The sequence below is a fragment of the Medicago sativa genome, chromosome 1 (genome assembly GCF_051527215.1).
Source record: "Medicago sativa cultivar Bolivia chromosome 1, Bolivia_mono, whole genome shotgun sequence".
NCBI lineage: Eukaryota > Viridiplantae > Streptophyta > Magnoliopsida > Fabales > Fabaceae > Medicago > Medicago sativa.
Genome location: NC_140749.1, coordinates 87,388,626 through 87,460,714, shown reverse-complemented (window position 1 = coordinate 87,460,714; position 72,089 = coordinate 87,388,626). Strand labels below are relative to the sequence as shown.

Sequence of the window (72,089 nt, the reverse complement as noted above, 5' to 3'; positions counted from 1 at the left end):
GTCAGCTCAGCTTGAAGAATGTCAGTAAAAGATGGCAGGAAGCCTGAGTACCCTGCTAGGAAAAATCCTGCGCTGTTACGGATAAGGCCGCCAAAACCTGCTCGAATCGGATTGCCGATACAACTCCCGTCAACATTTAGAATAGAATAATCGAAATTATTGTTGTTCCACCTTACATGCCTTTCGATAGGAGCCTGCGACGGAGGAGAAAAGCTCGAAGTGATAACTTCCACTGAACTCTGAATGTTATATGACAGCTGGTTCAGAGTCATAGTTTCATTACTCAAGCACATAGCATTTCGACATCTCCAAGACCACCACAGACCAACCGAGAAAATGATGTACTGGGATCCCTGTGTTCGCTCCTTGAGCCAATCCGCCACACAGTCAGAAGCAAAGAAAGCTGGATCATTGAATCCTAAGCGAGACCAAATGGCTCTCGAAAATCTGCAGTCGCGAATACAATGTAAGAAGGTCTCCTCGTGTTCTTCACAGCGATTGCAGATAGAAGAAGGAGCAATATTCCTATGGTGAAGAAGAGAGAGAGTGGGAACAGCATTGTGACAAGCTAACCAAATAAAAAACTTGTACTTTTCTGGAACTTTCAAGTGCCAAATCCAAGACCAAGAGAACGTGGAGTTGGTTGCGGAGCCTGATCCGGGTAACGAAAGAAGCCACTTGTAGCCGCTTTTGGTGGAGTAGACTCCATTTTTGTTGAGAGGCCAAACAAAAACATCATCAACTTCATCATTAAATCTGAAATTTGTGTTGTTAATGAAATTTGCTACTGTCGGAGGAAGAGTAGTATAGAGAGATAACGAACGCTGGCCATTTACAGTAAAAACATCCTTAACTGTGAGATGGGTGTCGTGGATGTCTATAACAGGAACTAGCAATCTGAGGAGCCCAAAATCATTCCAGCAGCTGAACCAAAAAGAGGATGAACCAGAACCCGCACGCCAAACAAAACCCTTCTTCAAAATATCTTTAGCTCGGATGATAGAAGACCACGTGGAAGAGTTGTTGTTATTGACCGTGGCATTGAGAAAATTCGGACCAGATGTGTACCTGTCTGAGAAGAGAGTCACCCAAAGCTTATCTTTATTTTGAACCAATTCCCAAACCAATTTACCAAGAAGACAAATGTTTGCGTCCCGAGCTGTACGAATACCGAGACCTCCATGTTGCTTCGGTCTTGCAATTTTTTTCCAGCCAACAAGATGAATACCTTTCTCATTAGGGCCTCTCCAAATAAAATTGTGGGTTGTTTGATCAATACTGTCACAGATACTTTGAGGGAGCCAGTTAATCTGCATGTAGTACGCTGGAATGGAAGAAAGAACAGAGGACGCAAAAGCCAATCTCCCGGTTTTGTTGAGGAGCCTATTCTTCCAAGAAGCCATTCTGGTTTGCATTTTCTCAATAATGAAATAAAAGTCGCTTCTCTTAGGTCTCCCCTTAAGAATTGGGAACCCCAAATATTTATCTAAAGTTGTTCTGCTACGAATACCTGAAATAGAAGTAAGCTTTGCAATTTTTTGGTGAGGGATACCTGAAGAATAAAAGGCACGGGACTTGGAAAGGTTGATCTTGAGGCCTGAAGCTTGACTGAACCTGTCAAAGAGATCCTTGATGAATCTAAATTGCGAATTCTTAGCTTTGGTAAAAAGGAGGACATCATCCACAAAGAGGAGATGGGAAATATGAGGGATTGTTGATGACATACGAATAGGCTCCCAATTACCATGCAGCACCGCATTGTTGATTGCAATAGAAAGCTTCTCCATACAAAGGATGAAGAGATATGGGGATAACGGGCCACCTTGTCTCAGGCCATGAGTGGGATTGAACGGGGGCAATTTGTTACCATTCCATAAAATAGTGAAAGTGGAAGAAATAACACAATGCATAATGAGCTTGATTGTGGAGTCTGGGAAGCCAAAATCATGAAGGCAGTAGTTGAGAAAATCCCAATTAACATTATCAAAAGCTTTCTCAAGATCAAGTTTGAAAGCAACATATCCCTTTTTCTTCTTGGTCCTCCGCATAAAGTGAACAATTTCCTGCAAAACAATGGAATTATCAGAGGTGCCCATACCTGGCAGAAAATTGCTTTTTGCAGGGACCAATAATATTATTAAGTAACAGCCTAAGACGATGGACAAGGACCTTAGTAATGATTTTGTAGGTTATGTTGCAAAGGCTTATGGGTCTAAAATCTTTATAGGTTTTGGGAGTGTCAATTTTGGGGATGAGGGCAATGAGGGTGTCAACAATGGCTTTGTCGAAATAACCAGTTTGGAAGGCGGTGCTAACAAGATGGAAAACATCGTCACCAACAATGTGCCAATATTGTTTGAAGAATATGCATTGAAAACCATCCGGGCCTGGTGATTTGTAGGGTTTCATGGAGTTAAGGGCATATGAGACTTCTTCTTTAGTAATGGGTTTAGTGAGAGACTGTCTACCCTCATCGTCAATGATGGGGTGGTGACCTTCATTAAAGTGGCGGTTATGATGGCTGTTAGGGGCGCAGAAGAGGTTTTTGAAGAATCTCTGGGCTTCTTCCTGGAGGATGGTAGTATCAGAGGACCAGTGGCCATTTGGAAGTTGAAGCCTATGAATCCTGTTTCTCTTTCTTCTGATGATGGTTTGAGCATGAAAAAATGAGCTATTTTTGTCACCAAATTTAACCCAATTTTCTCTGGATTTCTGGTACCATAACATTTCTTCTTGAAAAAGGATGTGATTATATTCCCGCGGGAGATCTTTTTCAATGAGGGAGTGTCTGAGGGAATCAACTCTTTCAAGATAAGTTTGGATTCCTTTAAGCCTCTTCTCGATATGCTTCTTTCTTTGGAATATGTTGCCAAACACTTCTTTATTGAAAGTAATGGAATTTTCTCTAACTGTATTGAGAGCAACAATAGTATTATGATTAGAGGAGTTCCATGCTCTACTTACCAAATGGTCAATCCAGGCTGCTTCAAAACGAAATGGTCTAGGGGCCCCTTGCAAGAGGGAGGCCACCAAACCGGAGATGTAGGGGATTATGATCTGAGTGGGACCTGCAAAGAACTTCAACAAAGGCTTCAGGGAAGGAAAGCCGCCAGTTAATATTAGCTATGCCTCTATCAAGCTTTTTGGAGAGAATATGGAGGCCATTATGATTGCGGTGCCAAGTGAACCACCCTCCTGTTGTAGAGAGATCCAGAAGGTTGCAATCTAGCATAAAGTTGGAGAAGTAGGAAGCTCTAGAATGATTGAACACCCCTCCTCTTTGTTCACCAGGGAGAAGAGTTTCATTGAAATCTCCAATTAACATCCAAGGGCCGGTAATGTCGTGGTTAAGGTTAGTGAGGTAGTTCCAGAAGGTAGGTCGCAAGGTGGAGTTGGGGCTTGCATACACGCAAGTGCAAGTAGTAGTCGCACTTCCAAGGCTTATAGTGAATGTTATAGAATATTGGTTTGAGTCAGTTATAGTGGAAGTGGTAGCTTCTGCTATGTGTTTGAGGAGCCAAATACCCCCTGAATGAGGAGATTTTTAAAAACATATCGGACCTCATTTGAATGCATACTTTATTAATTAAATAAACTATAAAAGCATAGTTAATATACCATATATTTTAAATAAAAAATATGTTTTAAATAAAAAATTCAATTTTGAATTAGATAAATCACATACAATTGATTTTCTCTTATTAATATTATCATGAATTAAACATGACTCTTGTAGTCATACATATCAATCAGAAACAACACCACCAACTATTTCCATAAAGCACCAATATATCTTGCAAATGATACAAAATTTTTTTGTTCCTCGTGTATTAAATATAACTTTTGAAGTCATGCTAGTCATGTGACAATGCGTTTTATATATTTAGAGAGATACAAAGTTATTGTAAATTTTGACCCTTATTACATTTATACATAATGTGCCTGTCTGTTCGCTCTTTTTGTTGTTATTGCGTTAATACGTTTAAATTATGAACAATAGTTTTTATAAAAATTTGCTTAAAATTATCTTTATTTTGATTAAAGTTATAGGTACATAAATAATACTCCCTCTTTTGGTATTTTAGGAGTATGATTTGTCAATTATACCCTTTTTCAATTACTCTTTTCTTTTTTAATAAAACTAATTAATGCTATCTATTTGAAAAATTAAAATTTTGTTTTTTTAAGCATAGTTTTTTTTTTTGAACATAGTTTGTTTGTTTTTAAAACAAAGTTTTTTTTTGTTATCTTTACATTCAAATATATGTCACATAGGGTGAATCTAGTATTGGTTGAAATCATGGTCGAAGCCTTAATTTTGATTAAAGAAGTTGGAGGAAAGTTAAATTTTTATTAAAGTTTGATTAATTATTTTGATTAAAGGAGTTGGATGAAAGTTAAATTTTCTTAACGTTTGATTAATTTGAAGTTGGAATAATTTTTATTTTGTTTTACAATTATTAAAAATATGTGTTCAATATTTAGATGATTGATAATTATTTGTTATGGGAGAGAAATAAAATGTGTGCAAAAAAATAAGAATTTGTTGAACAAAGAGAAAGTTAGCAATTGTCTGTTTCCTTCAAAAAAAAATTGATTGTTATGAGAAAAAGATAACACATTAAATATATTGAAAAAAAAAACAATTTATTGGTGGATTAAAATACGGGCATAGTAGGAAATAAAGTGCGAAAATCAACTTCCTTAATTTGATGTTATTGTTCGAAAACAACACTTAAAAAGGAACGGAGGGAGTGGATTTTGCACTTTAACGATCTATACTTTTTTGTAAGGACCGTAACAAACTATACATATTTTTTTCAACGATACCAACAATATAACAAATATAATATAAAAAAAATTGTCAAAAAAAATATAATATAAATTTTTATCTTTTTAAATGAAACTAACAAAATAATATTCTTATAGTCAAATTTATAATTTATTTAAAGGTATAATTGAAAGTAAAAATTATTTAATGGTATGATTGAAAGTGAAAAGGTCAATCCAAAACCAAGTATTTTTTTTATATATATAGTATAGATGCATCTATTATGGACAAATTTTAATCAATTACTATTTTAAAATAAGACGAAGAACATCACCAACGTTTATTATTTCTTTGACATCTCATTTATCATAATCTACTTTTTTAAGTAATCTTAATCTATTATTTAGTTATTCCACTAATTAATAATGTATATTTAAAAAAAAAATAGTATTACTCTACATATTTACGCACACATATCTATACACACACCATTTTTGTCCATTTAAATATGGGCCCTGGATAGTCGCTCTTCCTGATTGTGCTCGGAATTGCTTTAAGGATAACATAGACCTCACCTTAACGGAAGCAACGATTTCTAAGTAAAAGAAAGTAACAAAAATAAAGAACTTAAAATTACTACTTCCGTCTCTGACTAAAAGACTTTTGAGAAGTTGTTTAGTCTCTTTTTATAAGACCTCTTTGGTATTTTCAATTACATTAATTATTTCTTTACCAACATACCGCCGCTATTTATTTTACATAATTTTCTTTTATTATTAATATATAATCATTATTTCTTTACCAACATACCGCTATTTATTTAACATAATTTTCTTTTATTATTAGTATATAATCAAAATAAAAAACATGTGTTACTTTAGATAATTGAAATCAAATGACCAAATCAATAACCATAATTCAGTTTAAATCAAGCAGTAACATGAATATGTGAGTTTTGCAAGGTTAAAGTAGACGTATATGGAAGTTTTAGGGAAGTGAAGGAAGCTATTCAACGTGTAAATGGAATTGAAGCAAGCAAGCAGACGCTGTACTTCGATAGTGTTATTTTGGAAGATCACGAGTGCATCTTCAATCATGAAGAATGCAATATTCTCGACGGGTTGTGGAGACAGATGGATGTAGCCCCGGTTGTACAGAATCCTACTGGAAACTAGAAGCTACTGCGGGAATACGCACAAATGAGCAAAGTCCACAAATGTTGATCTAACATTCGAACAACTACTAACATATATGATATGAAGGTTGTATGCCCGTAGATCGAAACATGCGGTGCAATAGGTACACGTTCAGCCAATGCAATCTGATAGATGTAGTAAGTTGCAGCTCCAAAAGAGTTGCAGTTCCATTGTATTGATCTAACGTATAACCGTGTAATAGTAATAATGTTCAAGTAAATATATTTGTTTCGTGTGTGTGATATCATTTTGTAAGTGTATGCATATTTCACAAAACCATCTTATGCTATATTTTCTATATGATATATTTAATGCTATAGCATGTACTAGAAATATTTTATATGAATTTAAATAAAACACCGTACTAGAAATATTTTATATGAATTTAAATAAAACACCGTAACAAGTCTTTCATAAAACCGAAATGAATAAATAGTTGTTCTGAATTTCATAATGAATCAAACATATAACAAATTAACTCATATTAAACACTATAACTCTAGAAGTAACCTTTTAAGTTTCAAATTTCGATCATCATCTGCAATGCAGCAAACACAACCGTTATATAAAATCTTCCCTTAAAAAAATAAACCATTATATAAAATCTTATGTGTGACATTTTTAAGACAAGCTCCTAAGGAATTCATCATTGTTAAATTAATGCCACCGCATTGTGAAATTACTTGGTATATATCACTCCCCGGGTCACGCATCATTGCTGTTTGAAGACAGTCAAAGCCATAAGATCCCAAAAGAGCAATTGCATGGTTATGGTTATGGTTATGAATTATGATTGAAAGTTGTATATGCTTGTCTTGGTCCTCATTTTATTTTATCATGATCGCAAGGTTTTTAGTTTTTTTTTCTTTCTTTTCTTGTTGAATAAACATATATATTTGGAATTTATTCCTCAACACAATCTGTGTCATTGATAAAACTTGAAAGAGGGGAGAAACAAAATGGTGTAGTCCAAACGCTTAGAAGTACGAGGATCCTTTGGAGGTATCAAAATCACCAAAATATAAATTTATTTTAGGGAATTATATATTGGATATTTATATGTATTGGATGCAAGGTCCACACGCAGCAAATTAGATAGATATATGTTGGTTTAAGTTTCGAGAAACTTTAATTTTTTTTAACGGCTCACGTCAAAATCTTATGAATGAATAAAAAAAGATGCGGAAAACTTGAGTAAGATCTCAAGCTCAAATCTTATGAAAAAAGTATCAGTAAACTTTTAGTTACATGTCTATGTTCACTTGGATGGACTCAAATTAGTTTCTATTTGGTAAAAGATAGTGGATATCTAACAATCTGGTTTATGGATGATCAACTTGTAGAGAATAGTTTAATTAGCCTCTCCTGTTTTTGTTTTTATTTTAAAAATAAAATAAAATAGAGAATTGGTTTTATTAGTGCACCGTCACACTAAGTATGTATCAGCTGCAAGCTTATCCGTATTTTGTTGATGAAAGATGGAGACCATATAAATTTATTCCAGACAATCCACCTGACCAACTCACTATTGGATCAAAAACCTCTTTTATGTACTTTGAAATAATGATGAATTTAATAATATTAAGAATTTGTAACACTCGCGTCATATATAGTTATGTGTTTTAATTAACTTACTACATGGTCAACAACATAGAACGTTCTCCAATAAATTGGTTTTGGCTTTCCTTGTATAAGTTCATGAATAACATGATGTTATAAATAGTCAATTAACAACTGAATTAGTTTATTAATTAATTACCATCTTTTATGTCCCCTTTGAGTAGGTGTTATGTGCTAATATGTTCATGGTTGGGTGGATGTATGTGGTGGTGGGGTCTTAGGGCTCTAAACTTAGGAGGGTGCATGATGGAATGCTCATGTGACCAATGTTGTTCTTTTTGTTGGGTGACGCCAATGCCATGTTTGGCCCACCAAGAATGGGAAAAATCTCTTCTTTGAAAAGTTCAATCTTTCTTTTATTTCTAAGAAATCAAAGCATAAGCTTTTTTTGTTGATTCATCCATACTATGGGTGTGTTTGTTTCAAGTTACATTTGTAGATTCCCAAGAATAAAATCATAAAAATGCATATGCCTACGTTTGTTACAAGTTTACTAAATTTTATTCCCGAGTATAAAATATTCCTGGGATTAGAAAAGTTTTCCCAAAGAAAATGGTGGGAATAAAGTTCCCATGTAGATGGGAATAAAATTATATGCAATTACCTATTATATTCCCTATTTTTAAGGTTCCTTGGAATATTATAATGTTAATCAAACATCTTTTTTCTAATACCTTGGAATAAAATTCCTATCTTTATATTCCAAGGAATGTTATTCCTAAGAATAAATTTGCTACACTTGAAACAAACACGCCTAATCGAATTTTCGCTAGTTCAATTATAACACTTTTTTTGTTTTATTAAAAAAAATTAAAATGAAAGTGTGTTTTCCTTTTTCATTCAAAAGTTGCATAATTGTAATTAAATTGCCCATTGTGGAAAAGCTCATCCATGCAATGAAGAAATCAAAAAAGAAGAAGGAGAAAAACAATAGCTCATCCAATATTATCCAATCCAATGTAGATTAATACAAATAATTTTGGTAGAAATGATATCTCTTTTTAAAATAATTATTTTCTCATGAAGTATTTAATTACACAAAAAAAGTTTAATTAGATATGTAATCAATTACTTCTTTCACTAAAAAAAAGTTTATTTTTGATACATGAGTTTTTGAAAAAGAAAAAACAATTTCACAATAGTAAAGAAACAGAAAATAACTTAAATTTTTCTTAATTTTTTTCTTCAAATTAATGAACATAAAAATAATTTTTCTTTAATCTAACTTTTCTCATTATTACAATTGGTGGAACAATTTTTGACTCTAAGCAAAGTGATTATTCTTTTTTAATTTTAAATTGCTCGTCCTTTTTGGTGTCCAAATAGGTATTACATTGGCTTTCTAAAACCTTCGTGCGAGAAGAAAGTATTTATTTCTTTTTCACACAAATTAAAGTTAATTAAATACCTAGCTAGATGCTTAACACACAAGAAAACCAGCTGTTTCTTTTGCCAAGAGGCCACAAACTCCACTCCAATGTGCATCCCAATTGGCCTCCAAACTCTTTCACTTACGTCGTTTCCTTTATACACATGGCATAATAGTAGTGGTTTTTATTGGACATTTTGGATTAGATCAAATTCAATGACTTCGTGGATTGCATATATATACTTGGTTTTTCTTAGGAAACAATTATAATCCAGGCTAACGGATTCTGAAGCCCACAAATTATCTTCCTTTTTGTGTTTAGTTTTAGTCAATGGCATCAGCAATTTTAAAGTTCTACATTATACAATCATTAGTTTAGGACTTTCTTAGAAATTGAAAGTTAATGTGACCTGTTATGCTTTGTACGTACTCTATAGTGAAATGCAATACGGGAGAACTTTTGGGTTAATTTTTTAATCAACTTTACATATAGCTAGAGAGATTTTTTTATCAATGAAGTCGGATCTAACAAAAAGAAGTTAGAATTAGACTCACACAACTTGATAAACCAGCATTCAATTTTCAACTTAGAGATACTCTCGTTTAATGTCCGGCCTAGAGAGTACTTATCAGAAGAAAAAATATATAGATTTTTTCTTAAAAAAAAGTATCATTAACAACTTTTTTTTTCTTCATAAATTACGCATGTCACGGAAATTTCCTCTCCATGTAGTCTCTTGTCAATGTTTACGTAATTGATAATATTAGTTTTTTCTTTGGGATTCGAATATATCTTCAAAGAGCTTTAATTTACAATATTAATATCATCAACTAATTGAAAAGTGTCATCTGACGAGCTATTATCAAAAACTTCACGAATATCATTATCAGTATCATCAACATTAAAACTATTACTCTCCTTATAAGAGAAACTAAGATTCTCATTTGAATCTTTATGAAAATTCAATTGAGTAGTATCACAATATTCATTTAATGTGATGACTATCTCGCCCCATGCACCGGTCGAAATCCCTACGGTCACGTAGTCAGAGTAATTTGCACTGTTTATATTAAGTCGGACAACTCATATAATAAATTGACAAGTTGATCAATGTCTTAACTTATATAAGTTAAAGGATCAAATTAACCAATTTTAAAGTTAAATGATCAAACTGAACTTTAAAAATTAGTTAAAGGGCAAAAGAAGTATTTAATTAGATATGATCAAACTGAACTTTAAAAATTAGTTAAAGGGCAAAAGAAGTATTTAATTAGATATGTAATATTAATGATTAACTATTTACCTGGCGTTGCCCGGGTTAGACATATTTAAGAAGAGAAAAAAATTCTATGTATCATATCTGCAAATAAAATTTATCACAGATTGGTATATGATGAATATCTTAATAAATACACACAAATATAATAAATATACCATATTATAAATACTCGTAAATTTATAGATGCACATACAGATAAAATTAACTGGATTTAGTAAAAATATTAACACATATAGAATAAAATAACATTTTTTTTAAGTTTTCAGACTCGCATAAATCCATATTCGTTATTAAATTAATAAAATTATACAATTGTTGTGTTACATGAAATAATATATAACTGGATCTCCTAATTAATGATTTTTGTTTGATTAGTAATTTGTGAATACCTGATTTGGAGTATAGTTGAAGGGTATCGTAAGTAATTTGTTGAGATAGTTCTGTTACATAAAATATTAGGAATTCAATAAAAAAGTTAAGTAAAATATTTAATAGGTAAGATCAAAAGTTCGTTGAGATATTTATGTTAAATAAAATATTAATTTTTAAAAATAGAAAAAATAATAAAAATATTGAGAATGAATGTGGAAGTGACACGTGGCATAAAAAACATTACTTTATATATTGATTGATGTGTAGTTTGTTGAGATATTTTTTCTACATAAAATATTAGAAATTCAATAAAAAAAAAAATACTGAGTGCATAAGATAAAAAGTTTGTTGAGATATTTATGTTAAATAAAATATTAATTTTTAAAAATAGAAAAAATAATAAAAATATTGAGAATGAATGTGGAAGTGACGCGTGGCATAAAAAACCTTACTTTATATATATATATACACTATTGATTGATGTGTTCATCAACCCGTGATTGATCACTTTTGAAGAGCCACTGTATTGATCAAGAAAAACATACTTTAAAGATCGCGGATCCAATGAAGCAATAGCTTTGTGAAACATGCTACCACTAACAACTCTTCATTGCCAATTTGTCATGGTGCTCATGTCTGCTAAATATTAGTAATGCATGTATGCACACATGAGTTGAAGGTACAGAAGGTTAAGGTACAACTGTACAATACAACACATACATAGGTGCACAACATGGGATGTGGTAATTCAAAATTGGTAGCATGCGACCCACCTTGTTTGTGGAACTTTTTTTGTGTAGATCAAGTCACCTTGTTGAACTGTCATCGCCACATCACCAATTACCAATATATAAACTAATTTTAACTTTAATTTTTCAATGAAACCGCATTACAAGTTTTAGAATTTTTATCCTCATGTAACTATTGATATGTCCAGAAGTTCTAATTCAACTGTCAAATGTCGAAATTGCAAGGCTGGACGTTGTGATCCGGGTTCGAATCCAGGATCTCGCAGTTGTATGTGAGTTTAATTTTAGTAGATCAGCACTTCATCTAAGACAAAAAAAAAAAAAAAACTATTGAAATTTTATGGATGATATAAGCTAGACTGCCTTTTACCCTAAAAAAAAGTCGTAGACTTCACTATTTCCTTTTATTGTTATTGTTAGGACGTCACTACAAAATTTACAGTGTGGCACGGTTTTATTAATTTTTTTAAAGGGGTAATAGTCACTTTGGTCCCTGAAATTGTAATGAGTAGTCAAAATAGTCCTTCAATGTATCAAAACTTCAAAGTAGTCCCTGATTGTGCATTTTGTTAGTCAAAATAGTCCTTAACGTTAAAATATTTCATTAATATTGTCAGATTAGTCCTCCAATATACTTACTTATTGTCATATTAGTCCTTACAAGTACATGTTTATTGTCATTTTAGTCCCTATATGAAAAGAGTTACTGTGAACATTGAAAGGTTATTTTAGTGTCAAGGACTATTTTGACTAACATAATGCACAATCAGGGACTATTTTGAAATTTTGATACAATGAAGGACTAAAATGACTAATCATTACATATTCAGGGACTAAAGTGACTATTACCCCTTTTTTAAATATTGAAAAGATTGTGAAACAAGGATTAGTAAATAAATCAATATATAAATACTATATAAATAAATTTTGATACTATATCAGGTTACAAGCTTGTTAACCTGCGGCTGTCATTCTGTTGTCAGCAGTTTTTCTGCTGTCCTGCCGTGTCCGGTTTCACTTTTGTTTCAGCTGGGAGGGGTTTTGCTTGGCAGGGTATTCTGTCTGTTGCATTATTAGGGGTCTGCGTGTTGCCGGTGTGGTTATTGGCTGGTGCGGCAGTAGTAGGTGCAGCTTAGGTGCGGTGTTGGGAGGTTTTGGCGGTTTTTAGTTGTTTTGGCTGCCTTTGGTGTTGACGCAGGGGTATGCTTGCGGTCTGTGATTTGTATATGCCTGCGTCATCACTCTTGTGGTTTGTTCTTTTGTTTAGGGGTGGTTTTTTAAAGGGGTTTTTGTTCGAGCCGGAGTTTGTATGGCAACCGATTTCCCCTTCTTTGTATTTTTTTCTCCACCCGAGCTTATTAGTGCGTCTTGCACGGGCTTGTTGGTTAATAATATTTTGCCGATTCAAAAAAAAAACTTGTTAACAATTCTTAAATAAAACCCACTTGGATTGGTCTGGTGGTCTTGACTTGGGATCTGGAAGTGTGCTCCTCCTGGACTAATTTAGCTTCTTCAAAAAAACAATTCTTAAATAAAATGAATAGTATAATGAATTTTCATTTTCAATGACTATACTAAAAATTATGATATCATTTAAACATTGAAATTCAAATTATGAAAGATTATATAAATAAAATATGGGTAATGTTAATTAGTTCCGGGGCACGAGTTAAGAACCTTAAATGATAACTTTTTATGAAAGTTTGTGCAATCACTACATTGAAAACTAAAAACTTTAACATTTTTAAAGAATACTCCCTTCGTTTTAAAATGAGTATCGCTTTAGCCAATTGCACACATATTAAGGAATGGAATGAAGTAGTCAAATGTCATAACAATTTTACCAAATTATCCTAATCAACTACTCCCTCCGTTTCAAAATGAGTGTCGTTTTAGGTGTTTACACACATATTAAGAAATGCAATGATTAAGAGAAAGAGAATGGTTATTTTACCAAATTATCCTTATTAACTATTGGTTAGTTTTAAAAGTAATACTTTGGAAGTAGTGTGCAGAGTATTAATTGGAGGGTACAATTGAAAAGAAAACGTTATTATTGCATTGGAAACTGAAAGCGACACTCATTTTGAAACAATTTTTTTTGGCTAAAGCGACACTCATTTTGAAACGGAGGGAGTATTGGTTTGTTTTTCATTAAAGAAAAAATAATACTTTGGAAGTAGTGTAACATAGTATTAATTGAAAGGTGCAATTGAAAAGAAAAAGTTATTATTGTATTGGAAACTGAAAGCGACATTCATTTTGAAACAATTTTTTTGGGCTAAAACGACACTCATTTTGAAACGGAGGGAGTATATAATTACTTCATTTAGAATCTTTAAAGAGTATCCTGAAACACTCGTTAACAAGACCCATAAAATATAATAATTTCACACTGTAAATATGTTAATAAAATCTATACATATACATATACACACACGCATACACATACTTATGTACTTACATACGTACCTATGTATATATGTACGTAAGTACATACATACATGATTGACTTAATTTTTATTTAAACAACAGTAATTTTCTATATATAATTTGCTCATAATTTTTGTAAAATTTCACAACAATTTTTGTAAGTTTTAAATATTGAAAAATAAAAAGTAACTAAAAAGTTATTAAAAAATATCGTATCTTGAGGAAGAAAACATATGTAGTTAGGAAATGAAAGTTATGGATGTATAGGAGACAAATCTCAAAAATGATCAATGAATAATGATCACAAATGATATCGAAGAGGATTGGTTTAGATTGTGTTTCAGAGTTACATATTTGGTGGTCCCATGAATTGGTACGTCTCAGATATAGAAATCCTTTTGTGGTTTCTTGTAGAGTTTTACAATCCCCCAACTACTTTGATATATCTGAAAAAGGATAAGATATCTAGACACAGCTTTGGCCAGTGTCCTTTTGTTGACAACAACAAGGGAAAAGTTGTGGCTGCAACTTGAAGTGGCCGTTAAATTTGTACTTAAATATTGGTATAGTGGATGTGCGATTCGGATCTCATTCCAGTTACTTTGGAAAATATTGTGACTCCATTCTTACGTATAGCAAATGAACATGAAACAATATGGAGAGAGCGGGTTGCCATGATTGCCATTGAATTAGAGAAAAAGCCAAGAAACCAGACATCGAGGGATGAAAAACTTTCATGAAAGCTAATGATATGTGTTTCTTTTTTGGCAAGAAATTAGTGATATGTTAAGTTAGGGAAGTAAGGGTCGAGAATGAGAGTAGATACCCGCTACTCCGCTAGGGATGATAATTGATATGCATCAACAATGTTGTGTCTTGTGCTTCAACGATATTGAATCGACGAGTTGGTTGTTTTGCGAAATGTTCAACAACCGAAGAAAGAAAAATGTCTCACTTAATTTGGCTCATATGAGTTTGGTGTATTTCGTAAGAACGAAATGATGTCATATTTTAAGGGAAGATGACAAATTTCTTAGAGGTATCCTTTCGGATTTGTGGAGTAGTTCATTGTTGTGTTGTGCCTTCAAAGTATTTGATATTATCTCTTAAATTGTAATGAGTTTTAAGTATCCTTTGTTCTCATTTTGATAAATTTGCTTATAAGAAATTTCTCATTAATCCAATTTAAATTTTGTTGAATCATTTTTTGGACCTTAACTCGTCCATATATCCAATCAAAGCTAACGTTCTACAAGTCAAATTAAGAGTACTGGAACTATTTAAAACGTCATTGGAATGGTCTTTAAACAATGAAAATAGAATTATAATAACTCGATCATTCAATATATTATCACATGATCATTCATCTCTTAAACGTGAGAAAAAAAAACTTAGATATTTTATTATGTAATATTCTTTATTCAAAACTCGAACACATAGTTATTACTCCCTCCGTCCCATAATACATGATACAGTTGACCCTATTACGCATGCCAATGCATAATTTTGAGCTTAAATATCTTGAATAATATATTAGAAAAAATTATGAAAATTTGATATTTTGAAAATATTCATCGAGACGAATCTAACGACATCTTATATGATATTATTTATCTTTGTATATTAGTAGAAAAATATGGTCAAAATAAATTAGGTCAAAATTGTACATTTTCACGTGGGTCGTCTATTGCCGGACGGAGGGAGTACAATAGTGCTTCATTGTTACTACCTAAATCAGCATATTTCACTTTGAATATTTGTTTATACGTCGTCACCAACGTAACAGAGTGCGGTGCAATCCTCAAACTTATTTCAATTTATCCTCTTGTTACGTTATAACACTTTTTGTTTTGCATATCTTGCCTTTATCCATTAAATTTGCCAACTTGCCGGTAAAGAGCAGCATGGTTTGTGTGGTAACTTCCATGGTGGCGGCGGTGCTGGTTGTCGAAACGGAGGCGGTGTGGTCATTGGAATGGTGGCAAGAGGAACACGGACCAAGGATGGTGGTCTTGACAGAAAATTAATCAAGATCTTAATGGTGACATATTCTAAAATAAAAAAATACACAAAATTTAGAGGAATAAAAGTTTGAAGATTTTTCTTTTATAGAAACTAAAAATAAAAGTTGATACATTTAAAAAGACTAATCTTAAAAATAATACATTAAAATTCCTCAAATAAGAAAAGTTAAATTGGTTGACTTCAAGTGTGTTTGGTTAGGTCTCATATCGAGTATAAATTATCAAAGTGTTGTATATATAAATGAAGTGATTTATCGACTAAATATCTTTAAATTTTGCGGAAAGATGTCGGATCTCCCACTCTATTAATCATACAACATTGATTCGTTGTTGGTTCTGATAATGGACTCTCCAACAAAATCACCATACCCTTATCTATATTTTTGTAAGATTCTTAGGTAAGGCATTCAAAACGTGCGGTTTGCATTCTACTCAAACTCCCTTAGTTTCCCTATGCTGCTGCTACATCAGTATCACTGCGCTGCGCGTGTGTCCTTCTTGGAACAGAGTAACGATAATAACTACCGACCAGACCATATAGTTTATGGGAAGAAAAAAAATACAAAAACGGGAAATTCATTAAACAAAACAAGATGAATGCACAAAAAGGACAAAAATATTTAAACATTCTATTTTATTAATACATATATATAAATAGAACTGAAAATATAAATAGTTTTAGGAAGTAGTAGCCACCCAAAGGGCTTCCCCCCAATTTAAATATTCTTTGTTTTCATTTTCACCACCTTCTTTGCACCTTCTTGCCCACTCATACTTTTCAATTCTTGCGTCACTACTTTTCATCTCCTCACATGCAACAACTTCTTCTTCTTCTTCTAGTTCTACCTTCTCTGCTTTCTCCTCTGTTTCCTCTTCTTCAACATCTTGTTTTACTTCACCAACCATCTCATTTTCATATAATTCTTCTTTATTATGTGGTTGTTCATTTTCATCTACGACATCATCATCATCATCAACATCCTCTTCTTGTTCCTGTTCTTCTTCCGGGTCAAAACTTGTAGTCTCATTTGTCAAAAAACAGAGGCGAAGACGGCCATGGCTTCTATCAGCTTGAAAACATGAGGTACTTGGTGGGACTTTTGTGACTTCAATTACTAACCTTCCATCTTCACGGTGGGGTCTAACACGAAGAGATTCTGATCCTCTCATCGTTGTCAAAGGTGGTGGAAAATTCTGGATTTTTGGTTTCTTAGTAGCCCCTAAAACAGGGCTACAAGGTTCTCTTTGCTCCTCCATTGTTCCCATTGAAGACAACAACATGTCGTTTTCTACAATGTCAGTGCCACTCTCGTTACCAAGATTCTCTGTACATAATTCAAGGCTCTTTGGGCTCATAGCCAAAGAGGAACGTTTCTGTTGAGGATGCACATAGGTGGTTGTTGTGGTTTCTTTTTCCGATGTGTTTTGATATATATTATTTGAAAGTGCATCAAGGAAATTCCAACCACCATTGTTGTTGGGCTTGTTTTGAAGAGTTTCTGTTTTGTTGATTTTTTCTTCTTGGTGTTGGGTTTTGATGTTTGAATCAAAGAAGCAAGATTTAAAGGCTAAATCAATGGATTGAGGAGTAGGGACTTGTTTTGGAGAAGGTAACCTTAACCTTAGTGTTCTTGACTCAACAAGGGGAGACTCAAGATGTATTTGCAATCCAGGATGGTATACAATTGCAGACATATTGATGTTTGTGTCTTAAATACTAGGATGTTTCAAATTTCAAATTAAGGTGATAAAGCTGAGTGTGAAATTTGTTATGAGCTTCTAGTTTTTTCAGATTGGAAGCAAGTGGTTTTAGTTTTAGGTATGAAGAGAGGAATAGAATTGAAAGAAGGAATGGGAATGGTGTGTGGAAGAAGTGAAGGGGGTGGGGGTGAATTTGTAGTCCTAAAAAGTGTTTTGGGACATGAGGTAGGAAAAAGGGGTCCTTTTTGCGCCACTTGAATTTGTACAATTTCTTAATCCACACCACACAACACAAAAGAGAATAAATGATAAAATTTTCAAAATAATGAAAACGAGGAAGCAAGGAGTAATGGTGTCAAGTGTTGTTGCTTTTTTGTTTGGTGCGTGACCTAATGTCAAAGGACAATAATTTTGTACAAATTTTTCTTCCTTACAATATCAAGTGTGCAGAAAATTGTTGCTGTAGGCACGTCCTTATGTGGAATAAATGATCAATAATAGGAGAGAGATGTGCTTTTTCATCAAATAACGTAGTGGTTAACTCACATATTTTTTTGTATATTAAAATGTTTAGGTGAGTTGGGTTATGTAATTCACAAATATCAAGATTTACTTCAAGCCTTAGTAAACGTTAACAGTGATATACTTACAGATCACTCAGCAAATATGTCATCACGAAGACAACAAGAGTTGAACCCGCTACTTTCAGATGAGTTAACTCATTGGCATCTAAGTCAGCAACCATTTACTAGACTCGCATGCTTTACCTATGGAAGAAGTGACGAATTTGGCTTGAACGTCTTTGCGGATGAGTCAACGTCTTGCACTTAAACTGGGTTATACTTAATGGACAAGAGAAATATGTAATTTTATTTGGGTATAAAACTAGTATTGAGAAGGGGAGAAAATCATTGAAAAAAATGTAGGTTCAATTACTGAGCAAAAGTAAACCACAGTATCGCATTAGACAAACACCAAGTTTGTGTCTCAATCGTTAACCATACCTTTTTTTTTTGTGTTGTTGATGAAATCTTTTATATTGCCAAACATAATATCAAAACACATCATTAATGTTCAAGAAGACAATGTAAATACATAATATAAACGACTTATCAAAGTTATGTATTTTGTGTTGTTATGGATTTACATTGTCAAAGTTATGTCAAAATACATAATGATGTGTTGTTGAGTACATGATATATCATACACGACTTATCAAATAAATTCACTATTACTCACTCCGTCTCATATTACTTGACCTATTTAAAATATTTGCATTATTCATGTAACATGCTTTGACTCTATTTTTCTACTAATATATAAAAACAAAATATAGCATATAAGATGTTGTTAGATTCGTCTCGATTAATATTTTCAAAATATCAAATTTTCGTAATTTTTTCTACTAGATTATTAAAGAAATTTAAGTTTAAAATTGTGCATTGGCATACGTGACAGAGTCAACTAGGTCAAATAATATGGGACGGAGGGAGTATTTTGAGGTCATTTTGCAAGTCAACGTAACTTTTTGACTTCTCAAAATACATAACATAAGCAATATTATTATGTTTCTTGTTTCCCATATAAAAAATAATTAAAGCTTCATACAATGATTTTGTACAGAATTTTTCTTCTCAGAATTTTGGTGCTGTAGCCATGTCCTTATTACGTGGAAATCAATGATCTATAATAGGAGGGACATGTGGTTCTATATGGCTGCTAAATTACCAATTTTACTATTCTTTTCCAAAAGTAAACAAACAAAAGGCCCGAACACAATTGGATTCTCACAAATATTGTTTGATACTTTGATTGCGATTGATTCCTTTATATATTCAGGGTATTTTGAATCATAGAGTTTGAAGAGTCAGATTTTAGACCGATTTTAGACCAACATTGCTATTTTATTCAAAACAAGTAAAAAAGAGAAGTGAAACATGAGTACAAAACCTTTGAAATAAAAGAGTAAGTGCTTGATGAATTATATCTTTATATACAAAATGGTGAAGAAAATGTTATGGGGGAAAAATCAATGTTTTACATGAATTATGATTCGCTGAAATAGTGGTTTAGGTACGTGTTTGGGACTATCTGATCCATGCATCATGATTGTGTTTTGGGAAAATCTTGATCCAACAAAACAAGATCCCATGCCTTTTTTTTACTGCGTAGGGTTTGAAATTTCAAGGATATAGACACAATAGTGAGTCCTACGAGGCATGATATGTTCTGTCTGCATTGATGAAGCAAATTCAAATATCCTCATGATAACTTGCCTTAATGTGTCCATGGATACAAGTTCTTTGGTGGCATTCACATCACACCATTGTTTCAATTTTTTTGCTTATGACCAATAGTATTAATTAGATTTTAATTCACATACATTCCCGTATAAATTAATTTTGATTTAGTTTGTTTGCGCATAGAAATTTATAGTTGTATCGATTTTATATATAGAACTTTTTTTACATACTAGTTTGCATATAAAACTAAGAGTAATTTTGGTAATGGATTTTAATACCCTTATATTTTCCCTTATTAAAAAACCTCAAAAAGAAATTCACTAATTCAGATGATTTGCTTGTTGTCAAACACCTTCAAAATATAAAGGTGGTTCATCTTTGTTATAATTAACTTCAGAATACAATATTTGAGTCAATATCTGTGACCAAAATTTATAATATTTTGAGATGCTCCTAAATTAGAACAGATCATCTGTTGAAAAAAATAAACATGGAGTCAAACTTATAATTGCAATTCACCAATTAAAAATATTATCACGGCTGTACCAAAAATATATTATTAGGGAGATCCTCATTGTCAAAATTCAATATATATGTATACATGAAGTCCACACGTTAATGATATTCGAATCAATTCGACCTTTGTCTTTGAAAAGAGTTCATGCATAAGTTTATATATAATTATTAAAAAAAACGATATCCCTCATTTTTGCTTTAAATTAGTTCGTACTACTACTATTAGATTATGTTATGGTTTGAATTTTTGAACGACAAAACTTGGATGCAGTGTGCTATAGGCAGTGCTCTTGATGTTCCACTGACAAAGAGATAAAAAAAAAATTCATGTAAAGAAACGTCCTTTTAAAATTATTGACAGTATCTATTCTCTAAAATACCACTTAATTTTTGTCTTTTTTTAATTCCTTCCTGGTACGTATTAGAATGTTAATATTAATTTTTTTTTTAAGGAAGAATGTTAATATTATTAATTTAGTTACTAACTAATTGAACTAGCACATGTTGACTTGTCACTGGAGGAGCTTTATGTTTAAGCGTCGGCATTTGCATGCACAGCTATACGTAAGCATCTGACTTTGATCGATAAGCATTTACATTTTTGTTGTATTTGCTCTCTATAATCTTTAGGGGTTAAATATGTTTTTGGTCCCTATAAATATGTCAATTTTTCGTTTTAGTCCATCTAAAATTTTTCTTCAATATTTAGTTCCTATAAAATTTTCAATCACTACTTTTGGTCCCTATTTTTAATTTAATTTTTTTTTATTTTTTAATGAAATTATGCAAAAATGTGTAAAATATTCTAAAAAAAATTAGAATTTTTTAACAAAACACAAATTAAATATGAATTTTTAACCGTAAAAAATATAAAAATTCATATTAAATTCATGTTTTGTTAAAAAATTCTGAATTTTTTTAGGAGTGATTCTTATAATATTTTGAATTTTTCTGGAAAATTTTATTAAATAATATGAATTCTACATATGAGTTTACTTTAAAAGAGATATCAAAAGTGAAGATTGAAAATTTTATAGAGACTAAAAGTTGAAGGAAAATTTTATAGGGACTAAAACGAAAAGTTGACATATTTATAGGGATCAAAAACATATTTAACCCTAATCTTTAAAAAAAAATATTGCTCCTTATAATCTTTAAAAAACTATTGCTTTCTACAATAATTGGTAGATTCTATTTAGCACAAAACTGAAGCATAACTTGAAAAGAAGTTTATGCAAGGTAATCTCCAAACTATCGGATAATTAAGTGGGTAATTTTAGCCTGTTCGTTGTTTTTGAATTTTCAAAATCTATTTTAAAAAAGAATTTTCAACCATTAAAGTTATTACTGTGTAGGGTCACGACCATGTCACTTTTATATTTTGTAGCACCGTCCAAAAATTGTCATCCATGACGTCCTCAGGATAAAACAATACAACTACAACTGTTTCGAAGTCCTATTACAATGTAGGATTCGTTCTGAAAATACAAATTCAATATGGTACTTAGACCACTCGAATTTAACACATAAATCACTCGAATGTGATATTATGATCACTCTGCTATGATAATCACTCTATATGGTAGAGCGACCGCCCCTAAGCTCTAACCACTCCAAGGCAGATAATATCGAAAGAGACTAGATTTTTAAGATCATTCTTAGTTACGAATGACATTATACAACGAAAGGGACCGTGGTCTTAAAAATATCATTTATTTTGAAGGGGCATAAATTGTATGCTCTTAAGATCATTCTTAATTTTGAAGTGATTCAAGAGTGAAAACCATTTTGAAAGTTATATCTCGAAAAGGTATATATGGTCTTAAAAACACTCTTAATTTCGAATGGAGAGAAAAGAAAGAGGGAAGTGACTAGGAAATTCATCCTACTGAAAGAGTGAGAAGAACAATAACTCAATAGAATCAATAAAATTCTTTGTTGTGTTTTATGAAATGAATGAAGTCCTCTATTCGATTTGAGCAAATCTTGGGAAAGAAGGCTCACATGGATAAGTTAAAATCAAATTTACAAGATTTGGGGGAGAAGGTACCGGGGTGGACGAGTGTTTTATGGAACCGACTCGATTAGCTGGTGAGATAAACGTGGGCCAAAAGATATGCACAAATTTTAAAAAAAATAATTAATATTTTTTCCCTTTCCAATACTAAAATATAAGCAGTACTAGTTGTGTAACAAAAAAAACACTACTAGTTATTGTTGATTCTTCGGCGTGAGACTTTCACTATTTTCAATTCACACACTAATTTAAAGTCTAAAGACTTATTGTTTGCTTTTTATTTTTCACCGATGTTCCAACATTATTTAATAAGGTTCTTTCAAATAATGTGTCAAAGAACACTAATATTTAATAAGTTTCTTTCATATAATTTGTAAACATAGTTTCTTTCAATCATTTTATGACAACACTAGAAACAATTCTCTTTGATATTTTCACTGTGTTCTTACTTTTTTTCTCTCCTGCAAAAAGTGGAAGAATTAGTCAATATAAAAGTTCTCAAAAAATGGTTGTAAAAATATCGTTACCCTTTAAAAAAATTGAGAAAACAAAATTGCAAAATTGAAAATAGGAGAATAAAATCACAAATTGGTCGAAACAGAGGAATTAAACAACATTTAGGCCTAAATAAATTATATTAACATTACTCATAATTTGCGTTACCGAACAATATGCATCTTAGTACCAATTTCTTTCGGTGAAGCTTACATTACCCCTTAATGAATTGGGGTAATTTACCCCTAATGACAAATATGAGTCGATTCTGGAATGAAGAAAATGGAGATTACATGTTGAACGAAAAAAATGAAGAAGTTTGATGTTCTTGGTATGAAAATGATAATTAATTGTAAGAAAAAACCAAAATGGTGAGACCTACATTATCTCTTGATGGATTGGGGGTAATTTACTTACCCCTAATGACAAATATGATTTGATATGGAACAAAAGAGATGAAGATCAGATATTGAATGAAGCAGATGAATAAGTTTAATATTCTAGAGATGAAAATGGTATTTGATTTTAAGAAAAAAGATGAAAAAAATGGTTTTTTTTTTTTTTTAAAAGGGGTAAATTACTCTAAATCATTGAGGGGTAGCGTAAAAAATACCATTTCTTTCTTATTTCTATTTTTTTTTTTTTTTTGCCATATTAATCCAAGGCTTAAACGCATAGGGGAGGGGCTAGCTAAGTAGGACAAGTTGATTAGAGAGAGAAAGAATGATATTTGCATCAGAGTCCATATGCATTTTCTTTAACCTTATTTTTGTAATGGAGAATCTTTGACAAAGTTATACGTCATGTCCCTTTGCTCCAAAGAGAAGCCTAATGGTGAAGCCTATGCCTTCAAAATTGTTTCACCAAAAATTCCATCTTTAGTATAGGACTTTATTGGGAAAGACAAGAGAATCCAATTCATCTCTTAAATTAACAAGCAAGAAAAAACAAAGGCAAATTTTTTTCCCTACCCACTTTTTGTGCATGTGTGAGTGTTCCTTTATTGGTTTGTTTAAACCCTCACCTTAATTAACAAAATAATGAGACTCGTAACCCATGCAAATGTCAAGGAACTAATGGTCATTGATCAAATTGGTAAGTTGCAAAGATTAATGAACTACGTTTATGTACATCGAGCCCAAGAAAATGATTCTAAATACAAACAGTTGAAGATTTTTTTTAATTAAAAATTAATTAGCTTTATGATCGAAAGTGACTAGCACAAAACAATAGATATATAACTAGTATTATGTTCTAGGATTCAGGCTAATTAAATTTGTTTCAGCTGGCATACATACATGCATCATTAGATTAATTACATGTTACTTGTACTAATTTTTATGTATTTTATCACCATCTTGGTACTAGAAGATGGCATTCTTTAGGATTGGAGTTCCAGCATTTGAGCTTTCAAGTGGGGAACAAAGTGACGGTGATAAAGCTCAGAGAAAAATATATAAATATGACCGGCCAATTTGTAACTCACTTTTCTTGAAACTTACACATGCAGTTGTATCACTTAATTTGTTGTATGTATATATAATATCCATAAATTAAACAGGCAACGTCATTTACATGTGTATTACTACGTTGATTCACAGGATTACTAGGCGTGTGTTTGAAAATCTAAAATAAAGTTAGACACATTATCATTCTCTTGCTCAATTGTGATATTCCGAAGAAATTAGGTATATATATTGTCTAATTTATATGTTTTTCAATGTAAATCTACATTTTTATCCGATGTGTCAGACTTTTAACTTACACTTCACACAATTGTAACATAGCAAATGTGAGTTAGAAGTCTCACATTGGATATAAAAGCGAATGTTGAACAACATATAAGTGATAGAATCCATAATATCTTGAGGTTTTAGATAAAAATATGGTGTCAAATTTTCTTTTTGTTGTTGCTCTATGTCAAATGTGATAATCCCCATACTTTTTTGTGACGACCCAACAATAGTATTAGAGCATATGGTTACTAAAGAGATAGACTACTTGTGACAGAAAAATGAATGTTGAACAGTTATATAAGTTAAGACCCATAAATCTAATTTTTTAAAGTTTTTAGTAAAAAAAAAATCCTTATTTATTAATTTTATTAGGTCTGCAGCAACTTAACCTAATAATTTCCCTCTAAAATGCTGCATTAGGTTAGCAACAATTTAACCTAACAAATTCCATCTAAAATGCAGCGCACCAATTTAACCTAACAAATTCCCTCTAAAATGCAGCAATCCCTAATATTTATCTTCATTGATGAACTTTTCATTCCTATCATGTTGTGTCATCGTTTGTATATATCTCTATTGTTTCTGTAGACTCTTTTTTTTGACAAGTTGTTGTACACTTATTTAATACGTTTACAAACAGAATACCCTAATTTTCATGCATATATGATATATATTTGGTTGGAAAAATATATTATTACTTTTAGTAAATATCAAAGTGTAATTATTCTTTTTAGAGTTGTACGTGTAATTTAGAAATTCTTAATTGAAGTGAATCTGTTTTTCATGTTAGTAGAAATTTAAAACAATTATTACAAGTCAATTTTTGATGTTTAACTATAAAAGTAATAAATAAAATTGACCCGTGCAACAATATAATATTGTATTCTTTTTATCTTTTTTCTTTATAATTTTTTTTTTAAAAAAAAAAGGGAAGATAATGCCCCAATAATATATTGTGATAAAATAAATAAACATCCTTTAATTGATTAGTTTTTCAAAACTAAAATTTAAAATTTGATAAGATTCAAGTGTCATTGACGGACATAGTAAGACAAATTTGATTGTAATATTGTATCTCTAATAATCTAATTTGTGTTTATTGATCGATCCATGATCTTACGAATCAAATATTATTTATTGGTCTCTATTATAACCGACAAGACTCGTGCGTCGCACGGGTCAAAAGTCTAGTAGTGTCAAATTCTCTTTAATTGGTTACTTTTTATCTAATGTAATGTACTCATGGATTGCCCTAATGACTAGGGGTGGGAATAGGCCAGACCAGACTTTGATAGGCCTGAGCCTGGCCTACGAAAAAATTTACACGCCTGAGCCTTGCCTATGGCCTATCATAGGCCGTTTTTCTTGGTCTGGCCTGACCTATTTAAAAGTCTGGACTAGCCTGAAAGCCTACTTTATATTAAGGCCATCAAATAGTTCATCTAACCTACTAAATAAGTTAAACAGACATTAAAGCCTACTTAAAAGCCTATTTAACTACAAGTAAATTTTAACTAGATTAAAGTCTACTTTTGTAAAAAAAAAAAAAACTAGATTAAAGCCTACTTAAAAGCCTATTAAAGAACTAATAGATAGAGAAAAATATATTTATATTTTTAATGTATGCAATTATTTTAATATAAAAAGAAACATTTTTTAATAAATAAGTATTAATAGGTCTGCCTATTAGGCTTAACAAGCTTTTCTAGAAGCTTAAGTCTGACCTATTTAACTAAACATGCTTTTTAAAAAGCCTAAGCATAGGCCTATCTACTAAACAGGCCAGGCCGTAGGTCCCTGTCGGCCGGTCTAGCCTATTCCCAACCCTACCCAACAACAATAACATTATGTCTCTAAAGTGTGAGTCTCTTCACAATATTTATATACTTTAATTACTACTTAACACTTGTGTTAAGAGTTAAAACATCAAAGGATAAAAAACGAATCGAGTAGATATAAATATTACAAACTGTCTACATAGCAGCTTTACATATTCCCTGATACATATCATCACAACCCTTTGATAATGATCCTTAAACATTAGCATAATTCGAACTATATCACTTTTTTGAAGTCACAAAAGGAGCTATTTACTTTGCGCAGTACAGCATCTTTAATTTCCCGGAAGTTTTGCATCTGGTCTCTATATATGATAAATGACTCTCGGAGATTTACAACTTGAGCTGAAATGCAGGATTATATTATAATTGATACAGTATATTATGTGCTTACCTAATTTGCTTCACGTAGAGAAATTATAGTATATAGTTCAATGTGCTGACACACTTGCTTTCTCCCAACCAATTGTTTGGATTTTGAATCTATTCTGAATATGGAGATAAACAGAGAATAAATAGTTGAAGTTGAAATATTTAAATGATCATCAAAATATGTGGGTCTTACTTTAGGTAGGAGGATAAATTTGTGCTATGCAGACTTTGTATATGTGGAGATGACGCACGATTATTTATATCACTGTGTGTATAGTAGTTGGATCAACGTTGACAAAAGTGATTTTATATGAATTCAATTCAATATTGTAAAATTGATTTGTTAAAATTAGTTTTGAAGGAAAATTTAGGTAAATTGGGTTCTTACCATAGCAACTCATTACTAAATAAATGTTTTTTTTTTCATCATAATTTGATTGGATCTTATTTATTTTTAGAGAACACCTAATAAATACACTATTCCTCAAAAAAAAAAAAACACTAATACTTTAGAGAAAAACACCCATATATTTCAATTTGGTATAGTATTAGCAGTGAGATTTTAAGCCAAATATTTTTCTACTTTCTACTGCATTTCTATTTATATATGTGTGTTTCATGTGGATTGTTATTTTTGTTGGAAATTTAGGTCGTTCTTTGCAAATTATCGGTTATATTATGAAACACACAAGTGTGTAAGTAACATAAATTTTAGGATTGCACTCGTGTGACATTGGTCAATTCAAGTGTGACGACGCATGGCAATACAATTTTTTTAAACATAAAAATATGTGAAAGAGATAGAGAAAATAATTGAGTTGATTTATGTGTCACAATTGAATTGATCAATATCTGACATTTCTGCCTCAATGGAGTCCAAAATTTTATGATATCGGGTTGGATTCTTAATGATACTAAAATATAAAATACATAAGTTTGCAAACTCAATAGGAAACTGTGTTTCTCCAAGGAGTATATGTCAGCCAAACCAAACATGTGGAAGTGATTGTCCTGCTAATTAAGCATTCACCATCCATCAATGTATGGCCCTTTTTTTTTGTAAAATTGATTTGATCAAATCAACCTATGACCTTGATTTCTTGCTTAGATTTTTCCACAGTGGGCAAGGTGTACAAGGCTTGTGCAAACCAACGTCACTTTGAGCTTTCCATTGACAACTAAGTTTCAAGTTGAATCCTTGGCATACTTTAATTAGAATCTTAAGTAGCCAAGAGCTTGTATTCAACAGCAAAGCATTTGCCAATCACAAGTTTAGTTAGTAGATGTGCGTGTGAAGGAAAAGAAAAGAAAAAGCAGCGCATATTTACTTCTTTTAATTGCGCATATATTTTTTTATTAGTATGCCCTTTGGCCATTTCTCTATACAACAAATTCAATAATCTTATTGACCTCCCACCAATTGAGATCAAGTTTTTCTTCTTAGATATGACATAACATGCTCTTACAATTTATTGTTATATACAGTGCTAAAAGAAGTGATGAAGTCATGAAACAATCAATTCTTATATTGTTGATGAAAATGACTTCACAAACTTTATTAGAATGTGTTTAGATGAGGTCATTTATGAGAAAATTTATACAGACCAATTTACAAATTTTTTAAAATTCATAGAGACCGATTTGCAATATTTGTAAAATATACGGACAAGTTTGTGTTCTGGCCACATAAGGACATGTTTACAACTCCAAATTTGTGTTCTGGCCACATTAGGACATGCTTACAGCACCAACATTGTGTACACTTGATATTGTAAGGAAGATAAGTCATGTACAAAATTATTGTCCTTTGACATAAGGTAAGACACCAAGACAGACACACACAGAAGAAAAACAACACTTGAAACCATTACTCTTGCTTCCTCGTTTTGGTTATTTTGAAAATTTATTTTTATTCTGTTTAAGAAATAATTGAATTATCTAAACAACAAAATACATATATCGTGTGTGTAAATATATATTTATCTCTCTTACCTTTTATCTTTTGAAAATTACACATATTTTAAAAATACGCACAAAAAATAAAAATAAAAAATGAAAGTTTTGCCACCTATTAGGGGGTTGGAAAGTTCAACTAGTTTTAAACTGTGAAATAAAAAGAGTTGTGGAGTTCAGGATAAAAAAAAAATACTAACATACTCAAAAAGAAATTGTTTTGCCACCTATTGATTGTATTTGGTTTAAAAGGTTGTTTTTTTTACATTTATACACAAAGAATACGCTAATCGCCTCAAAATATTGATTGAAGAAAAAAAAATTCCTTAGACTTTGTTTGCGAGTTTGGAGGGGAAGGAGGAAAAAAAAAAAGGAATGAGCAAGTGGAAGAAATAGAGGAAAATGGAAGAGGAGGGTGTTTGGGGGTTAACTTTTCTTCGCAATTCTAAATCCTCCACATTTGGGGAACTAAAAAATTGTATTGGAGGAGAGTTTTGAAGGATTTATTTGAATTCTTTAAATTTAATATATGTTGTTATATTATTTTTAAAATATAAAATATAGTAATCATATACATTAATTTATCATTCTCTAAAAAAACTACTGTTTTTAAATTTTTTTAAAGATTTCTCCATTTTACCTCTCATTTTCCACCCCTCAAATTCTTTCCTTCCCCCTCCAAACTCGCAAACAAGCTTTAAGAAATTGTTCCAGACAAGTGACGCGCGCAAAAAGGCCCTTTTTGGGACTACAAATTCCCCCTTCACTTCACTTCTTCCACACACCATTCCCATTACTTCTTTCATTCTCTCCCTCTCTTGCTTCCCAATTAATCTAAATTTACTAGAAGCTCATAATAAAACTTTCATTCCCACTCTTTTAAAAGAAAACATAACACTCTTTTAGCTTTCACCATAATTTGAAATTAGAAACATCCTAGTACTTAAGACACAACATGAGTACTGCAATTATGTACCACCCTGGATTGCAGTCACACCTTGAATCTCAACTCGTTGAATCAAGAACACTAAGGTTAAGTCTACCTTCTCCCAAACAAGTCCCTGCTCCTCAACCCATTGATTTAGCCTTTAAATCTTGTTTCTTTGATTCAAACATCAAAACCCATCACCATGAAGAAAACATCAACAAAACAGAAACTTCTCAAAACAAGTCCAACAACATTGGTGGTTGGAACTTCCTTGACGCTCTTTCGAATAATATAGCTCAAAACACATCAAAAAAAGAAACCACAACAGCCACCTATGTTCCCCCTCAACAGAAACGTTCCTCATTGGTTCTGAGTCCAAAGAGCCTTGAATTGTGCACAGAGAATCTTGGTAACGAGAGTGGTACTGACATTGTAGAAAACGACATGTTGTTGTCTTCAATGGGAAGAATGGAGGAGCAAAGACAACCTTGTCGTCAAGTTTTAGCAGCTACTAAGAAAGCGAAAACCCAGAATTTTCCACCACCTTTGACAACCATAAGAGGATCAGAATCTCTTCGTATTAGACCCCACCGTGAAGATGGAAGGTTGGTGATTGAATTTACTAAGGTCCCGCCAGGTACTTCTTGTTTTCAAGCTGATAGAAGCCATGGCCGTCTTCGCCTCTGTTTTTTGACAAATGAGACTACAAGTTTTGACCCGGAAGAAGAACAAGAACAAGAAGACGACGTTGATGTTGATGTTGATGTTGATGTTGATGGTGTCAATGATGAAAATGAACAACTACACAATGAAGATAAATTTTCTAAAAATGAAAGGCTTAATTGATCTGCCGGTCCCTTAATTTATTTCTTTTATTCAATTTGGTCCCTTAAATCTTAACTTTCTCAAACACGTCCCTTAACTTATTTCTTTTATTTAATTTGGTCCAATTTTGATAATTTTAATCCCCTAAAAAAACAGACCGTTTGATTACGAAGTTCTATCAGATTTTATAGTGTATCACCAACACCTGATTTATTTACTTTCTTCTTCTTCTTCCCTCTTCTTCATCTTCATTCAACCTTCATCAATCTTCGTTAAATAAAATAAAAACTCGAAAGAAAAAAAATCTTTCAAAAATAAATCATTACACAAATTTTTGTGCTCCTCATTTTCTCCATATCATTTTTATCAATCTTCATACAAAAACTTAATCATCTTCGTCATCAACAAACCAGAAACAACTTCTTCAAAAAAAAAAAACAAACCAGAAACAACAAAAAACCTATAATTTAATCATTTTTGATGGAATGGGGTGGGGGTGATTTTTTTTGACCGTGAATGCCTGAATGGTGTTGATGGTAATTGAGTTGTTAATTTACTTTTAATGACCCAAATAATTTAATCCACTAAACAACTTCTTCACCATCAACAATGGTTATCCCTCTCTCATTCAATATCTTCATCAACATATTCAAATCCAGTTTTTTTTTTCTCTCTCAAAAAAACCCATTTTCTAAAGAAAAAAATCCCATTTTCTGGAAGAAAAAAAAAACATTCACTTTGAGTTTTCCCCCTTATAAATCACAACAACAACACTAACAACATCACATCTCTGTCTCAATCACCTTCAATTTCTCACTCTCTTTTCCAACACCGGTGCCGAATCAAAAACCACCAACACCACACCAGATCATTCACCACCACCACCTCAACAGAACTCTCAGATCTTGGAGTTTGTAGCTTCTGTTCATGCTGTGTTTTTGTTGCGTTTTTAACTTCTGTTCCTCTTCCTGTTCATGCTGTGTTCCTCTTCCTATCTAGAGATTGTAACTTCTGTTTATGCTGTAACTTCTGTTCATGTTGTGTTCCTCTTTCTGCTGCGATTTTAACTTCTGTTCATGTTGTGTTTTTGTTGTTGGAAATTTAATTCAATCTTGGAGTGATTGTTCTGAGTTTAATTGAGACAATTAAAGCCTTTTCCAATTTAACCATTTCAATTTTGGTTACTGTAATTCAATTATAGCTTTTTCATTAAACAATTTAGTTTTTTCATGAATTAATTGTTGTTTTAATTGATGTGAGGAAAATTATTTCATGTTGCATTGTGTTTTCTTCAAACCCATGTGTTTTCAAACTCAGATCCCTTTTGTTTGCTGTTTGTTGGGGGTTTTATGGTGCAGTACTAAGAATGGTGAGGTTACGTGTTTTTTTTATTGAAATTAGAACTGGGATTTGATTGATTTTTCAGTTTTTGAATGTAATCTGAATTGAGTGTATTTTTTATTTTATTTTGGGTTTTATTTTTATTTAATGAAGATGATGAAGATTGATGAAGGATGAATGTAGATGAAGATGAGGGAAGAAGAAGAAAGTAAATAAATTAGGTGCGGGTGATACACTATAAAATTTGATAGACCTTCGTAATCCAACGGTCTGTTTTTTTAGGGGATTAAAATTATCAAAATTGGACCAAATTAAATAAAAGAAATAAGTTAAAGGACGTGTTTGAGAAAGTTAAGATTTATGGGACCAAATTGAATAAAAGAAATAAGTTAAGGGACCGGCAGATCAATTAAGCCAAAAATGAAATGATTGGTGGAGAAATACAAGATGGTGAAGAAGAAACAAATGATGAAAAAGCCCAAGGTGTTTTTGTTGCATGTATGTGTGAGCGTGAGTGTGAGGAGATGAAGTTGAGAATGGAAAGTAGGGTTAGAAGATGCAAAGAAGGTGGTGAAAATGAAAACAATGAATCGTTAAATTGGTGTGAGAACGTGAACTTTTGGGTGGCTACTACCTCCTAAAACTATTTATATTTTCGCATCTAATTATTTTCTATGTATTTGTGCTTTCATCTTGTTTTGTAAAGTTTAATGAATTTCCCGTGTTTGATTTTTTCTCCTATAAACTATGGTCCTCGTCGGTACTCGGTAGTTATTATCGTTACTCTGTTACTAGGACACGCGCAGTGATGCTGACAGTGGAAAATGAAAGGATGCATACAGGAAAATGCTAACAAGTGCCCTAAGGGCATTGTTTAAGAATCTAAAAGTAGCAACTTTTGCATTGAAAATTGTACATTATGACTTTAACAAGTGTTTGACTTGTATTTTCAAGACATAATTTCCTCTTGTGGGTTCCTTAAACAATGCCCTTATGGCACTTGTTAGCAAGACTCATACATATATGGGTTGCATAGAGAAAGTCTTGGTTTGGCAAGTACCCAACTATTCAATTTTGGACACGTACTCACGTAAAACTAACAAAATTAAATAAAAAGTATCTAGTCACATTAATTGATATATTATAATTTTATTTTTCTTTAATTTTTTCTTGGTTTTGTGTGTGTATCTAAAATTGAAGTGTTGGGTATATGTCCAACCAAGACTTTCTCGGGTTGGATATGAATAACCATCTTATTAAAAGAGAAAAATACAGACAAGAATTAAATTGCTTTTTTAAATGAATAAATATATTACATTGTGTTTTTTTTGAGAAGTTAAATTAGCCCACTTAAATTGACATCGGTGAGAATCGAACTTGAGACCTCGAGGAGCAGCACACTCCCAGGTCCCAAGTCAATACTATATTACATTGTCTTATTTCTAATTTTGAGAAAATTTGAGAGTGGTAATAATAAAATAGACAATAAATTACCCAAGAGTGTTTAGAGAAAATAACACATGTCTTATAGTTTAACCAAATTTTTGTGTTCGAATCTAACATTGGACAAGCAACAACATTAAAATTCTTAAGGAGAGTTACCGCCAATTTAGGTCCTACAAACCTCGAGGGATTAGTTTTCACAAATTGTGCGCGGAAGATACCTGATTTACGCCAAAAAAATAGGCAATAAATTGAAGACCAAAAATATATACTCCATCCATCCCTAATTATAAGAACTCTTTGAGAAAAAGTTTTCTCCTTAAATATAAGTTTTTACACAAATTACTATGCATTTATTATTAATTTTCTAAATATACCCTTGATTAATACTACTAACTTGTCTTAAAATATGAAAAATCAAATGCAATACACATACAATCAAATGACAATTTAGTAATATTCGTACACAAAATAGACATATTAATTGCACTAATAACTTGTCTCGAGAAATGAGAATAAGATAAAGAGGGCTTATACATATAATGGAGGGCTATGAGGTCCGGATACTTGATACGATACAGATACGATATGGCGCCGATACGTCAATACGGAAAAAATTTAAAATTCAAGATATGATACAGTTGGGATACTTTAATCAAAAAAATTAAATTTAAATTAGATTAAAACTCATAATAGAGACTATGGACTAAAATTCGAAAACAAAAAATAGTCGCAAAACCATGATCAAACCGACATAGAACAACAATAAGACAAAATAATGAAATTGTCTTCACGTGACAATCAATAATACTAGCGTTCTCAAAACAACAAGAAGAGACAAAACATATAATGAACAACAACAAAAATATAAATATAGGTAATACTGATAGGGGTGGCAAAAATACACATGCCCACATGTACCCGTGGGTAAAATCCATCATGGGCACAGGGGGGGTAGCTAAACGGGTATTTGACTACCCATTATTATATGGATACGGACACGGATTTGATTGTACCCATACCTGATAATAAATTAAGTAAATTACTAAAATATCTTTATATATTTTATCTTATTAATTAAAAGTTATTACATTATTGAAGGAAATTTTGCCGCCCACCTTAGATTCCTCTTTAATAACCTATTTTTATTTTTAATTTTTTTAATTCATCTTATTAAGTTCATCGTTTCCACTTCATACACATCTTAAAACATATCCTATGGGTTACGTAAGAATCATGAATTTTCTATGGATTATGTATGATTTATGAAATTTTAAATAGAGTATGCATGGATGTTTAAAAGTTGAAGTATTTTGATAATTAAAAAAATGTTATTATTTGTACCAAAAAATAAATAATTTCAAAAATCCATGGGTACCCATGGATACCTTAATACCCGCGGGTACCCGCATAATGGATACCCACTAGGGTACGGGGCGGGCACGGGTATCATATTTATCCAAAGGGGCGGGGACGGGTATCATACTATTCGTACCTATGGGTACCCATTGACATCCCTAAATACTGATAATAATGAAAGTGACAATTAGTCATTTACATATATGATATATCCCAAAACGACAACGCCATTACTTAATCCATTACGCATATCAAAAAATAATATAAGGGAAATATCACGTATCCCGCGCGTATCGGTTTTCCATCGCATATCCCTCGCGTATCTCCGATGTATCTGAAAAGTATCGGACAATTGTTTTTTTTTAAATAAAATTTAATCTTCGGATACTCTTCTGATACATATCGGGGCGTATCAGACAGGTATCAGTGCAGGATACGTATCAGATACGGTACATCATGTATTTTGAAGTATATGTGCTTCAGAGATAGAGGGGGAAATTTTGTTTCTTCAAATTGGGTATCTGTATCGACCTGATTCCCTGTTGTATTGAAATTTCACGTAAGTCATTGAATTATCGAAAAGTTAATCAAGTTAATTTAGGACCAGATTCTCTACGGTCTCATATGACCGTAGGATCCAGCTTCATCCAATTCAAATAGGATTAGAGATAGATTGGAGGGAGATAATATTGTGGATGGTAATAACAAAATTAACCCTAAAAATAAATTACTAATGTAATACTCAGATTGTATGATCTATGAATGTAGAGAATCGTTTTAGCAAACAGGTTGGCACACAAATTCACAATACATGTAAGCACATGCATTAAGGACCAAAATACTTTTAGGGGTAATAGTCATTTTGGCCTTGCATGTATAAAAAAAAAAAGTCACCACAATAGTTCTTCAATATGTTGAAATTTCAAAATAGTTTCTGATTGTGCATTTCGTTAGTCAAAATAGTCTCTAATATTAAAATACTTCGTAATATACTTACTTATTGTCATATCAGTACTTATTTATTGTCATTTCAATCCCTTTATGAAAAGAGTTATTGTGAGTATTGAGAGATTATTTTAGCGGTTGAGAATTTTGTGGGGCTCTGATAGTCTTAACCATTATTTCTTAAATGGTATCAAAGCCTCTCCAATATCTATTGGATCTCCTGCTATCAGGTTTCTACTATCGGGTCACCCACCATTTGTTAGGAGTCCACGCATCAAGTAGATAAAAGTGTTTAGTGTGGTATTTAGGCCACGAGGCTCTCCCACCTAATAGACCAGGTTTCGGATATTACGATTACAATTAGGTTTCTGATACTAAGCCATGAGGCTCTCCCACCATTTGTTAGGAGTCCACCATTTTGCTAACGAGTGTTTCAGATATTCGGTAAGGATTCTAAATCAAGAGATCATACTTTAAAAAAGTTAAATATTACGATTTTCAATGCATTGATTACATAAATTTTTATAAAAACTTGTTATCTATAATCTTTAATGAATATTCGGAGATACTCGTTATCATTTCTCTTAGTGGTGAATAGACAAATAAATCACTATACGAGTCACTCTTGTACTTATTTTCTTTTAAATAATCACATAAACATTTTTCTAACTTGAATTAATTTTACACAAATGAAATTATCTTAAATTTTAAAAGGTTATCAGTATTAAAAAATTTTTAAAAGGTTTTGCGTAAAAAAAAATAAAATTATACAACCATTTTACAAAAAAAAAATTATACAACCAAATAGGAACCCCAAAACCCTCCAATACCAACTCTGTAAACATGGGGAAGAAGAAGAAGCAGCGGCTGACAACGGATGCAGAAACCGAACCTGAACCAAACCCAATAAATGGCAACATCGATGATTCTCACAGTAACAAGAAGCTTAAGAAGAATAAGAAGAACAAATCAAACAAGGAGATACCCACTGTCAGCATAGCTGTTCCCGCTTCCATCATTGACAACGTTCCAACTCTTGAACTCGCTACTCGGGTACCCATTTCAAAATTACTTTCATTGCCATAACAAAAACGTTAATTTTATTCGAAAAATCAAAACTTGATTCATTCTGAATGCATGTATGTATTGTTTTGATTTCCCTTTTCAGCTGGCTAGTCAAATCGCTCGTGCCGCGACTATTTTCCGAATCAATGAGGTTGCTAATGCTGTTTTCTACATTTTCATATTTTATTACTCTTATTGTCATCATCATCATCATCATTATGTTGCTGATGTAGAGAACTGTTGTTTATTTATGTGTGTATGAATAGGTGGTTGTGTTTGACAATAAAAGTAATACAGATAAAGGTTATTCCGCACCGGATAATTCGGATGATGAAAGTAGTTCGGTTTTTCTCGTGCGTATCCTGCAGTATCTTGAGACACCTCAGTATTTGAGGAAGGCTCTTTTTCCAATGCATAACAGCTTAAGATTTGTGGTTGGTTTAGTTTTCCTGCAGCTGCATTTTCTGAAGTTGTTTATTTTGTTGATTATTTGTTTAGTATGTGTTTAATGTTGGTTGTTTGTATTGGAATTTGCAGGGGATGCTGCCACCCCTTGATGCTCCACACCATTTGCGCAAACATGAGTGGGGTCCGTATCGGGAAGGTAGGTCTTTGTATTCTGTTAGAATTTCTAATTTCTGTAGTGGATGAAAAATGTAAAGGAAATTCATGGAAGAATGATTTAAATTCTGGGTAGAATTATCAGCTATATGTTATAACCCCCATCAGCTAAACATTTGCCAATGATTGGTACTGATAATTTATAATTTTATGCTCAGGACAATGTATTTCATCTATATAACACCTGCATGAATGATTCTGCTGTCACCCCTTGTTATATTGTGATTTAGATCTAATCGATGATGGTTTTATTATTTAAAATTAATTCATGGATACCAGTATTGTTTTCGTATATTCTATTTTTCTTGTTAGGAGAGTAATCGAAAGCCATGGAAAGTTTTGAAATATATGGTTCGTGCATGCCATGGAGTGTTTAATGTCCGTTAATTTGAACCACACATTGCACTGTCACTAGGTTGTAGTTCGTAATTGCAAAGCACCTATCAAACTGACATGAAAATTCTACCATAAAACTACAATGCTATAGAGGCTCTATGCTAATGAACAGTGTTATCGAATTGGCCATGACGGGAATCGGTGGCAGTTTTTTTTTGGGCTCTCCACCATACCCAATTTCGGCCGATATGGCGGGATTTTCCGCCATAATCCGATATCACGGCACCACATGTGGTCGGTATGGTGGGATTTTGGCTCTCCGCCATGGACCACCACCCGCCATAGACAACAGTGCTAATGAATGTTCGACAGTGAGTATAGGTGAAAATTTTGAAGTAAATGAAGCATGCATGCATGTAAAAGATATGAAATCTGGAATAAATTCATTTGGTTGAAAGTTGGAATCGGAATGACACACTTAATAACGAAATCATGACTGGAGCTCATCTAAGCTTATCTGTGTGTGTTAGAAGTAAGGTTGTGGTGAGAAAATCAAATCAAATGGAAAGAAGTTATTTTGAAGGGAGGAAAACCTAAGAATACTAGAGGAGAAGTTATTGTAAAGAGTCCTTTCTCTAAATGAGTTTATGGAAACTTTGGTTATTCTTGTGTCCAGTTGCGATGATTAATTTATTAGTCACCCCAGCTTTTGGGGTAATGCTTGGTTATTAACTTGTTGTTGTCGACTTTTATTGTGTTGGTTAGCTTGCTTGTTTCCACCCGGTTTAATCTTTTTCCTTTCTTAACACACCAAGTGTTCATTGTGTTGGTTATTTAAGGACTTCTTATTTGAACTACTCTTTCTTTAATTCTTTTTATCTAAAAATCTTTTGAAGCAGAAACATTTTTTTGCTGTTACACTTTTGTTGTTTTGCCCCATGGCCACTGGCCAGGTTTTGATACATTGCAATAATAACTTCTTAGGTGTCTCAATAAAAGAAAGACATTCAAACTCCGGGGCAACGCTAGTTGATGTTGGCTTATTTAAGGTACAAGTATACATTTCACAAGATTTCTTGGGCCAATTTTTTACTTTTTTTACTTCCCTTTAAATTCTCTTTGTATTTCCTTTTTCTTTTTCATTTCCCTTGTTTTTTCAATGACAACCTTCTCAAGGACATCTTATTATCTTTTTCCATATTTTCCGTTCGTCTCTGCCATGTAGTTGTTTGGATATTGGCTTTTAACTGGAAGTTCAATGAGGGTTGTATAGAATGTCATCACATCATTCCTATTTCTCTTACATTTTCCTTCCCTTTTCTTCGATTTTAATTTGAAATTGCAATGTTTTTTAATTGTTATTACATATATAGATTATTAGAGTGTGGTAGAAAAGAGAAAATGAAAGAAAACTGAAATTCTGAACTGATTTAAGAAAATAAATCTAAAGCTCTGTTTACAATTGAGTATATAGAGTGATAAATACTATGCAACTGAATAACTATGGCTAACTGAATTATTCTCAGTTTGTTACAGATTAGAATATTAGAATATTCTTGAACAGGTTAGGCTTCTAACTAAAGTTAGTAAACAGTAAATGAAACTATAGTGGCTGTAACTGAGACAGATACTAGAAAGCAGAAATTCTTGGGACCTTGGAGTGTGCTCCTCTCAAGGTCTCAGGTTCCTATGGGCTAGTCCATATGGAACTTTGCTCTAGCTTTAAATGGGCCCCCAGCTAGTGGATGGTGGGATCGGTACCGCCGGATTAGTCGATCTATGAACCAGATACCGAGTTTAAAAAAAAATTGCTGGAAACAGAAATTCAGGATAATAAACAATAGTAGCATATAGAAAGCGGGTCATATTCAAACACTTGTAACCAGATTTTGTTCTAATAATGTTACTATTAACTAGGCTTGAGTTGCTTTCCATATGATCTGATTCACTATACGCATATGCAGCATGTCGTAGTTGACCAAATACTTGAACCCGGAAGAAGAGTTACTGTCGCCATGGGCGCCAACCGCAATTTGGATTATGGTAATCAATTGATCTTTACTTATCTTTTATATTCTCGTGCGAGTTAACTTCAGTAGCATGCTTTTCTTTTTCATTGGAGAAATACGCTTCCTCTTTCAATTTGGCATTTTTTCTTTCATTTTTGTGACTCTTTTATTCTACACATCCTATGATTTTGAAGTTTTCTTTTGGGTGCCTTGATAACACAATGACAATATGATTCTTGTTTGAAAATTGCTTTTCACAATTAATATTCATTCCAGAATTTCTCCTTGGCTACATGAATTTATGCTGATTTGCAATTCTGCACTTCATCTAGATTTACCACGCGAGGTTGTCTCATCATCCAAGCCTAGGGAAGAAGGAGCATATTGGGGATATCAAGTGCGTTATGCTCGCAATATTAGCTCAGTATTTAATGAATGTACATACAAGGTATCCTCTCACTTCCCAGACACACTTCTCTGCCTTTTAATATCCATAGCCTATTATTCATCGACCACTGTAATCCTACTCACGAACCCTTTCTTTTGTTTACTTGTCAACGTTACAGGGTGGCTATGATTGTATAGTCGGTACCTCTGAGCATGGTCAGATTATTAAGTCATCTGAGCTTGAAATACCATCCTTCAGGTGCTCATGTTTTAACATTTGAACTGCAAAATTATTATTGTTAAATTGCTTGGGTGCTAATTTTAAGCGTTCTCTCTACGTTGGTACTTAAGTGAACAAGTTTATTAATTCTGGGAGATGGATTTAAAAGCAGCCATTGTTTTCCTATTAATCTATTTTCTTTTCGATGCTTTGTATATTTCTAAATTGATAAATGTTCATAATTCATATGAATATTGATGCCAAACTACGGCTTGCCAAGCCCAAGAGTTCACATGAGATTAAAGTTATCAGGGGCCGATGGCTCAATATCATGTACTTACGTCATAATATTTTGATGAAATATCGCCTCCAGTGTGAATTTTCTGTTCTCACATGAGTGGAAAGTATAGCATTGGGTCCCACAAGTGTTTTTCCTATCATAATGAGCTTGCTAACAAGCAAAGGAAAACTATCTTTTCTTCCCCTTTTCCCTCCTCATTTTCTTTCTGTTTTTTTTCTTCTAGAAAACCAAACATTATAATGCAACTGATGCATAGGGAGTTTCCTTTTTAAGTTTTATTTTCTTTGTAGCATCTATGTGTTTTGAGTTTCACTTACTGGCTAAATTTAAAATATGAAATTCAAACAAATATATATGTGATGATGCAGGTGTTTTTATTTAAATTGGTTTTATTAATTGCTTGATTTATTGAATTTGTAGACATTTATTGATTGCCTTTGGCGGATTGGCTGGTTTGGAAGAGAGTATTGAGGAAGATGATAACTTTAAGGTATTGTGTCGTTCCATTATATATGTGATTATTGCGGTTCCCTCGATTACTGCCAATCAGAGATTCCATAAATTTGACAGAATCATCGGCTACATGCCTTTCTCTGTTGCAACACATTCCTGTTTGATGCACATGCACTGTGAAGCGATAATGTTTTCAGATGATCCACTGCCAATCCAAACCTACACTATTTAGAATTCAAGTGTTACACATTTCTGTGTAAGGCAAATGTTTTCAGATGAAAAAGATAACAAACATGTAGAACAAAGCTCTCATACGAAAACATGTCTTGGATCTTTTTCATATGAAAACATGTGTCTTTCTAAGGTTCTAACGTCATTGTTGTGTTATATGTACTAATATCATTCTAATTCAGCTTAAGAAAAAGAAAGGACCATGGTGCTAAATATAAATTTTCTTGATGCAATACTAATCACCCTCTAAAAAATGCAGGGAAAAAATGCAAAGGAAGTGTTCAATTTATATTTAAATACATGTCCACATCAGGGGAGTCGAACAATTCGAACAGAGGTACTGTGTCTAATCTTATCTTATTCAATTTCTTTGTTTTTTTTTTTTTTAATTCAAATTTCAGTCATCAATTAATCCTCATATTTTTTCCCTAAAAAAAAAATGAATCCTCATGTTTTTCTTTTATAGGAGGCTATTCTTATATCTCTTCAGTACTTCCAAGAACCAATAAGCCGAGCAATGCTGGGTTGAGTATTGTTGTTGTAGTCTTAAAATTTATGTAGTCCAGGCATTGATTGTCCGAATTATATATATGTAATAATATTCAGAAATATTTATAACTAGTTGTCGCACCAAAGAAGCACCGATGAAACTCCAATTATATTTGTGTAGGTCACGTTAGTTAAACTTTAGTTTGTCGTGTATGGCTTACAGAAAATAGGTTGACAATTTTTATTTGTATTCTCAGTGTATGGACAAATACGAATATTCCTGTTAAGATTAGGGACCAAAAAAATGTGATTCTTATCGAAATAAGATGACCATTACAAATAAGTGATAGGAGTATAAAAGTATAGGCTTAATTGCACAATTAGCTCTCCTAGTTTATCAAATGTGCGGTTTTGGCCCCCTAGTTTATTTCGAGCAATTTTGACCTCCAAGTTTACCCCTTTCTGATTTGGTAGCCCTCACTCAATTTTGCGCTGAGTTGGCATTTTGTATGATATGTCATCCTTGTTACTATGCCACGTTTAAGTTAAAAAATCTATAAAAAAATCTGGTTTCAAGTGCCTTTGTCCCTGCATTGAATCCCTTCACGCAATCCTCCAATGCCCCGTTCATCTGCTTCCAACATAAAAATTCTCACACCACCCATTTCAATTGTTGGCATTAAGATCAATAGGGTAAGTTCAACCAAGAGGAAACGGTGGAGCGAAGTTTTGGTTATTGATTGGAAATGAAAAATGAATTCAATATTTCAATTTATAAGAAGGAACAAACAAAATGTTATCATTGTGGAATTCAAAAGCAGGGGAGATAAGAACGGTATTCTCATATGTTTGTGTATGTGTTCATCAATAGGATAACAAGATCTCACATGCATATCCAGCAATCATGGTAGTCCAGGAGAGTTCATTTACCCAATGTTTTCGTAGTAATATTTTTTTAATGTAATTAAAATACACGTGGCATAGTGTTAAGGATGACATATCATACAACAATACCAACTAAGCACAAAACTTAGCGAGACTACCCAATGAGAAAGAAGGCAAACTTGTGGGGGGGAGGGTGGGGGGTGTAAAACCACACAACAAACTAGAGAAGCCAAAGTTGCACAATTGAAAAACTTAAGGGGTTAAAAGTACGAGATTTATTTTTCCCACCCTATGTCTTTCCTAGCGCGCCCTATTTTTTTTCCATTTTTATCCCTGGTCCGGATTTCGTTTTCTGGAATCGATTGTTAGAATTTTGCAGATGTATCCGGATTTTAAAATTCGGAATTGTGTTCTTCCAGAACTTTTACAATTTCAAGCTTTAAAATTCGTAAAATAAAATGCAAATAAAGTAAAAAACATAAATAAAAAGACACAAACATAAAAACAACTAATTTTATTAATATATGAACAATACATTACAATAATTTTCAAGTTTTTTAAGCTTATTACATAAGATCCTAAATCTATTTCTAATCTCCTAAGAGCCTAATTGTAATCTCCTAAGAGCCTAACCACTGCTATGTGATAGGACATAGCAGTAGTTTCCCTATTGGAGGGCAACCAAGGGAGGAGGGAAGAGGAGTGCAGGAAGAAGAAACCAATGCCCCTGAGGGAGGTAGGGGTGCTCAAACTTACGTCCAGGCAGGCCAAGCTAAGAACCGCACTAACCCACATGACCCCCACAGATGAACCGCACTTCTTTGCAGTGCAGTTCCATCCTCATTGACCGTTCATACAAACCCTGAAAGTTTTCAACGAGGCCCTTATCTATGAAAGGCCAACGATGAAAAACCATGGGTGTAGAAGGAAGAAGAGGAGGAGAGGATGGGAGAGGATGGTGTGAGAAATGGTGGGGTTTGGAAGGCTATTTATAGGGGGGTCAAAAACAGTTGGGAGGTCATAAATGTAGTCAAAAAACGTGGTAAAACACGTTTTTTGACTTGACCACCGACAAAAACATGTGGTGCAAACCACAGGTCATGACACTGATGCATTCCGGAAAATACAATCCGGAATACACCTTTGTTTTCCGGAATATATTTTCCGGATTAATACGATAATGGTGAACGAGGGGAAAGTTGGCACTTCTTGTAGGGTTAAGGAAGTTCTGGATTGTATAATCCGGAAAGCTTCAGCATTGGATTCTTTTGAAAAAGAGTCATTAATGTAGGTTTGGACGGTTACAACCACTAACACGTTTTCATTGACTGTAATAATGACCTAGGACTTGTTTTAGGCTATAAATAGGCTTCCATCTTCAACAAATACCTTCATTCTTCACTTCACCTCTTTTCTTCCATTTTCTTCAAATGTTTTTAGTTTTTAAGGGGTGTCGGTGGTGTCATGGTCTTTGTTGACCATTCATATGAACCCTGCAATTGCATTGCAGCGTGTGTGGGGTTCATATAACGGTCAACAGAGACCCTTGACATCAAAGAAAGGCACAAAAAGCACATAACATCTAGTCCTGATTTCGTTTTCCGGATATCACTAACAATCTGGTCCGGATTATATAATCTGGACCAGGGCCATTTTTGGAAATTTTGCAGGGCGCGCGAGAAGGCAGTAGGGTGGGAAAAGTAAATCTCTAAAAGTACTAAGGCAAAAGCATATGGTAAAATAGATATGATGATTATTAAACATTTTTTTTAACATAAACGAACCTTCTAATGGTGACTACTGATTTTGAAAATTATTCCATTTTATGTTTTTAGTATGATGTTGTTTTGAGACCTTGAAATGTGCCCATCTCAAAGTCTCATGTTCGAATCTCTTTGATGATAATTTCGGTGGGCTAGTTTAACTTTTTGAAAAAATTAATAACTAATTTTGAACATTCTTATTATTGTTTTAATGACTTCAAGAGATAAAAAGAGTTTTGAGATATAAAATTAGGAGACATGGCAGATGCTTGTGTGATAACAAATAAGTGAGTTGTTGATACGATACTATCCAATTAGATTAAAATTCACCCGTATTATTATCGAATTATAGTTTTATAGTTGGTTAGAGATCACAATGATACTACACTGAAATTGACGAGACATGAATGTAATTTTTTTTTAGATAAACAAAATAACAATTTTTATTGAAAACTCACACATATAAAGAGAGGAGGGGTGTTCGAACTCCAATCAAAACATCTAACTTAGCAATTTTGGTATCTTTACCGGTTGGGTTAAGATTTGTTGACAAAAAAATAACCATAGTCTTACTTATAACAAAAAACAATTCAAGTATAAGAAGGGTATTTATTTACTCTAAAATGGGGGCAAAAAAGTCTTTGCAGATAAATAAACCTAATTTCGTAAAAAAAAAAAATATATTTGGTTGGTAGTATATAAACGAAAATAAAAAATAAAAAATAAAGAATAGTGGATCCCTAAATACAATACACGAAGAGGGCGAAGAACGAAAGAAGGGTTTAGTTTTGTCTCTGGAGCACGAGAGAGTCCGTACGTAAACCCGTTTTGTAAAATTAGTTTTTGGTGACGTTGTGAGCGTGAGATCAAGGAATTAGTTAAGAGAATTTGAAATATTGGTTAAAGAAAATACGAAAACGACACCGTTACGCGCCATATCAATGGAAGAAAAGAAAGAAAAGGAACAACAACACACCAAAACACTCATTTCTGCTCTCAACTTTCTCTCTCGCGACGTTCCTCTTCCTTCTCATCTCCTCGACTCCGTTTCTTCCATCTATCGTCTCAACAGCAATGTCAATGTAATGCTCCTCTTCTTCTCTTCTTGATTTCACTGTCTCTACGGTGAAGTGTTTTCTTGCGATTGTTTATTTCGATTTTTTTGTGTTATGGATGAAATTTAATGTGCAATTGCTCTATCGCTTGTTGAAATTCGGTTGAATTTTGATGAGAGAAAGTTTCTCTCTCAGTGTAGTCGTTAAATACAGATTTTCTGTGGTTGAAGAAATCGATTAGCTAAGAAATTTAATGAAAATTGACTTTGATTTGAATCAGTTCGATTTTTTGTTTATTATTTTGAACTGATTTTTGTGTAAATTGAATTAATCTAGAAAGTTATGTAGGAAGATATTCTGCCATTTTATTTGTTCATTATTATAGTTCACTCCTATTGCTTTGTTGTGCATACTTCTGTTATTGTTATGTTCTTTTATTTATCAGTTGTGTGCCGCGGTTTATGTTAGTTAGAGTTTACAAAGTTTTGAAAAGAATTATACAGCAATGTTTATGTTTTTTGTGAATCTAGGGCGATGTAGGGAGTTCTGGAGATGATTTAATAACAGATCTTGAAGATGCATTATCGAAACAACGTCCGAAATGTGCATCAGGTTTCAAGTTGGAGGAAGCAAGGGAAAGCCGTCATCAAAATCAGATTCGGCATCGGTTAAATGAGCTTCAAGGTCAACAATTTTTGTAAAAAGGAATTACCTTTATTGCACATATATTTGCTTGTTTCTGTATCCACTAAATGAAAGCGATATCTTAATAAGAATCTTTACAATTTTACTGAAGAACTGTGTTACTGTTTCAAACCAGAATTGCCTTCAAGCAGGGGAGAGGACCTGCAGACAAAGTGCCTGCTTGAACTTTATGGACTGAAGGTAAATATTATTCTTGAACCTTTCTTCAATGCTTAGTGTACTGTGAGTCATGTCTCACCTTGATGTTTTTCTACTCTAAATCACGTGTAACTTCCTGTTGTAGTCCATCCCACATAGTGGGAAGAGGCTTGACAGTGATTGTTGTCATCTATTTTCCACAAATTGATAGCTGAAATTCCTTACAGCATGTCACTTAATTGTCCTTCACTTATTATATTTCTATTTAAACTATAACCGAGAAATGACAAGAAACATGTCCTTGTTGGCAAGGACTTCTCTTATGGCAGTTAGCAGAGTTGCAGTCGAAGGTTCGGTCTGATGTGAGTTCTGAATACTGGCTCAATGTTGAATGTGCATATCCTGACCGGAAATTGTTTGATTGGGGCATGATGAGATTACGCCGTCCATTTTATGGAGTTGGAGATCCATTTGCCATGGATGCTGATAATCAATTGAGGAAGAGACGGGATTCTGAGGTAATTTTCTATTTTTAAACCAGAATTGCCTCCCCACCCCCCCAAGTTTTGGGTTTGAACTTGCTTTTCATAGCACATATATCATAGATTATAGTTCACGTCTATAGATGTTCAGGCTTCGTTGTTGCAATCAGTTTGTATCCCCTTATTGGTCAACTCCTTTAATTGATCTTAGACTTCTACATATTCTTTTTATAACACTTTGGCTTGAAAAAAATCGATATTATCTTACTGTAAATCTAGGATCATAAACATTGTCACAATGTGAGTGTTATTTATCAATTCTTTCTACAAATAAAGAAAAAAAAAGTGTCTGGTTGAAAAACACAGGCAGATAGACACATGCAAACCCATTCATACATGCATACAATTATGTAGGAACAAGGAAATGTAATTTTATACTAGTTAAGTATACACGACTTGGTGTGTAGCGATTTAGTTTATTTTTTCCTGATACATGCATGATTTTCCAATATCTGAGCATGGAATGAAATTAGTCTGTACCGCCTATCTCATATAGATCCTGAAATGCAGAGACTGTCAAGATTAGAAGAGGTGGAGAAAAATCATATAGAGACTACAAAAAGAAGGTTTTTTGCAGAAATATTAAATTCTGTCCGCGAGCTCCAGTTACAAAGTCAAGCTTCTTTGAAGCGGAGAAAACAGAGGAATGATGGTATCCAGGTACTCTTCCTCTATCTTTCATTTCGTATTGTAAAAGATGCAATTAGGGTTTGCAAGTGTTTGTCTTGAAATCACAACTGATCTGTTTATATACATCATAACTAACATCAACACAGTAATTGTACACTACTCTGTGTCTAGACTTCTATTTTAACTCTACTTTTTTGAGTAATTATTTATTTATTATTAGTTATGTAATTAACTTAAATTGTAACATAACTCTGACCTATCATGAACATGTGATGAGGGACTAGTTAAAGAGAGATCTCAAAGAGGAAACAAGGTGCACATCGAACACTCAAATCAAGTTGTGGTTTGGACATAATGATACTGATAGCGTGTATGAAGAATTTTAAGGGGAAGATGTTAGGAAATGGAAATAGAAAAGATGCAAGTGAGGATTGTAGAAATAAATTTCAAGTGTGGTAATGATATGTCTAAGTTTTTTCATTAACATAGGTTGTATGGAAGAACTTTTTTGGGCTCATTGTATGACTAAACACTTTTGTATGTATTTGTAAGAGTTATGGAAATATCTTATGATAATGATATGCACATATGTTGTTTTCAGCTTATTATCATAAGCCCCCCAAAATAGCATATAAAGACAGACCATTCAAAGTTTATAAAAAAAAAACTTCCCTCATTTCTTCTTCTATTGTAGAAACAAATTATAGATGTACGATAAGCACTCTCTTAATCAATAAGCACTTAATTAAGTTGTCTACCCAAACATCCTTGTATATAGTAATGGTTAATGCTGGTACTGGTAACATTGTGAAGCTCTTCCTTCTCCCCATGAGAATTTTTTTAATTTCCAAATATGTTGGAGAATTTAGAAATAGACAGTGCCTCTTTCATTCCTGGACAGTTATATGTAATTTTCATGACATTTTTTCTCTTCTTTGCGGTTTGAAAGCTAATTTGTCATTAATTGAACATGGCTTATGGATTCCCATAATAATTTTTGCAGGCATGGCATGGAAGGCAAAGACAAAGGGCAACCCGGGCAGAGAAATTGAGATTCCAAGCCTTGAAGGCCGATGATCAAGAAGCTTACATGAGAATGGTGAAAGAGAGTAAGAATGAAAGATTAACTGTGCTTCTTGAAGAAACAAATAAACTACTTGTAAATTTAGGAGCAGCTGTTCAACGTCAAAAGGACTTCAAACATTCAGATGGCATTGAACCCTTGGAAGATTCCGAAGCTGATTTACCTGAGTCAGATGCTTCAAAGAATGGAATTTATAAGGAATCACCTGGTGATGATGATATAGATGCGATAGATTCTGATCACAATGATGGTGACTCTAACGATTTACTTGAAGGTCAACGACAATACAATTCTGCCATACATTCAATTCAGGAAAAGGTAAAGCATTTGTGAATCAATTTATTTCTTGTTATGGACAGAAATGCAATGAAGTTTGTTTCCGCAATTTGCCATTACAGCTGTTTGGGATAGATCCGTTTGTTATAGCTTTTTTTAGGAAAAAATCACTTTTTTTAAGAAAATAATCACTTTTAAGAATATTGTATTCGTTTGTTACAGATTTTTAAAAAAATCAGAATCTAAAAAAAATCTAAAAACAGCTTCAAATGAGAAGCTGTTGAGAGCAGCTTCTCAAAAAATAGATTTTTTTTTAGAGGAGAGAGAAAATATGGATATAAAGATTGAACTAATTTTGTAACAAAAAAATGGCTTTTATATAGCTGTATCCAAACAAACTAAATTATTTTTTAAAAAAAGTGATTTTTATTACGGTAAACAAACGCAAAATAGATTCTGATTTTTCATAAAATCTCTAAAAAATAATCTCTAAATTATTTTATGTCAAAATCACTTTTATTTTAATCCGTAACAAACGGGCCCTTAGGTATTTGGCTTATATTTGGTGTAATGCATATTGTCTTTTTAAGTGGGGTTTCCTTTACCGATATGGTGAAGGATTGACAGTCAATCGTTATTGATACTTTTTGTTTTCTTCGTTGTTTTGCTCTAATGTTTACGAGGATTCCTTATCCTTCTAATTCATTGTGGTCTTTTTGCTGTCTTTATCTGTTTCTTCTTTACTTAAGAAAAAGAAAGTAAAGAAGTTATTTTTTTCAATTTTTTCTAGATAAAAGTTGTAGTACATTGGAAATATATTAAACTTAATTGTCTACAGGTAACTGAGCAACCGTCTATACTTCAAGGTGGAGAATTAAGATCATATCAGATAGAGGGGCTCCAATGGATGCTTTCTTTGTTTAATAACAACTTAAATGGGATTTTGGCTGATGAAATGGGGCTTGGGAAAACAATTCAAACGATTTCTCTCATAGCACATCTTTTCGAATACAAAGGTGTGACTGGTCCCCACTTGATTGTTGCTCCAAAGGCAGTTCTGCCAAACTGGATCATTGAATTCTCAACGTGGGCTCCTAGGTATGTCTAGCCAGAAATTGTAAATTATTTCTTTCCTGATCTCCTTGTGGGGAGAGGGTATAGAAGTTAAAGCCATCTCTGTCAACTGTGCACATCATATATGCTTTCAAATCACTTGTGCTTTTTCTTTCTGATACAGCATTAAAACTATTCTTTATGATGGACGGATGGATGAGAGAAAAGCAATAAAGGAGGAATATTCAGGAGAGGGGAAATTTAATGTTATGATTACACATTATGATCTTATAATGAGAGACAAAGCGTTTCTCAAGAAAATTAAATGGATCTACTTAATTGTGGATGAAGGTCATCGGTTGAAGAATCATGAGTCTGTTCTAGCAAAAACCTTGGACAATAGGTACAATTCTACATGATGAAAATTGATGATATTGATTAATAATTTTTTATAAAATAATTATTATGATTAATTCCCCTTTAGCCTTGGTTAGATATCCTTAAGTTTACATGCAATAATGCTAAATAACCTTTACGTACTGAACTAAAGACAAAAGGCGATGAAAGTACTGTGGGATAGCTTTCAATACCTAGCATAGCACAGTCAAAGTATTCAAGGCTCAGCTCAATTCATTAGCTGACCGATAGGGTGGTATTACCTTTCAGATGGTTTAGCTCGTCTCTAATTTTGGATTTTATTTGTGTGCAGCTATCACATCCAACGAAGACTTTTGTTGACTGGTACCCCAATTCAGAACAGTTTGCAGGAATTGTGGTCCCTGCTTAATTTTCTTCTTCCAAGCATTTTCAACTCCGTTCAAAATTTCGAGGACTGGTTCAATGCCCCCTTTGCAGACCGAGTTGATGTCTCTCTATCAGATGAAGAACAACTATTAATCATTCGGCGTCTACATCAAGTGTGTTTCTTTCTTTTAACTTCTAAATTTCTTCGTATTTCAACTTTTATTGACTTGTTTCATTCACTCTTAGGTAATTAGGCCCTTCATATTAAGAAGGAAAAAAAATGAGGTGGAAAAATTTCTTCCTGGGAAATCTCAGGTCATACTCAAATGTGATATGTCAGCCTGGCAAAAGGTTTATTATCAACAAGTTACTGACGTAGGCAGAGTTGGTTTGGACAACGGTCTGTATCTATTTCTTTATTTTTTTGTTACCCACTTCTCCTTTTAAACTCAATCAAATGTAACTTCCCCTCAAATACTTTGATTTTCAATATTGGTATGCCAAATGTATTTGTTTATTCTCATTGCAATCTACTTGTTCCCTTGGTGGTTAGTTTTCAAAACCCATGAAGTTTAGTTATGTTTATTACTACAGTCTAGGACTCTTTATATAAAAGTAATTTCAATAAATGGTGTTCAAATAATTACGACTACAAATGGACTGAAATAAATACAAATCAAATCGCACTAAAATCAAATAGAAATAAGTAAGATAAAATAAAATCAAGGAGAGTAAAATTATATCTCTACCGATTCTCCTACAAATATTCTTGTCAGTTGCAACTTTTTTATGAACTGGTGAACTATGCTTGTTAATTCAACATAAATTTGGTTTGCAATCACTTTTTGTATCTTGTTGTCTTCTTTTTGTGCCAAAACACTACCCATATAACATTTGTTGATTTCAAGATCCTTTTATGTTAGCCTGATATATTAGAACCTGCATTAATAACTTTTTCCTAAATATGAATCAATTTGTAGGTACTGGAAAATCGAAAAGTCTACAGAACTTAACGATGCAACTCAGAAAGTGTTGTAACCATCCTTACCTCTTTGTGGGAGACTATGATATGTATAAATGTAAGGAGGAGATTGTCAGAGCATCAGGTAAGTTTGAACTTCTTGACCGTTTGCTCCCAAAACTTCGCAGAGCTGGTCACCGAGTCCTCCTTTTCTCACAAATGACTCGACTCATGGACACTCTCGAAGTTTATTTACGGCTTCATGATTTCAAGTATCTTAGACTTGATGGCTCAACGAAAACTGAAGAAAGAGGCTCTCTACTACGAAAATTTAATGCTCCTGACTCCCCATACTTTATGTTTCTCTTAAGCACCCGGGCAGGCGGTCTTGGTTTGAACTTACAAACAGCAGATACTGTTATAATCTTCGACAGTGATTGGAACCCACAAATGGATCAACAAGCCGAGGACCGAGCACATCGCATTGGACAAAAAAAGGAAGTTCGGGTTTTCGTGTTGGTTAGTGTGGGGTCAGTTGAAGAGGTGATTTTAGAGCGTGCGAAACAAAAGATGGGTATTGACGCGAAAGTCATTCAGGCAGGACTTTTCAATACAACTTCGACAGGTCTGTAGTTCTTGGTGCTTGCTATATCCTGGTGATATCTATCAACAGTTACTTTTTGGCTAAAGTTGGAAATAGTTTCTTTTATTTTATTAATTGCTTCAAATACAAAATTAACTACCTTTTTAATTTGTGTGTAATTGCTAAAGTAATATATATTTGGGACGAAGGAAGTATCGTGCTGAAGTATGATTAATCATTTTTACCAAGTTCTCCTCACAGAAACTATTGATTCTTTCTCTGATCAAATACTCTCACACTTTACTTTCCCTCACTTTTTCTCAGTTCAAACAAATCAAAGGCGGGGAACGTTTTAAACTTTTATGCGACTCTAAATTATTCCATTGTAATGTGCGGGTCCACCATGTCGGTGCTCCTTAGGTCATATTGCTAAATGATGAAAACTATTTGAACATGTGGTGTTCTTATTTGTGCAGCCCAGGACAGAAGAGAAATGTTGGAGGTGATTATGCGTCGAGGTTCAAGCTCACTTGGGGCAGATGTGCCTAGCGAGAGAGAAATTAACCGCCTTGCTGCTCGATCAGATGAGGAATTTTGGCTGTTCGAGAAAATGGACGAAGAGAGAAGACAAAAGGAAAACTACAGATCACGTCTCATGGAAGAGCATGAATTGCCAGATTGGGTGTATGCTCCAATTAAAAAGGATGACAAGGCCAAAGATTTCAACAGCGGCGTTACTGGAAAGCGGAAAAGAAAAGATGTGATATATGCTGATACATTGAGTGAGCTACAATGGATGCAGGCTATGGAGAATGGTGGGGACATGTCAAAGCTTTCAGCTAAAGGAAAAAGAAGAGAGTCAAGAGACCACCTCTCATCTGACAGCATAGCACAAGCCAGTGATAATACAGGGGCAGATGAAAGCATATTACAGTCGAGGGCTAAAATTGTCCCTACAGAAAATGACAGAACTTGGGAAGATAGTTTCCATGTCACTCCTTCCTCAAAGAGATTCAAGCCTGAAGGAACAAATTTCCAGAAACATGCACACGAGGATGTCAGTGGAAGTGGATTGGACCAGCCTGTTTTCTCCTGGAATATTCACAAAAAGAAGAGATCAAGCCATCTTGGTCAGGGTTCAGCATCCGAGAGTAGAGGACATAATTCAAATGGAAGAGCAAACTGGAACTGATTTGAGTTTAAAATTAGTCATGGCTGCCAGAATTTCCCACAACTATTGAACGTGAAGTTCTTGTAGTGAAAATGATGAGAAACTGGTATTATGTAACAGTTTATTCTTCATGTATACAACATTCATAGCAACTTGTATTAATTTTAGTGAGAATGATCATTACAAATTATAAATAGTTGCTAGACAGATTTAATATTTTTTTTAAATCAATTGTGATAGAACAAAAAAACATCTAACAAAGTGTTTGAATTCAAGTGGTTAGTAAACTTCGGTTAAAGACAATAGAAAAAGAGGACTAACGTGCCAACTGCCAAGGCTATTCTCCACGACAGGATTTCTGAAAAATATGCTTTTTATTGTTAATTGTCAAGGGCAGATGAGTTATGGTTTTTATTGTTAATTGTCATTGGCTTACCGTTTTCAAAAAGAAAAATATGCCAAAAACATTGTTTAATTACTGTTTCCAACACTGGAATATTTTCTTATTAAATTTTGAACAATGTAAAAACATCCTCTCAAGAAGATGTTAAAACATGACCATTGTATTTGCTTTGTATATTAAAAGTAAATCGACAACACAACGCGGTGAACACTACAGTGTCAGGTATTGGTACCCAAAAACTCAAAAATACCAACAAAAAAAATCAATTCATTTTTTTTGTCTGTATTTTTCAATACATTTTTATTTTTATTGTAAACACAACAACAAGAAGAACTAAGCCTTATTCCACTACGTAAGGTCGACTACATGAATTAAATTAAGCCATAATGTTCTAACTTTATTGAAAATAAAATTAAACATATTCTGATCGGTTTTATCTATTAGAATAGCTCCAATACTCCTCACAGCGATCATGTAAATTGACCATCATAACACTGAATCTGACGATAACTAGGTGTTACTACACTAATGACGAGAGACTACAGTGTTTGCAACAGCAGATAATACAATCTCATGAAAAGAAAACAAACATTGAAGACAAGATCACGATATCTAGTGCAGAGATACCCACAATGGTTAGACCACCAAAATTAAAGTATCACCAAGATACGCATAATGATTCAATATTTTGGTGAAATGATGCATCTTGACGGTTACATATGATTCTGTGAATGAATAAACTGATACTACTGTCATAAGAGTTACTTCTGCAGTAGAACGAGAAAGCTACTAACAGCTACAATTCAATCAACTACAAGGTTCTTCATTTTGGATTCCAGTGCATCCTCCACACCACCCTCTTCATAAGATTCTTCATCACAGTCTTTTCCATCAGGGTCATTTTCATCTAATGGACCAAGCTTGTCCGGAGATTTTTCAAATATAACCATTAACTCTTTAATACCTTCATCAGAAATGACGTTTCCGTCAATGTCCAGACGTTCAAAATCAACCTTCTGCAATACAGTGAGAGCCAATTGTCGAGCTCCGTCTCTGGTTATTCTGTTGCAACTTAGATCGATTTCCTTTAATTGTGAAAGGCCTTCTAAAGCCTTACTTATCTGGATGGCACCTTCATCTTTGAGTTCATTCTCAGAGAGGTTCAACTTGGCAAGAAACTGCTTAGCTGCTAGGCAGTTTGCTATAGCAGGAGCAGCATCAACTGTAATATCGTTTCCACTCATCTCGAGAACTTCAAGGCGAGGAGCTGATGCCTTAAGAGCATTAGCTATAGCAATTGCTCCTTCGTCTTCCAAGTTCAGGAAGCTCAGGTATATCTCTCTTAACTCTGCATGCCTGGCAAGAGCTTTACTCAGAGAAACCCCACCCTCTACACCTAACATGTTGTCTCGCAAATCAAGCTTCCTCAAATGGGTGCAATTCCCTAAAGCATCAGATAAGGCAACACCGCCTTCATCGCCTATCCTTGTGGAGGAACAACGAAAATCCTCCAAGGAAGAAGAACGCTTCACAACCTCAGCTATAGCACGTGCTCCTTCATCTCCAGTCATATTATTATGAAAATGGAGAACTTTGAGCTTCTCTGTGGAAGGAATCAACTCAGAAACTGCTTGAGCAGCTTCTTCCGAAATTCCATCATTCATAAGATAAAGCTCCTCCAAGCAGCTTTGTGATTTCAGGAGAGTTCCAAATGCTCTAACACCTTTCTCACCTAAAGCATTGTCAGAAAGGTTTAAATACTTCAAGACACTGCCTTCTAGAGCAGCCGAGAATATCCTCATGACATCAAGTGCTTCTGCTTCTGGTCTTCCAGCAATAAAATCTGACAGGTCTACTTCTTTCAACTGGTCCTTGAGGGATACGAGAATCGTCTTAGCGACTTCTGCTGCTCCTAATCCAAAACTTCTGTTGCTGAAGCATATTTTAGTGAAAGAATTACCCGGCTCCTTCAATGGAATCAAAAGTTCATGGGCCTCCTCTGCTTCAATGAAAGCCCTTTGCCCTTTAGATATATCAAACACAGATTCAAGAGGGTCAGCAGCATCATCAGAAATTACTGCTTCTTTGACACCGTTCCTACTAGGACCCATTTTAAGAAGTTCTAGGAGGAGCTTACTGCACTCTTTGGCATAAAGCTGGACTGCAGAACCTCCATCACCATCTGGCTCTTCCTCATAATATTGGTTTGCGGTGGCAAAAGCCTTGTCCTCAATCCTTTTAGCATTTTCTTCAGCCTGTTTCAGGTCCAAGGTTTTATACTTCTGAGTGAAAATTGATTTCGTAGTAAGATGGTTGGTCATCTTCTCCACAAGCGTCTGTCTAGTGTTCTGACTAGGAGGCCATAATTTGATTGAGAACGGCCTGTTCTGCAAATTCAGCTCCATATCAATCAAACCTGCAAGAACAATTTGTATAAATAGTAACTACCCATGGAACATTTAAAGAGAAAAATAACAACAACAACAAGAACCAAGCCTTATCCCACTAAGCGGGGTCGGCTACATGGATAAAAATTGGCCATAATGTTCAATCATGAACCATATTTGGATCCAACTCATTAACCTCTAAATCTTTCCTAATAGCTTCTCTTATAGTTTTTCTAGGTCTTCCTCTACCTCTTCTGATCTGACTCTCCATTTGATCTGCTCTTCGTACTACAACATCTACCGGTCTTCTCTCTACATGCCCAAACCACCTAAGCCTATTTTCTACCATCTTTTATACTATAGGTGCTATCCCAACTCTCTCTCTAATGGTGTCATTCCTAATCCTATTTTGTCTAGTCTTACCACTCATCCAACGCAGCATCCTCATCTCCTCTACGCTTACTTGATTCCCGTGTTGGTTCTTAACCGCCCAAATTTAAAGAGACAAAATAAAAATAAAAATATAAATTTAAATTTGTTCAGAGACTTGTTTCATAAAAACAGTAAAAAATAAGACACGTTTTCGAAGACCTTGCCCGCTTTAGATATCAAACTGAAAATGTATCTGGATTCTGAAAGGTTATAAGTCACACACTAAAAATAAGTCACACACTGAAAATGTATCTGAAAAAATAAGACACATTTTTGTCACTTGTTAAAGTCATCATGATCATATGAATTGGATTTAATACACACATTACACAAATTAATTTATGAATTGGATATAAAAAAAGTGCTTTGAAAAGTAGCTCAAGAAATAGGAGCAACAACAATAAAAACCCATTAAATAAGTAATTGCAATAACAATTAACAGATATCGCACTGTATAGGTTGAATTGATTGCAATAATAAAGTAGGGCCTGTTTTCATTTCTCAATCATAATATGTTCATGTGATAATAATAGCTAAATGAAACTAAGTAAAACTACAAATAAAGTATGATTGATGATGATAAAAATAAAAACAAAAAGATTGCGAATTTGATGTCTGAATAATCAGCGATAGTAATTAACAGCTAAAAATATGGTAAACCCACAAATCAAAACCATCATAGAATAAGAAATTTAAACCCAAAAATTGAAACAGATCTGAGACTACGTAAACTTACGAATATTAAATAATTATTTTGAAAGGCATTGGAGAAAGCGCAGTGAAAGGGTGAACATGAAAGTAAATTGAAAAAGAAGAACCCTAGAAAAGATAAAAAGTATACCCTCTTTGTTGATCTGAGAATTGGTGCTGCACTTCACTTAACTCTGAAGCAGTTCGGAAAAATGTTGAATTTGAAATTGAATGATGGTGGTGGTGGAACAGTGATTAGGGAGAGAGTGGAGGGAAATCCTTAAAATGACGATAATGAAGAAGAGGATTGAAAATTGAAATTGAAATTGAAATTCATATACAAAATCAAATGTGCCTTTTTTGGAAAGTACAATAACGGCATGCTATTGGTCATTATTTTATTTAAGGGTGTAGGTGGTTCGGTCTTATTCGGTTTTAAGACTAAAAGTCATCTGAATTAAAAGATAAAAAATATGCAGTTGGTTTGCTTTGATTGACTTTTAAAATAAAATTCGAACAAAATGAAACAAATGTGATTTGGGTTGGATCTCTTGGTGCGATTTTTTTCTAGACAATATAATTTTTTGTTACCAATTTTAAAATAGAGTTAAAAAGCTATAACAAAATATACTTTCAACAATGTTTTAAATTTCATATAATATTACAATTTTATTTTCGCAAAACAAATATAGACAAAATTTAAAATGTGGACAAAAAATAATCCTATTATGTAAAAAATGTAAAAGATTAAGATTTATCATTCTATAAAAAAAATTCCTTAAAAAAAAAATCATTCTATAAAAGTTTTCATTTTTTAAATGAAAAATAAAGAAGAAACTTAACAAGAAAAAAAAAAGTCATTTTATAAAAGTTTTCATCGAGTTTATATGAGTATTTTTTTTTTTTTTTTTTGAAAGAGAGTTTATATGAGTATTGATCTAGGAGGCATATGTTCAATTAATGTTTTTATTATGTTCAGGTTTGGTTTTGTTGATAAAATAAAAATCGCAAACCGAACCAAACCATGCTGTTGAGTAAAAAAGTGATTCGAATACAACCAAACCGAATGTGGTTTCGGACTGGATTTGTTTGGTTTGCGGTTTTTCTATTGGACTGATTCGGTTTTGAACACCCCTAATTTATTATTCAAAAATGTTTCATTTACGTCCAATTTTCCATACATCTAAAACAAAACATTAATCACATGGGAATTTCAAAATTGTGATTAATATTAATATACTCCCTCGAAATAAATATAAAGAGCAGTTGAAAAATTGTAAATTTTTAACAAATACATTGAGTTTTATTAATAACCACTTTTGTTAACTATATTATTTCATTTATGAGAAAATAGTTAATTTCTTAACAAAATAGGTCGAAGTGTCTCCAAAATTTATGTCTTTACTTGACTATTTTTTTTCCTTTTATGTTGTTGATAATTTTGTTGGATTGATATGATCATGTATTTTGTATTTTAAGAAAGGAAAAAGATAGATAGACACCCTTTTTCATGTACCATTCATGTACACCTCTATGTGACAGGGGTATTTTTGTAATTTCATATCACATCATCACCCCAATAGGGCTGGAAACGAGTCGAGTCGAGCCGAACTTGTTTGAGCTCGACTCGACTCGATAAGAATTGGTTCAGCTCGAAACTCGGTTCCAGCTCGAAACTCGGTTCGAATTCGACACGAACTATTTTTCCACCTCGAGTTCGGCTCCTTTAAAGTTCATGAATAGTTCAGTTCGGTTCAGATCGTTTGTTCAAATCACATAACTCAAAAGTAAAAATTTATAAATCTTTGACTTATATTGTTGAAAAATAAGAGAGGAATATCATCAAATCATTCCGAGGAAAGAAACCTTGTATAAAATAGTTAATGACTTTTGTGAAATAAAAAATGAAGCACAACATTAACATTTAAGTTCGTAGTAGTCAAGCCAATTATGTTTTTTCTTCTTCTTAGCAACTAGACTAGATAATTACTTTGCAACGTAAACAACCGGCAAAAATATCACTTGGAGTAAGGGAATAAACGATGAAACGACTCGGTAGGATAAGACACAACATAGTGCCAATAAGAAGAAGGCCGAAGTAACATACACAAAAAATTGAATTAGAAACAAATAGAGCAATAGGATTTTCCTTTTTGATGGAGATTTGCTTATCTTGCTACTTACTACTTGCTAAATTCTTGTCAGTTACTATGTACAACAAAGGAGGACAGAAGTTTTGTGTGGACAATTGAAAATGAAAAGGAACCCAAAAGGCCAAAAGTAATCTTAATGTAAATTGGAAATGAAATTGGAAATTGCAAAAGCAGTTGATACATATAGTAAATTTAAAGTTCCTACTTCCTAAGATTTTTAAGAAAAGGAACCGAAAAGTTTAAGCCTTAAGGTCTTTTTCTAAAATATATTTAATTAATTTCATCAATATAAAAAGTTTAAAAAACTAACTACAAAATTATTTAAATATATGAAATCAATTATATATATAATCGAGCTAACTCATGAACCAAACGGGTCCAACCATCTATAACTCAAGTTCAGGTCATTAGGTTCATGAACCAAGTTCAACGGATTAATTGCCGAGTCGAATTTTGAACTATACTCGAGTTGGTTCGGTTCATTGTCAACTCTAACCCCAACTCATCTCTTCTTTCAATGTTTTTGCCACATGTCATAATTTTGTGTGGGTGTCTAAGTGTGTATGCCACATAAGGTGGTTCAGGTATAAGAGCTCTTTAAGAAATCGCGATGCGATTGTGTGAGCACAGTGAAACCATATTGCACAAAACGACAGATCAAAACGATAATTCAAATATACTTTAAAGTGTCATCATTCTCAAAGAGTACACAAGGAGGGAGCTCTAATCAGCACGCTAAAGTAATCGGCCACAAAAATGAATTTGACATCACATATTTAAAAAAAGGTCATGCTAACTTATGCCCTAAGGACACATGCCAAGGAACTTAAAAAGAACAATTTTACATTGAAAAACATAATATTTTAATTTTTAAGAACATAAGAAGGCATTTCGTACAAAAAAAAAGAAGAAGGTTCGAGAGATTCTCTCTGGTGTCAATTTAGGTGGACTAATATATCTTCTTCAAAAAAAAAAACATAAGAAGGCATTTCGTACATAAGTATCAAATGCTTATATTGTGATAGGCAGGGGCGTAGCCATTCATATACAAGGGGTAGCCTTGGCTACCCCAAAAAATAAATTAGTCTTAAATTAGTTGGTATGTATTTATATCTAGCTACCTTAAATAATAAATTGAGCTACCCCAAACAAGATCGGTTGTCGAAAATTAACATAAAATAATAAAGTAAAAAAAAATACTACATGATTGATAGATTTATTTGTAATGTTCTGGTATTTCCGGTCGCAATAACAACTATAGAGAAAACATTTTTAACAATTAAAATTGTCAAGACAATAGTCATAAACATATTAAATGGGCAATGAGTCTCTTGCAAATAATCTAATTATTTACATTGGAGAAGACATTATCATTCTATTTTGTAAACAATAAATTATGGATAAAATTGGCCTCTTGAAACACACTTTGTCCAACTTTTTTAAATAACTATTGTCAATTTTTATCATTTGTTGCTGCTCTAAGTTAATTTTTATGTATTAGCTAATTTTCATATTATTTTGTTTTTAGTCTCTACAACACTTGTAATTTTTAAGTTAATTTCCTAAGATTTTGTTTCCTAATTTGATTGAGAGATTCTAAATAAGGGAGGTAAAATGAAAAAAAGAAGGATTGTACCCAAAAAATGGAAGAATATTCTGAACCTTTGACGAATGGAAAAATTGATATGATAAAAAATGATAAAAAGTTGGTGGCTTTCACTGCAACTGCAGGCCAACCTCTTGTATGGTGGGACGTTTTAATTTTTTTTTCTTCTTTCAATTCTAACATTATTTATAGGAATCACTTTTAAGAATTGTCAATGATTAACCAAATTTCTCAAAACTCTAGCTAGCACAGTCCAAACCACACGGCTGTGGAATCACATGCCCACAAAAAAAAAAAAAAAAAAACTAATCTGAAGAATACAAATTTGTGACTAAATTATCTTTTTTTATCACATTATAAAAATAGTAAGTACACTAATAATTGTCGTCATTGCAGTATAAAAGACAAATATGAAATTCATTGAATTGAATATCCATAAACAAAAGAGGATAATTAATTAAAGGGTTAATAGTCACTTTGCTCCCTGAATATGTAGCAAGTAGTCACAATAGTCTTTCAATGTATCAAAATTTCAAAATAATCCCTGATTGTCCACTTTGTTAGTCAAAATAGTCCCTAAAGCTTAAATAACCCCTTAATACTCACAATAACTCTTTTGATATAAAGACTAAAATGACAATAAGTAAATACGTATAAGGACTAATATGACAATAAGTAAGTCTATTGAAGGACTAATATGACAATATTAACGAAATATTTTAATATCAAGGACTATTTTGACTAATAAAGTGCACAATCAGAGACTATTTTGCTATTTCGATACATTGAGGGATTATTGTGACTACTCGTCACTCATTCAAGGACCAAAGTGGTTATTTCCCCTTAATTAAAATTGATCATGAATTCAGCAAACTCCATCTCCAATTTATTACAAAAATCAACAATAAAATTACATAATGACCCTCCTCAAATCAAACAAGAAAAGAAGCAATACGTTTGACCATATCAATAGAATTCTGAGTTTCAGGATGATAAATCTGAAAACAATGTTCTTCACCTTCAACATGAACAAGTTCCACATCACCTTTCCAACCACTTTTCTTAACAGCATCATAGTACCAAATCCCTCTGTCTCTTAAATCATCATTCCCCGCAACAAAAATCAACATCTTAGGACAACCAATAATATCCAAACTAGGAGCATCAACAGCCAAAGGATTGATCAAAGGGTTATCAATCCCACCAGGTGCACCAGGGTACACAAAATTCCAAACTTTCATAGGTGAACTTTGTTCATGCCCTTCAACTGATTCTGACAAAACCGGCTTCGAACTCCAAAACAAAGGAAAAGCAAGTAATGCTCCTCTAATTTTCATATCACCAGGTAAAGTTTCATCACCATTACCAACACGAAGAAGTGCATTGTGTGCAATATTTGCACCTGAAGTATCACCACCGATGTAAAAACGGTCAAAATCACCGTATTTGATTAACCATGGTTCAGCGTTGTTGATGCTGTTGTTGATGGAATGAGAAGTGACCCATTTGAGGGAAAACCAACCATCATCATAAGCAGCAGGAAGAGGGTGTTCTGGTGCAAGTCTATATTCAACAGAAACAACAAGAACATTTGCTTGTGAAGCAATGATATTGAGGTAACGTTGGTGAAGGAAAGAGAAAGCTGATTCAAGACAAAAAGCACCACCATGATAGTAAACTAAGATTGGAAGCTTTTGAGTTTGGTTGGTGAGTTTTGGAAGATGAATACGTGCAGAGATTAATGGGTTTTGTGAAATGATTATGTCTTTTGATGAGACACCTGTTTCAGGATCAAGAGGGATTGGTGGTACGATTTTAGAGCCTAAGAAACGTTCAACTGTTCCATCTTTGTAGACACGGAGAAGAGGTGGAAGTTCTCTGTCTATCTCTTTGGTTGTTGTTGAAGAAGCCATTGAAGCAGAGAAGTGAAGAGAGTAGAACAGTGAGTAAGCTTATAATAAGACACAAGACAAGATGGTTTATTTGAAAAGTCAAAGTTTGACAATATGGTCAAATGTGTCACCTTAAATAACAATATTGTTATGGGACAAACTTGGTTGCTTCCTCGTGCAGGCCTACCTACCTACCCCATAATTTTAACTGAAAATTCATAGAATACTTTGTATATTGCAGGCATGTTTGGTTCAGAGCCAAAAGCAATTCTCTACAGTGCCAAAAGCAATTCTAGCCAAAAACAACGTGTTTGGTTTGGCTTTTCAGAATTGCTTTTATCCTCCAAAAGCAATTCTCCATGAAGCTACAAATCCTAGCTTCTAGCTTTTCTAGAATCAATTATAAACGGTAAATATTATATTTTATTATTACAACCTATTATTTTCCTTTATTGCCCTTTATCAATTCTCCTTCTTTATCAATTCTCCTTTAGCTATGTCTATTTTAATAATTATACATTCAAAAGCAATTCTACATAATTGTATCCAAACATAAATCAGTTTGTTTAATCAATTCTACATAATTGTATCCAAACATAAATCAATTCTCTCAGAATCAATTCTATCAGAATCAATTCTGTCAAAATCAATTATATTCAAAACTGAACCAAACACACACTACATCAACCTATACATAAATGTCTAATGTTATTTTAACCCATCATTATTTGCCTCTTTAACCTCCTGCAGACGTCGCAAGATATTCTAAGCTTTTGATCTTTGGAGTGAGGCTACTTTTTAAGTCGGTAGCAGAAATAAAACTTTGATTTTTGTCTCTAGCGAAAAATTATACTCCATCCGTTTCAAAATACATGTCAAAGTCAACACTTCACATATGCCAATGTACAATTTTGACTGTTAATATATTTAATTATCTAAAGTAAAAAATTATAAAAATTTAATATTTTGAAAATATTTGTCGAGACAAATCAAACAACATCTTACATGCTAATATTTGTATTTATATATTAGTTAAAAAGTATGGTCAAAGTAAGTCAAGTGTATAGTGCACATTGCAAAAATTAGACATGTGTTTTGAAAAGGAGGGAGTATTACCAACTCGTTCAAAACATTGTTTAAAAAAAAAACTTGTTCAAAACATGTATTAATAAAAAGGCAAATGCTAACATGTGCCCCGAACATATGTTAGTGAATTTAAAATAGAATAATTATCTTAAAAGTTGTGCATTCAACTTTATTCAATTTTTAAAATTAAAATTTTATTCTTTTTTATGAAAAACTTTTAATTTTGGATTTTGTGCCCTTTGAACACAAGATAGCAATAAAAAATGTCAATCACCATAATTTGAGATATTGATAAAAGTATGGTCTTAATTTAAAAAATGTCAATCACCATACTTTGAGATATTGATAAAAAAATGTCTTAATTTATCCTCAAGTTTAATCTAAAATGCCAAAATTATCCTTTGCAATGAAAATAAAAATATGATATGAACAATGGACGGTTGCTGGAACGTAATCTGGTTTTGTATATTATGTCCACTTATATCTCTAAAGTACATGTTACATATACATGTGAATAGCCAACTGTAATAAACATGATATAAAGAGATATACATTAAGTGGCTTTATGACTATTATTTTCTTTTGATAAGCCAACGGTAATAAACATCATATAAGGAAATATACTTACGGTTTGACACCATGTATTAAGGCATTGCATTCACACATATTCCTTTCCAATGGTTTGTTTGATTTCTCTTGATTTGATTCATTAAGAGAGGAATCTTCATTATTCTTTACACTTTACTCATTTTATTCCTCAGAGCTTCTTCGTGTTCGTGTGTGCCTGCAGTTTTTTCTTTCATTTCATTTTAGTTTCTTTCGTTTGCAGTATTTTAGTTTCTTTCATTTTTTTAGTAAAAAAAAATCATATTAGAAGGGAACTAAAATACATATAAAAAAATGATGAATCAAAATGTACTATTAATTTTTCATGAGATAATTAATCAAAATGATAAAAAAAAAAGATACATATTTTTAAAATGTAGTTTAAGATTTAAGGGTAAAAAGGTAAAAAAAAGCCTCCCATTTCATCTTTTGAACCAAAAATAAATTTATTTAAAATATTTCTTGGGTTAAATATGTTTTTGGTCCCTATAAATATCTCAACTTTTTGTTTTAGTCTCTCTAAAAATATTCTTCAACTTTTAGTCCTAAAAAATTTCTCATCTTCACTTTTAGTCCCTCATTTAAAGTAAACTCATATATATTCATATTTTTTAATAAAATTTTTCAGAAAAATTCATAATATTATAAGAATCTCTAAAAAAAATAGAATTTTTTAACAAAAGATGAATTTAATATGAAATTTTATATTTTTGACGGTTAAAAATTCATATTTAATTTGTGTTTTGTTAAAAAATTCTAATTTTTTTTGGGGAAATTCTTTTATAATACTTTACATATTTCTGCACAATTTCATCAAAAAATACAAAATATAACTTAAAAATATGACCAAAAGTAGTGATTGAAAATTTTATAGGGACTAAAAGTTGAAGGAAAATTTTAGAGGGACTAAAACGAAAAATTAGCATATTTATAGAGACCAAAAACATATTTAACCCATATTTCTTTTCGCTTCTCTCATCCATTAAAATTTCTCCCCTCCTCTCTGTTTAACCAAACATACTTTAAAGCTCCCTGCATTAGACTAGGTTGTACTGGAACCACTACCAAAAGATACAAGACACTACCAAAAAAAAAGGTTGTACTGGAAATTTGAAAATAAAGCCCACTGGGTAGGGGGTGTATAAATTATTTTTTTTGCTTTGATAAGAGGTGGTATATAAACCTAAAATTTGATCTAGCTTTGGGGATTTTAGTCAGGGCTGGTCCTAAGATTTTGGGTGCCTTGGACAAAACAAAAAAAATTGTGTCATTTTAATTAGGGTTAATTATGTTTCTAGTCCCTATAAAATAGCGACCTTGTAAGTTTAGTCCTTACTTAATTTTAATAGCATTTCTAGTCCCTATAAAAAAAATTTACTTATAATTTTAGTCCCTGCTAAAACAAAGTTTGATTAATTATCCTTAAACTCTTAAATTTTTGAACGATTTTTTTGAGACAAGATTAGAACACTATGAAAGGTTCGTTTACTAAAATTTAGAATTTTCTGACATGAAATGAATTAAATATGAATTTTTTAAAACGACAAAAGTTAAAGATAAAAAGTAATAAAATCTGGATGTAGAAATCAAATTTTGCGATAATTTTTTGCAGAGGAACTTTTAGTAATGTTCTAAACATGTCTGCAAAAAATTGTTCAAAAATTTAAGAGTTTAAGCATAAATTAAACAAATTTGAATTGAGTAGGGACTAATACTCAGTGCAGAAAAACAAAATTAGGGTCTAAAAATGCTATTAAAATTAAGTAAGGACTAAACTTATAAGGTCGCTATTTTATAGGGACTAGAAACATAATTAACCCTTTTAATTATTCAAATATTTTCTTTCTTGCATTTTTTGTTGTAAAAGATTCATTTATAATCAAAGTTTTTTAAAAATACATTTTCAATGGAATTAATAAAATCAAATTAAAAAGAAATGTATCTATATAGTACTAATTATTAAGTAAAAATATTAATTTTGGTGCCCCTAAAAAAATGATATCTTGAGCTTCCGCCCCTCCCGCCCACCCTTAGCACCACCACTGATTTTAGCCCTTCCGTTCATCAATAAAATTTGATCTTGTAATAATAACAACAACAACATATATCCAATTTTATATCCCAAAAAAGCGGAGAGAAGATGCCAGATCTATTTCTCACTCTCTTGACATATAATTTAAGGGAAAATTACACACACCTCCTCTGTGGTTTACACAAAAGTCACTCACACCCCCTCTAATTCCCTAAAAGCACATACCTCCCCTACTGTCTAACACCGTTTGAAACCGTTTAAACTTTAAACTTTGCTTTCTCTAACATATACAAAACCTTGTTATTTGAACGATTCCTAGGCTGTCATCCCTGCAGCGATAGAGACACCAAAGCAATTATATTTTCAGAACTTCACTCAATAAAGCTACCTCCTTTCAATCTATAGTCTATACTGGCCAAAAATTGAATTTCGGGGAAACCTAGAATTAGAAGTGAATCTGTCAAAACTATCACAGCGAGATTCTACTTCTGTTGTGAAATAGATGCTAAAATATTTATTTGTTTCAATGGAAAATTTGGATTAGTAATTATTGTTGTGGAAGTGATGAAACAACGTAACTACAGTGAGTTGAATTTGGATGTTTGAAACATTAAACTCAATGGGGAGGGAAATTTGGGGAAGCCACATCAAAATGGAAGGAAGGATTTTTCTGGTTTGTAAACGAATTCAACCAAAGAGTTGTTCCTGAAACAGAGTGCCAACCATGGGGATGTTGGGTGAGAAATTAGATAATTGAATGCTTACAAACTTTGACTAACAGACGTTGAATGAGGGGGCATAAGATGATATTTATTGTAAATATAAAGGAGGTTGGTGCTCATTTCATAAATAGAAGGGGTGTTTGTGACATTTGAACAAAACTCAAGGGAGGTTAGTGTAATTACCCCATAATTTAAAGCAGCATATTTGTTATCAAATTTTGTTGGGGTTATAGAAAGAAGGCTTAAGTGCAATTTTGCCCCCACTATTTTGACTGAATCGGAATTTTACCCCCCCTATTTTAAAACTCGGAATTTTACCCCCCCAATTTAATGTTTTTCGGAATTTTACCCCCATATTTTAAAACTCAGAATTTTACCCCCCCAATTTAATGTTTTTCGGAATTTTACCCCCTCTACCACATTATCTTATTATCCACCTAATTAATTATTTAAATTAAATAATTTTTAATTACAAAAATAAACAACTTTTTAAAAAAATCGAAAAGCACTTTAAAAAATACCTTAAAATGCAGAAAAAAAATTCTAAAAAATACTAGAAAATAAAGATAAAATGTAGGAATTACAAAAAAAATAAATAAATTTTTTAAAAAATCGAAAAAACTTTAAAAAATACCTTAAAATGCAGAAAAAATACTAGAAAATAAAGATAAAATGTAGGAAATAAACCAGAATAAACGAAAAAATCCAAAAAAAATACATGGAAAATTCAATTAAAAATACATGGCTAATATTTGGATGATCAATTATTAGGTGTATTATTGCACTCGTATATTTGCCTAATGATCATCCAAATATTTACAGGTGCATTATGTTTTTTTTCATGTATTTTTAATGGGATTTTTTTTTCCGTTTATACTGTTTTTCCATGTATTTTTAATGGAATTTTTTTTGTTTATTCTAGTTTATTTCCTACATTTTATCTTTATTTTCTAGTATTTTTTTCTGCATTTTATTAAAAAAAATCGATTTTTATAAAAAATTATTTATTTTTTGTAATTCCTACATTTTATCTTTATTTTCTAATTTTTTTCTGCATTTTAAGGTATTTTTTAAAGTTTTTTCCATTTTTTTAAAAAGTTATTTATTTTTTGTAATTAAAAATTATTTAATTTAAATAATTAATTAGGTGGATAATAAGATTATGTGGTGGAGGGGGTAAAATTCCGAAAAACATTAAATTTGGGGGGTAAAATTCTGAGTTTTAAAATAGGGGGGGTAAAATTCCGAAAAACATTAAATTGGGGGGGTAAAATTCCGAGTTTTAAAATAGGGGGGGTAAAATTCCGATTCAGTCAAAATAGGGGGGGCAAAATTGCACTTAAGCCTAGAAAGAATTGAGGGTAGATAATTCCCTACTGATATGACAAGTTATAGAAAGAATTGATGTTAGATAATTTCATACTCATTAAATGATGTATGTGGTCTATAATAAAGACCATATATATCATTAATTGAATAAATTTAAAATGTAGAATTTTGTTAATAATAGTAACCAAATGGTGTATATTACAATCATTTTTTGAAAGAATAAAAAACATAGAAAACCAAGAGATAGATACATCCTTATCTTCTTTGGAGCACAACTTTAAAACTTAAAACTTCAACGGCAAACTCATAATGTATATATATATTTTTTTTTTGAGGGAACTCATAACGTAATATTTTTGGTTGGGAGATTTAACCAAAACTTCAACGGCAAACTCATAATGTATATTTTTGGTTGGGTGATTTAACTAAAACCGGAGAATCAAAGTTATTCAAAAGTAAATAAATTAGAGTATAAATTTGTAATTAAATTAATTGTTTTTAAAAAGCTTTTGTCAATTGAATCGTAAAAGAGAAAAAGCTTTCACCAATTGGTTTTGTGAGTCTCATATTTGAACGATATGACCTGAATACATGTTTATAAGTGGGGCAGTTCACATCTTATAAATTGTTTTTGTAAGATTATGTTAGACTCAACTACAAAGTCGAAGATGATATCAAATTCTATCTGATATTTGTTAGGCCACTTGAATCACGCTTCAGATGTTAAGTTCTGGGCGTGGTGTTAAAGAATCTCACATTGGAGTGTTTTTAAGTGAGAACGGTCCTCACATTATAACTTGATTTTGTATGTTTGTGATATCATAGTCTATAGAAGACTCGCTGGACCATTTGCTATCAAACTTTTGCTATCAGTCACACTCCAAGTGTCCACTTTTGAACAGGGGCAATTTTTTTTTTCAAGGGGAACTGGGAGCAATCTATGAACCCGATCTTATAAGGTTGAGTTAGATCCAACCCAATTTTATTTTTTTGGGTAAAAATCCAACCCAAAATTTTATTAGTGTTATATTGATTTATTATCTCGTCTTATTAAATAAAAGTCTCGCTAACTGATGCCCCATAAACACTGATTAAGGAATCCAAGGGTAAAATATAAACAATTACTTTTAACTAGCTTATTTACCCGGCGTTGCCCGGGTTGCATATATAATATTTCTCTTTGGGTTGTATTATAATAAAATTAGGTTAGCCGAGTTTGCATGGAAATTAGGACATTCTGTTTGTAAACATATTAAATAAGTGTAGAAAATATTGTCAAGAAAAGGCAACAGGATAGGAATGAAATTGATGCGATGCATTTTTTTAGTATTAAATAAGTGTACAAAATATTTCCTTAAAAAAAAGTGTACAAAATATTGTAAAAAAAAAAGGCATGAAATTGGTGCGATTCATTTTTTTAGTATTAAATAAGTGTACAAAATATTTCCTTAGAAAAAAAAGTATACTAAATATTGTAAAAAAAAGGCATGAAATTGGTGCGATGCATTTTTTAGTATTAAATAAGTGTACAAAATATTTCCTTCAAAAAAAAAGTATACAAAATATTATCAAAAAAAATGGCATGAAATTAGTGCGATGCATTTTTTTAGTATTAATAAGTGTACAAAATATTTCCTTCAAAAAAACAAAGTGTACAAAATAATGTCAAAAAAAAAGGCATGAAATTATTTTTTTAGTATTAAACAAGTGTACAAAATATTGTCAAAAAAAAAGGCAAGAGGATAAGAATGAAATTGGTGCGATGCATTTTTTTTAGATGAAATTTGTTAGGTTAAATTACTGCTAACCTAATACAGCAAATGAGCGGGAGCTAACCTAATACAGCAAATGAGCGGGAAAATATTAGGTTAAATTACTGCAGACCTAACAAAATTAATAAAATAAGGATCAAATAATAATTACATCACTTCTAATAAAAAACTCACTTCTTCATGTCGTTGAACCCATAGTTTTGAAAACATGGGTTCTACTCCCACCCATGCCACTTTTTACACAAACTTATTTAATTAAATGAAATGCTTCAGATCAAACCGGTCGGGTTTGTCAACACCGCCGATTCACCGGTTTTGTACGGTTTAGACCGAGTCACACCGGTTCACACCGGTTCGAAAGCAGGGCCGGGCAAAATCGGTGTGAACCGGTGTGACTCTGTCTAAACCGTACAAAACCGATGAATCAGCAGTGTTGACAAACCGGACCGGTTTGATCAACAGATCGGCCATGCTTTCGAATCGGTGTGAACCGGTGTGACTCGGTCTAAACCGTACAAAACCGGTGAATCGGTGGTGTTGACAAACCGAACCGGTTTGATCTGAAGCATTTCATCATTTAATTAAATAAGTTTGTGTAAAAAGTGGCATGGCGTAGAACCCATGTGTAGACCAAGATTTTCGGGTGTCAAGCCATTGATTGGACTTGAACCTTTAATCTACCGGACTTGCTCGATTTTATTCTTGGGAAGGGAAAAATGAGATTGAAAAAACCCTTTTTTGGATCCGGGGGTCGGTTACGATTCGGGAAGGTGTTAGGCACCCGCGTCGTTCACGGTACTCCGTGAGAGCCTCTTTCTAACTTTATTTTTATTCGAAAATTTGTTGTTTAAAGTTGAAGTGAAAGAATGGAGGGAGAAGAAGTGGGAGTTTTTGTTATTTTTATTTGATCGATTTGAAAGGAATAAAGCCTCTGCCTACGTACCCTTAAAAGGGATCAAAACCGCCGTAGTTCTCTCTTATAAAAATATTTTTGTGGGTTAGGTTGATTTTAATTTGATTTTAAAAATGATTTTGAGAAGGGTTGCGAGACCTCAAGGTATAGAAGAATAAAATAGAAGTGAGGTTGTTTCATTTTATTTAAGAAATCTGGTCTAAGTTTGATTAAAGTTCATTTAGGAATTTGATTAAGGAAACAAAGGGAAAACCACTTGGATCTGGATCCAAGGTTTATTAAGAAAACAATTTGACTTTTGCTTATTTGATTTTTGGGATAAAAAGGTTTTACTAAACTAACGGGAAATTAGCGTAACGATGCGAAAAGTAAAGCAAGCACGAATAAAATGGTGTAGTGTCAGTGCTAGTGTCGGTGTGTGCAATTACTAAGCTATTACATACGATTCCTAAATGCAAAGCCCACAACAAATTACATCCTTCCCCTAATTATACACACTAAAAATTATGGGGCTTTGCAATAGGAAAAAAATGAATAGGAACCCAAAAAAAATTAAAGCAAACATGATTAAATGAGATATAGAGAAAATTAAAGGCATCATGTACGAAAATGAAATGCAATAATGTTGAGAAAATTCTAGCAAAGCATGAATTAAAGCAAGATGCACATGTGAGAAAATGAACAAGATATTAAAAATGCATGAGATAGAAATTTTAAAGCAAAGAACGAAGAATACAATAAGGCATAGAAAATAAAGCTTTAAAATGGATGGGATAATATTATTTGAAGAAAAAATGCATGAAGTGGAAATTGAAATGTTAAAGCAAAATTAACAAAA

At 32.6% G+C, this 72,089-nt stretch overlaps 6 protein-coding genes across 8 annotated transcripts; 3 read left to right on the top strand and 3 right to left on the bottom strand.

The window, feature by feature from the left end:
* Positions 1 to 16,374: 16,374 nt before the first annotated feature.
* LOC146958690 (protein FANTASTIC FOUR 3-like) lies at positions 16,375 to 18,030 on the bottom strand. The gene has a single exon (XM_085740224.1). The coding sequence runs from the start codon at positions 17,507 to 17,509 to the stop codon at positions 16,493 to 16,495; it is 1,017 nt and encodes a 338-aa protein (XP_085596350.1). The 5' UTR covers positions 17,510 to 18,030; the 3' UTR covers positions 16,375 to 16,492.
* An 11,319-nt stretch (positions 18,031 to 29,349) lies between these two features.
* On the top strand, positions 29,350 to 32,422 carry LOC146958689 (protein FANTASTIC FOUR 3-like). The gene is made up of 2 exons (XM_085740217.1): positions 29,350 to 30,436; positions 32,194 to 32,422. Exons 1-2 carry the CDS (start codon positions 29,641 to 29,643, stop codon positions 32,418 to 32,420), a joined length of 1,023 nt encoding a protein of 340 aa, XP_085596343.1. The 5' UTR covers positions 29,350 to 29,640; the 3' UTR covers positions 32,421 to 32,422.
* Positions 32,423 to 36,351: 3,929 nt separating this feature from the next.
* On the top strand, positions 36,352 to 41,888 carry LOC146958688 (methyltransferase C9orf114 protein). Its single transcript, XM_085740222.1, has 11 exons — positions 36,352 to 36,579; positions 36,695 to 36,742; positions 36,858 to 37,025; positions 37,129 to 37,195; positions 38,533 to 38,597; positions 39,513 to 39,591; positions 39,890 to 40,005; positions 40,124 to 40,203; positions 40,886 to 40,955; positions 41,409 to 41,486; positions 41,616 to 41,888. Exons 1-11 carry the CDS (start codon positions 36,370 to 36,372, stop codon positions 41,676 to 41,678), a joined length of 1,044 nt encoding a protein of 347 aa, XP_085596348.1. The 5' UTR covers positions 36,352 to 36,369; the 3' UTR covers positions 41,679 to 41,888.
* A 3,129-nt stretch (positions 41,889 to 45,017) lies between these two features.
* LOC146958687 (putative ATP-dependent DNA helicase CHR12) lies at positions 45,018 to 53,415 on the top strand. 2 transcript variants are annotated; one of them, XM_085740218.1, is made up of 12 exons: positions 45,018 to 45,368; positions 45,872 to 46,025; positions 46,162 to 46,226; positions 46,514 to 46,702; positions 47,237 to 47,386; positions 48,360 to 48,758; positions 49,555 to 49,814; positions 49,954 to 50,172; positions 50,479 to 50,686; positions 50,760 to 50,913; positions 51,494 to 52,099; positions 52,534 to 53,415. In XM_085740218.1, exons 1-12 carry the CDS (start codon positions 45,228 to 45,230, stop codon positions 53,247 to 53,249), a joined length of 3,261 nt encoding a protein of 1,086 aa, XP_085596344.1. In that variant the 5' UTR covers positions 45,018 to 45,227; the 3' UTR covers positions 53,250 to 53,415. The 2 variants fall into 2 exon arrangements, with proteins under 2 accessions (XP_085596344.1, XP_085596345.1); XM_085740219.1 differs by lacking the exons at positions 45,018 to 45,368; positions 45,872 to 46,025 and having other exon boundaries at positions 46,160 to 46,226; positions 46,497 to 46,702.
* Positions 53,416 to 54,132: 717 nt separating this feature from the next.
* RANGAP2 (RAN GTPase activating protein 2) lies at positions 54,133 to 57,433 on the bottom strand. Of its 2 annotated transcripts, none has more exons than XM_085740221.1 (2): positions 57,187 to 57,433; positions 54,133 to 56,047 (listed from the first exon to the last, which is right to left on the bottom strand). In XM_085740221.1, the coding sequence occupies exon 2, from the start codon at positions 56,034 to 56,036 to the stop codon at positions 54,435 to 54,437; it is 1,602 nt and encodes a 533-aa protein (XP_085596347.1). In that variant the 5' UTR covers positions 56,037 to 56,047; positions 57,187 to 57,433; the 3' UTR covers positions 54,133 to 54,434. The 2 variants fall into 2 exon arrangements, with proteins under 2 accessions (XP_085596347.1, XP_085596346.1); XM_085740220.1 differs by having other exon boundaries at positions 57,292 to 57,433.
* Positions 57,434 to 61,597: 4,164 nt separating this feature from the next.
* Positions 61,598 to 62,840, bottom strand: LOC146958685 (2-hydroxyisoflavanone dehydratase-like). Its single transcript, XM_085740223.1, has one exon. It carries the CDS (start codon positions 62,810 to 62,812, stop codon positions 61,832 to 61,834), a length of 981 nt encoding a protein of 326 aa, XP_085596349.1. The 5' UTR covers positions 62,813 to 62,840; the 3' UTR covers positions 61,598 to 61,831.
* Positions 62,841 to 72,089: the final 9,249 nt, after the last annotated feature.

Excerpts from the sequence above, each read along its gene's own strand:
- LOC146958689 (XM_085740217.1), top strand. The coding sequence starts at position 29,641 with ATGAGTACTGCAATTATGTACCACCCTGGATTGCAGTCACACCTTGAA. Across the intron at positions 30,437-32,193 it reads ACACAATGAAGATAAATTTT|CCAAAAATGAAATGATTGGT; the intron begins CTAAAAATGAAA and ends AGATCAATTAAG.
- LOC146958687 (XM_085740218.1), top strand. The coding sequence starts at position 45,228 with ATGGAAGAAAAGAAAGAAAAGGAACAACAACACACCAAAACACTCATT. Across the intron at positions 46,703-47,236 it reads GGAAGAGACGGGATTCTGAG|AGACTGTCAAGATTAGAAGA; the intron begins GTAATTTTCTAT and ends CCTGAAATGCAG. Across the intron at positions 47,387-48,359 it reads AGAGGAATGATGGTATCCAG|GCATGGCATGGAAGGCAAAG; the intron begins GTACTCTTCCTC and ends TAATTTTTGCAG.
- LOC146958688 (XM_085740222.1), top strand. The coding sequence starts at position 36,370 with ATGGGGAAGAAGAAGAAGCAGCGGCTGACAACGGATGCAGAAACCGAA. Across the intron at positions 37,026-37,128 it reads ATAACAGCTTAAGATTTGTG|GGGATGCTGCCACCCCTTGA; the intron begins GTTGGTTTAGTT and ends TGGAATTTGCAG. Across the intron at positions 40,006-40,123 it reads TTAATGAATGTACATACAAG|GGTGGCTATGATTGTATAGT; the intron begins GTATCCTCTCAC and ends TCAACGTTACAG.
- RANGAP2 (XM_085740221.1), bottom strand. The coding sequence starts at position 56,036 with ATGGAGCTGAATTTGCAGAACAGGCCGTTCTCAATCAAATTATGGCCT.
- LOC146958690 (XM_085740224.1), bottom strand. The coding sequence starts at position 17,509 with ATGTCTGCAATTGTATACCATCCTGGATTGCAAATACATCTTGAGTCT.
- LOC146958685 (XM_085740223.1), bottom strand. The coding sequence starts at position 62,812 with ATGGCTTCTTCAACAACAACCAAAGAGATAGACAGAGAACTTCCACCT.